This window comes from Cherax quadricarinatus, chromosome 21, assembly GCF_038502225.1.
Source record: "Cherax quadricarinatus isolate ZL_2023a chromosome 21, ASM3850222v1, whole genome shotgun sequence".
Lineage (NCBI taxonomy): Eukaryota > Metazoa > Arthropoda > Malacostraca > Decapoda > Parastacidae > Cherax > Cherax quadricarinatus.
Genome location: NC_091312.1, coordinates 8,510,910 through 8,582,998, shown reverse-complemented (window position 1 = coordinate 8,582,998; position 72,089 = coordinate 8,510,910). Strand labels below are relative to the sequence as shown.

Below are 72,089 nucleotides of genomic sequence, written 5' to 3'. Positions count from 1 at the left end.
GGAGTAATCTTGAGGAATTATTTGTATTTATAAATTTAAAGTTTTTATCGATAATTTCGACACTTCCAGGCCATAAAACCTGGTCACAGACCGGGCCGCGGGGGCGTTAACCCCCAAAACCCTTTCCAGGTACATATATATATACATATATATATATATATATATATATATATATATATATATATATATATATATATATATATATATATATATATATATATATATATATATATATATATATTGTTTAATGTATACAGCGTCAAGAAACCACTGTGATTGAAGAAATGTTTTCTTCCTGCTTTCACATGGGTTTAGAAAGCTGGTGTGCGTTTATTGTGGGACTTAACAGGTATGAGGTATGAGTAGAGGACATGATTTTCCTAGAGAGAGAAACTGGAGGGTCTGGGGAAGGACGGATGACAGGGGTAAAGAGATGGAATGAGGGAGCGAGGTAATGCTAATTCCCTTGGTAGGTCACTACCCTGACATCCTGCCATTCCCCCTACCTCTCTCTCTCTCTCTCTCTCTCTCTCTCTCTCTCTCTCTCTCTCTCTCTCCCTTTTTTTTTTTACACAGGGTTTGACAAGATTAGGTTAAGGATCCCTAACAAGCTAAGAGCTGTTACCTACATCAGCTCATTTGAAAGCATTTTATTGTTATGAAACATATTAGGGGGGATATGATTGAGGTGTATAAATGGAAGACAGGAATAAATAAAGGGGATGTAAATAGTGTGCTGAAAATATCTAGCCTAGATAGGACTCGCAGCAATGGTTTTAAGTTGGAAAAATGCAGATTCAGGAAGGATATAGGAAAGTACTAGTTTGGTAATAGAGTTGTGGATGAGTGGAACAAACTCCCAAGTACAGTTATAGAGGCCAGAACGTTGTGTAGCTTTAAAAATAGGTTGGATAAATACATGAGTGGGTGTGGGTGGGTGTGAGTTGGACCTGATAGCTTGTGCTACCAGGTCGGTTGCCGTGTTCCTTCCTTAAGTCAATGTGACCTGGTAAGACACATATGCAACAGTTAGGTATCTTTATTTCGAAACGTTTCGCCTACACAGTAGGCTTCTTCAGTCGAGTACAGAAAAGTTGATAGAAGCAGAAGATACTTGAAGACGATGTAATCAGTCCATCACCCTTAAGGGTGATGGACTGATTACATCGTCTTCACGTCTCTTCTATCAACTTTTCTGTACTCGACTGAAGAAGCCTACTGTGTAGGTGAAACGTTTCGAAATAAAGATACCTAACTGTTGCATATGTGTCTTACCTAACAACCTGTCGGTATTTTATACCATTTTATTATTCAATGTGACCTGACCTGACTAGGTTGGGTGAATTGGCTTAAGCCGGTAGGAGACTTGGACCTGCCTCGCATGGGCCAGTAGGCCTGCTGCAGTGTTCCTTCGTTCTTATGTTCTTATGTTCTTATATAAGTAGGGAACAGGATGAAGTTGGAGCCATCTCTGGGCCAGCAGTTTCATTTGATCAACTGACTATCACGTTGACATCATAATGCTGTACGAATGTGTTCCATACTCGAGTCATCCTGGGGATAAATGATCTCAGATGAAGTGATTTTCTGGAGATTGTATAGCCAGAGTGAAGTTGCTGCTTTCTGCCCGTCTTGTGATATAGAAGCTTGCTCTTCGCTGTCCTCTCTCTCTCTCTTTCTCTAAGAAACAATTCATGCTCTTCAGTTACTAAAGAATATTTAAAAAACTAATTTGCGTATAAAAACACAAATGGTAAGTAGAACAAGAACGGGGAATCGCTAAACCCGCAGGGGTCGCGTACCGCTTTTGGAACGGGAGGTGATCAGGTACGACTCAAGGAAGGGGCAAGGTAACTCCATCATCTTGCATCAAAGGCCTCTCACCCCTGGACGAGGTTCATGTTCTGCCATGTAGGTCAAATTTTTGTTCAGTAACAGAAGCCACAAATTCGGTAATAAAAGTTGGCACAATAAACAATAAAGGAACAATAAAAGTCACAATACCGTGGCTGTAACAATACCGTGGCTGTAACAATACCGTGGCTGTAACAATACCGTGGCTGTAACAATACCGTGGCTGTAACAATACCGTGGCTGTAACAATACTGTGGCTGTAACAATACCGTGGCTGTAACAATACCGTGGCTGTAACAATACCGTGGCTGTAACAATACCGTGGCTGTAACAATACCGTGACTGTAACAATACCGTGGCTGTAACAATACCGTGGCTGTAACAATACCGTGGCTGTAACAATACCGTGGCTGTAACAATACCGTGGCTGTAACAATACCGTGGCTGTAACAATACCGTGGCTGTAACAATACCGTGGCTGTAACAATACCGTGACTGTAACAATACCGTGGCTGTAACAATACCGTGGCTGTAACAATACCGTGGCTGTAACAATACCGTGGCTGTAACAATACCGTGGCTGTAACAATACCGTGGCTGTAACAATACCGTGGCTGTAACAATACCGTGGCTGTAACAATACCGTGACTGTAACAATACCGTGGCTGTAACAATACCGTGGCTGTAACAATACCGTGGCTGTAACAATACCGTGGCTGTAACAATACCGTGGCTGTAACAATACCGTGACTGTAACAATACCGTGGCTGTAACAATACCGTGACTGTAACAATACCGTGGCTGTAACAATACCGTGGCTGTAACAATACCGTGGCTGTAACAATACCGTGGCTGTAACAATACCGTGACTGTAACAATACCGTGGCTGTAACAATACCGTGGCTGTAACAATACCGTGGCTGTAACAATACCGTGGCTGTAACAATACCGTGGCTGTAACAATACCGTGACTGTAACAATACCGTGGCTGTAACAATACCGTGGCTGTAACAATACCGTGGCTGTAACAATACCGTGGCTGTAACAATACCGTGACTGTAACAATACCGTGGCTGTAACAATACCGTGGCTGTAACAATACCGTGACTGTAACAATACCGTGGCTGTAACAATACCGTGGCTGTAACAATACCGTGGCTGTAACAATACCGTGGCTGTAACAATACCGTGACTGTAACAATACCGTGGCTGTAACAATACCGTGGCTGTAACAATACCGTGGCTGTAACAATACCGTGGCTGTAACAATACCGTGACTGTAACAATACCGTGGCTGTAACAATACCGTGGCTGTAACAATACCGTGACTGTAACAATACCGTGGCTGTAACAATACCGTGGCTGTAACAATACCGTGGCTGTAACAATACCGTGGCTGTAACAATACCGTGGCTGTAACAATACCGTGGCTGTAACAATACCGTGACTGTAACAATACCGTGGCTGTAACAATACCGTGGCTGTAACAATACCGTGGCTGTAACAATACCGTGGCTGTAACAATACCGTGACTGTAACAATACCGTGGCTGTAACAATACCGTGGCTGTAACAATACCGTGACTGTAACAATACCGTGGCTGTAACAATACCGTGGCTGTAACAATACCGTGGCTGTAACAATACCGTGGCTGTAACAATACCGTGACTGTAACAATACCGTGGCTGTAACAATACCGTGGCTGTAACAATACCGTGGCTGTAACAATACCGTGGCTGTAACAATACCGTGACTGTAACAATACCGTGGCTGTAACAATACCGTGGCTGTAACAATACCGTGACTGTAACAATACCGTGGCTGTAACAATACCGTGGCTGTAACAATACCGTGGCTGTAACAATACCGTGGCTGTAACAATACCGTGACTGTAACAATACCGTGGCTGTAACAATACCGTGGCTGTAACAATACCGTGACTGTAACAATACCGTGGCTGTAACAATACCGTGACTGTAACAATACCGTGGCTGTAACAATACCGTGGCTGTAACAATACCGTGACTGTAACAATACCGTGGCTGTAACAATACCGTGGCTGTAACAATACCGTGGCTGTAACAATACCGTGGCTGTAACAATACCGTGACTGTAACAATACCGTGGCTGTAACAATACCGTGGCTGTAACAATACCGTGACTGTAACAATACCGTGGCTGTAACAATACCGTGGCTGTAACAATACCGTGGCTGTAACAATACCGTGACTGTAACAATACCGTGGCTGTAACAATACCGTGGCTGTAACAATACCGTGGCTGTAACAATACCGTGGCTGTAACAATACCGTGGCTGTAACAATACCGTGACTGTAACAATTCACACGACAACCAGTAAAATGACAACGAAAACTCTATATGTGTCCTTCACCGGGACATGAATTATGCACTACTGAACTGATCATGGTTTAGACCGGACCGAAACATCGTCTTATGTGTCAGTTGTGAATAGCAAGAGTCAACACAGGGACAGCCTAGTGTGCAGGGACAGCCTAGTGTGCAGGGACAGCCTAGTGTGCAGGGACAGCCTAGTGTGCAGGGACAGCCTAGTGTGCAGGGACAGCCTAGTGTGAAGGGACAGCCTAGTGTGCAGGGACAGCCTAGTGTGCAGGGACAGCCTAGTGTGAAGGGACAGCCTAGTGTGCAGGGACAGCCTAGTGTGCAGGGACAGCCTAGTGTGCAGGGACAGCCTAGTGTGCAGGGACAGCCTAGTGTGCAGGGACAGCCTAGTGTGCAGGGACAGCCTAGTGTGCAGGGACAGCCTAGTGTGCAGGGACAGCCTAGTGTGCAGGGACAGCCTAGTGTGCAGGGACAGCCTAGTGTGAAGGGACAGCCTAGTGTGCAGGGAAGCCTAGTGTGAAGGGACAGCCTAGTGTGCAGGGACAGCCTAGTGTGCAGGGACAGCCTAGTGTGCAGGGACAGCCTAGTGTGCAGGGACAGACCCTGAGCTGCTTTGGGGATTAGTGTGGACGGCTACAAAGCCATAGCTTGCTTTTGCAGTGTTTTAAAAATTGAGGTTGGAGAGTTGAAGGAGGAAGTCTTGCTTCTCCAGGAGGAAATTAGGAGGCTGGAGGTTCACCTCAATGGCTTTGGGAGTGAGTGTGAGGTAGCTCGAATGGTGGAGGGGAATGAGGCTACCAACAGCGAGGTGCAGTCTGTCACTCGCTGCGAGGAGGCTGTAGGTGGGGAGGTAGTAGCAGCTACCAGCAGTGAGGTGCAGTCCAGCACCCGCTACAAGTGGCAAGTGGTTCCTAGTAATGGGAGGAGCATCAAAATAAGGAAAGTTAAGAGAGAAGGTTTGAAGGTAGGAAATCGCTTCTCTGTTCTTCAGGATGAGTGTACTTCAGTGGCCAGTGAAGGTAGAGGTACTACTTCCCCTGCAAATAGAGGTAAGCGCATCCTTGTGGTTGGTGACTCACAGGTAAGATATATGGACCATGCTTTCTGTAATAGGTATAAGAAGGTAAGAGATAGAGTGTGCTTCCCTGGAGCTGGTGTTAGTGACATAGTCAATAGGTTGGATAATATCATGTCAGATAAAGGGAACAAGCCTATTATCTGTCTCAGTTCTAGTGGAAATGTTATTGGGAAGGGTAGGAGAGAAGAACTGCTAGATAAATGCAGGTCAGCTATAGCTTTAATTAAGTCTAAGGGAGGGGTCCCAGTCATATGTAGCATCTTGCCTAGAAGGGGAGTGAGCAATAAATGGTTGTTTGTGGCAATTGGTGTAAATTGCTGGCTAGACAGATACTGCAAGGAACTTGCAGTCCCATTTATTGACAACTGGGACAACTTTTATGGCAAACATGATATGTATGCAAGGGATAGGGTACATCTCTCTGGGGCTGGGGTGGTAGCACTTGCAAACTCGATCGAGAGGGCCATTGCTGAAATGCCTAGGATTTTAAACTGATAGAAGATAGAGGTATGGGTGTGTGTGGGAAACAGTCAGGTTGCAACACTAGAGTTGAAAACAGTAAATGTATAAAAGACATTCATCATGAAGTTATAAATAAAGACAATAGATCAGGTCAGCAAACAAAGGGAGACAACAGAGGGCAGCAAGGGATTAGCTCCCTTAAGGTTTACTATACTAATAGCAGGAGTGTAAGAAATAAGATAGATGAGCTGAGATTAATTGCAAATGCAGGAAATATAGATATTATTGCTATAACAGAGACCTGGCTCAGTTTGAAAGATAGAGAGACGCCTTCTGAATGTCACATACAAGGCTATAAATTATTCCACACTGACAGGGTCAACAGGAAGGGTGGTGGAGTAGTGATGTACGTCAGAGACAGTTTAAATTGTTGTGTTAGACAAGATATAAAATTAGAAGCGACAGCCACTTAATCTGGTTACAGCTTCTCGAGGGCAGTGAAAAACTAATTTTGGGTGTGATTTACAGCACCCCAAATCTTGATAGGGAGTGCAGTAAACTTCTATGGGACGAAATTCGTAAGGCATCTACATATGAAAATGTTGTGATAATGGGAGATTTCAACTATAGACAGATTGACTGGAGCAGTTCGAAAGGAAATTTAGAGTGAAGTGACTTTCTTGATACGATTCAGGATTGTTTTTTAAAACAGTTTGTGACAGAACCAACTAGAGGAAATAACCTGCTTGACTTGGTTCTTACCAGCCGGGAGACACTAATTAATAATCTTGAGGTTAATGATGAGCTTGGGAAAAGTGATCACAAATCACACAGTTTTAATATATCATGGAATTCCCCTAATAATGGCAATCAAGTCTCTGTCCCTGACTTCTGCTTGGCTGATTTCATCGGACTGAAAAATTACTTGGGTGGGCTGAAATGGAATGACCTGACTATGGGTCAGGTAGGTGGTGATGATTGCCGATATGACGTTTTTCAGGGCATGGTTCTAGCTGCTCAGATAACTTATGTTCCAAATAGGGAAATCAGATCACACAAAAATGATCCTAAATAGATGAACAATAGATTAAAACATCTCATTGGTCAAAAGAGAGGCATATAGAGGCAAATCAAAAGAGGAGAGGGGCAATTAAGAAATCAATATATTCAGTTAAAGAAAGAAATAAAAAAGGGAATAAGAAAAGCAAAAAGAGATTATGAGGTTAAAGTTGCAAGAGAATCGAAGACTAACTCAAAAGGATTCTTTCAGGTATACAGAAGTAAGATCAGGGACAAGATAGGCCCACTCAAAAGTTACTCGGGTCAGCTCACGGACAGTGATAAGGAAATGTGTAGAATTTTTAACACATACTTCCTCTCAGTTTTTACACAGGAAGATACTAGCGATATTCCAGAAATAATAAATTAAGTAGAACAGGACGATAATAAACTATGCACGATTAGGGTCACAAGTGACATGGTCCTTAGGCAGACAGATAAATTTAAACCTAACAAATCCTCAGGCCCTGATGAACTGTATGCAAGGGTTCTAAAGGAATGTAAAGAGGAGCTTAGCAAACCTTTGGCTAATCTTTTCAACATATCACTACAAACTGGCATGGTGCCAGATAAGTGGAAAATGGCAAATGTGATACCTATTTACAGAGCAGGTGACAGGTCCTTAGCTTCGAACTATAGACCAATAAGCCTAACCTCCATAGTGGGAAAATTTATGGAATCAGTAATTGCCGAGGCAGTTCGTAGCCACCTTGAAAAGCATAAATTAATCAATGACTCTCAGCATTGTTTTACAAAGGGGTGTTCCTGCCTTACGAATTTATTAACTTTTTTCACTAAGGTATTTGAGGTGGTAGATCATGGTAATGAGTATGATATTGTGTATATGGACTTCAGTAAGGCTTTTGACAGGGTCCCACATCGTAGACTATTGAGGAAAATTAAGGCACATGGAATAGGAGGAGAAATTTTTTCCTGGATAGAGGCATGGTTGACAAATAGGCAGCAGAGAGTTTGCATAAATGGGGAGAAATCAGAGTGGGGAAGCGTCACGAGCGGTGTTCCACAGGGGTCAGTGTTGGGCCCCCTGTTGTTCACAATCTACATAAACAACATTGATGAGAGCATAAAGAGCGACATAAGCAAGTTTGCCGATGACACCAAAATAGGCCGTTGAATTCATTCTGACGAGGACATTAGAGCACTCCAGGAAGATTTGAATAGTCTATTCAAATCTTCCTGGAGTGTCACTTCTCCGACCACTGCATCAGTCTGATGCAGTGGTCGGAGAAGTGGCAGATGCAGTTTAATATTGACAAATGCAAAGTTCTAAATGTTGGAGAGGAAAATAACCATGCCACATATAAACTAAATAATGTGGATCTTAATATTACTGATTGCCAAAAAAAATTTAGGAGTTCTGGTTAGCGGTAATCTGAAACCAAAGCAGCAGTGCATAAATGTTCACAATAAAGCTAACAGAATCCTTGACTTCATATCAAGAAGCATAAATAATAGGAGTCCTCAGGTTGTTCTTCAACTCTATATATCCTTGGTTAGGCCTCATTTAGATTATGCTGCACAGTTTTGGTCACCGTATTACAGAGTTGATATAAATGCTCTGGAAAACGTACAAAGGAGGATGACAAAGTTGATCTCATGTTTCAGAAATCTTCCCTATGAGGATAGACTGAGGTCCCTGAATCTGCACTCTCTAGAAAGGCGTAGAATTAGGGGGAATATGATTGAGGTGTATAAATGGAAAACAGGAATAAATAAAGGGGATGTAAATAACGTGCTGAAAATAACTAGCCTAGACAGGACTCCCAGCAATGGTTTTAAGTTGGAAAAATTCAGATTCAGGAAGGATATAGGAAAGCACTGGTTTGATAATAGAGTTGTGGATGAGTGGAACAAACTCTCGAGTACAGTTATAGAGGCTAAAACGTTGTGTAGTTTTAAAAGTAGGTTAGATAAATACATGAGTGGGTGTGGGTGGGTGTGAGTTGGACCTGACTAGCTTGTGCTACTAGGTCAGTTGCCGTGTTCCTTCCTTAAGTGAATGTGACCTGACCTGACCTGACTAGGTTGGGGCATTGGCTTAAGCCAGTAGAAGACTTGGACTTGCCTCGCATGGGTCAGTAGGCCTGCTGCAGTGTTTCTTCTTTCATATGTTCTTATGTTCTTATGGCAGCCAAGTGTGCTGGAGGGTGGCCGAGAATACCAATCGTGTTGTCTTAGTTCCCTACCTATTACACCTTCCTTCGAGAATATTAACTAAATAACTGTATAGCTGCCCACCCCAGCACCGTGTGTATCTCCTATACACCGAGAAGTGTGTATGTTTCAATGTTTATACACCGAACGGTGTGTACATCAGTGTGAATCTCTCAATGTCTATACGCCAAGAGGCGCGTATTTCAGTGAATATACATCGAGAGGTACACATTTTAGTGTATGGTATAAACCAACATTTTAGTGTATAAACACCGAGAGGTGCCTATCTCAGTTTTTATACATCGATAAGTGTGTATTTCGACTACAGGAGGATAATTTAATCCTTACAAGAGGGATTAAACAGGATCTCAGAATTTGTACAGTGAGAGACACACACCTATCGGAGTATGTACATGTGTACATACTCCGATAGGTGTGTGTCTCTCACTGTACAAATTCTGAGATCCTGTTTAATCCCTCTTGTAAGGATTAAATTATCCTCCTGTAGTCGATCGGATTTAAACCTAATAAATCAAGTAACCAATTTAGATCTGATAACACTGGTCAATGACCAAAATGCTTCCGAGACCATAGTAGCAATTTACAATTAATTTTAGGTCACTGATAATGAATATCATGGTTAAAATTGTTTGTTAGCTCTACTTTTCAATATACACCTACGTGTCACAACAGGTTCCAACATGCTTGCGGCAGTGTGTGTCTTACCACACTTACAGTCTCACTGACCTTCATTATTGTTCCAGCAGTCATAGAAGGTGGTTGTGATGTGCAAGTTTATATTTTGAGGTGAAAGGTAGGTGATTTTCTTAGCCAAACACTTTTTAAATATATAATTAATATTCACTGAGCAAATATTGCTGCTTTCTATGTGAATGGGACAGCCGTGCAAGAGGTTCCCACTACATCAGGAGAAACTGGCCACCTCGTCAACCATTGGAGTCTGGGATGAAAAATGTTCATCATTCATCTCTCTTTGAAACAAACAAAATTTTGCTACCACCACTACACATAAAACTGGGATTCATGAAAAACTTTGTAAAAGCTATGGATAAATCAGGTCAGGGATTCAAGTATTTAACATTAAAATTTAACATTAAAATTTTTGATAGTCAGACGTTAACTAACTTTTGACCCTCAGAACTAACATCTGACCCTCTGAACTAACGTCTCACTCTCTGAACTAACGTCTGACAATCGAACTAACATATGACCCTCAGAACTAACATCTGACTCTCAGAGCAAACGACTGACCCTCAGAACTAACGCCTGACTCTCAGAACTAACGTCTGACTCTCAGAGCTAACGACTGACTCTCAGAGCAAACGACTGACCCTCAGAACTAACGTCTGACTCTCAGAACTAACGTCTGACTCTCAGAGCTAACGACTGACCCCCAGAACTAACGTCTGACCCTCAGAACTAACGTCTGGCAATCAAAACTATCGTCTGACAATGAGAACTAACGTCTGATCCTCAGAACTAATGACTGAGCCCTCAGAACTAGCGTCTGACCCTCATAACTAACGTCTGACCCTCAGAACTAACGTCTGCCCTTTAGAACTAACGTCTTACCCTCAGAACTAACGTCTAACGCTCAGAACTAACGTCTGACCTTCAGAACTAACAGCTGACCCTCAGAACTAACAACTGACCCTCAGAACTGGCGTCTGACCTTTAGAACTAACGTCTGACCCTCAGAAGCAACGTCTGACCCTCAGAAGCAACGTCTGACCCTCAGAACTAACGACTGACCCTCAGAACTAACGTCTGACCCTCAGAACTAACGTCTGACCCTCAGAAGCAACGTCTGACCCTCAGAACTAACGTCTGGCAATCAAAACTAACGTCTGACCCTCAGAACTAACGTCTGACACTCAGAACTAACGTCTGACCCTCAGAACTAACGTCTGACCCTCAGAAGCAACGTCTGACCCTCAGAACTAACGTCTGACCCTCAGAACTAACGTCTGACCCTCAGAAGCATCGTCTGACCCTCAGAACTAACGTCTGACCCTCAGAACTAACGTCTGACCCTCAGAACTAACGTCTGACCCTCAGAAGCAACGTCTGACCCTCAGAACTAACGTCTGACCCTCAGAACTAACGTCTGACCCTCAGAACTAACGTCTGACCCTCAGAAGCAACGTCTGACCCTCAGAACTAACGTCTGACCCTCAGAACTAACGTCTGACCCTCAGAAGCAACGTCTGACCCTCAGAACTAACGTCTGACCCTCAGAACTAACGTCTGACCCTCAGAACTAACGTCTGACCCTCAGAAGCAACGTCTGACCCTCAGAACTAACGTCTGACCCTCAGAACTAACGTCTGACCCTCAGAACTAACGTCTGACCCTCAGAACTAACGTCTGACCCTCAGAACTAACGTCTGACCCTCAGAACTAACGTCTGACCCTCAGAACTAACGTCTGACCCTCAGAACTAACGTCTGACCCTCAGAACTAACGTCTGACCCTCAGAAGCAACGTCTGACCCTCAGAACTAACGTCTGACCCTCAGAACTAACGTCTGACCCTCAGAAGCAACGTCTGACCCTCAGAACTAACGTCTGACCCTCAGAACTAACGTCTGACCCTCAGAACTAACGTCTGACCCTCAGAAGCAACGTCTGACCCTCAGAACTAACGTCTGACCCTCAGAACTAACGTCTGACCCTCAGAACTAACGTCTGACCCTCAGAACTAACGTCTGACCCTCAGAACTAACGTCTGACCCTCAGAACTAACGTCTGACCCTCAGAAGCAACGTCTGGCCCTCAGAACTAACGTCTGACCCTCAGAACTAACGTCTGACCCTCAGAACAAACGTCTGACCCTCAGAACTAACGTCTGACCCTCAGAACTAACGTCTGACCCTCAGAACTAACGTCTGACCCTCAGACCTAACGTCTGACCCTCATAACTAACGTCTGACCCTCAGAACTAACGTCTGACCCTCAGAAGCAACGTCTGACCCTCAGAACTAACGTCTGACCCTCAAAACTAACGTCTGACCCTCAGAAGCAACGTCTGACCCTCAGAACTAACGTCTGACCCTCAGAACTAACGTCTAACCCTCAGAACTAACGTCTGACCCTCAGAAGCAACGTCTGACCCCTCAGAACTAACGTCTGACCCTCAGAACTAACGTCTGACCCTCAGAACTAACGTCTGACCCTCAGAACTAACGTCTGACCCTCAGAACTAACGTCTGACCCTCAGAACTAACGTCTGACCCTCAGAACTAACGTCTGACCCTCAGAACTAACGTCTGACCCTCAGAACTAACGTCTGACCCTCAGAACTAACGTCTGACCCTCAGAACTAACGTCTGACCCTCAGAACTAACGTCTGACCCTCAGAACTAACGTCTGACCCTCAGAACTAACGTCTGACCCTCAGAACTAACGTCTGACCCTCAGAACTAACGTCTGACCCTCAGAACTAGCCCCACCTGATATAACTACAAGATGCTGTTATCATACATTCAGTTTGTTTCTTTCTGGTCTTGCAAAGATTATGCAAATGTCTTTTTGCTTATATTTAGACACGCACACATCAACTAATACGATTAAAAAAAGGCTTAACTAATATTTTTATTTTCTTACACAACTGCAAATAATTCCTCTGTGATAAAAATAGAGCGTGACAAATTTTCAAAGCTTTTTTGACACCAGTTGTTATTTCTCATGAAGACGATATGCGTAAGTGACCGTAGCCTGGTGGCTAAAGCTCTCGCTTCACACGGCGAGGGTCTGCGTTCGATTCCCAGAGCGGGTAGAAACAGTGGGCGTGTTTCTTTACACCGGTTGTCTATGTTCACCCATCAGTAAAATGGGTACCTGGGAGTTAGTCGACTGGTGTGGATAGCATTCTGAGACAATGACCTAATTTTCCCGAAATGCTTTGCATAACAAAGGGCTGTCTATATAATAGTGTGTCACTGATGTTTTCTAGGCCTGTATACCATATACTTGTAGTAAATAAAGATATTATTATATAAGGGGTAGATCGGCCACATCATATGAGGGAGTACTGTTTAACGCCTATCAAATTGCTAATATTTTATTAACAAATGTAGCCGGGTGTGGCCCAGCTAGCGTCACTGACAACTTGGTGACCCACATAACAGGACCACACTAGCCACCCAAAAATACACAAATAAAAAAAATTCGAGCCTTTTAAGACCATAATGTCAATACTGTCACAATTATCTATAGGCCAAATATTTTAAATGTAACAACCAGTATGACTATGACCCCTTAATATTAGTATTCTTCCACACCTCTCTGTGTGAGGTTTAGTTGCAATCTGAACCTTGCAAAAGTAGGACCTTCGACGTAGCAGATAGAAATGTTGCTACCTGTTAAAGCTACACCCAGAGCACAACGACGTCTCACGGTCCTTCACACTCCGCACTCTACGGCAACAGTAAGGAAGGATGGGATATGATGGAGCAGTGAAAAAATAAACAGGAAGACAGAGGTAAGAAAAGTTAAGCAGCCTGGACACTCTGGATAGTTTTAACAGACTGGATTTTGTTACATAGTGACAAGTTTTTGGTATGAGATTTTGTTCTCGTGCTTTTCCAAATTAATTAATTTATAATTTTGATTGTCATTAATACAGTGAAGACTCTGCATACGTATAAGTGGCTCGAAGGTAAGTAGCGCCTTCGGCTCATAACCGAAAGATCCAGGTTCAGTTCAGGGCATGTCGAGACATATGGGTGTTTCCTGTACCTGTTATCTCTGTTCACATAGATGTAGTTGGCCATTGTTTTTATTTCTTTTATTTAGAAAATTGAACACAACAACAGTGTGCTATCCTATTTTTTTATGACAGTTACTCAGTGGGAACAAAAGCCAGCTGTTTTTCCTGTCATATCCCATCATACAGGACGGGTTACATACATGGTAAAGTTGAAGCTAATCAGATGGGACACTCAGCAATTGTCGTATGAAAAGCAGTAGATCAGTTTTTCCATTTTTTCCAGAAAAAGAGCCAAATTGGAACCTACACATGTAAAAATTAATCATCTTTTAAAAAAGTAAGTTTTATGTAAGTTTAATGTACTCGTACATAACATAACTTGCAAATTTTTAGCAAACAGTTTGATTTATTTCTGGTCAGAAAAGACATTCGCCAATTATTTCACAAAAATCAAAATGATTAATAAACCTGACACATGATAGCTGACACAACCTTACGTAAAGTAAAGTATAATAAGCAATAAAGTAAAGTAACACTATGCATAAGTGGCCTTCTTTCCTGTACAAATTTTATGGACAACACCGTCTCCTCTTCCCCCCCCCCAAAAAAAAAAAAATACTTCTCAGTTGTATAATCACTGTTCTATGCTGATAACTATCAGCTTAGGACAAAACAACAAAAAAATCGTCGTCAAAGATATTTGAAGGTATTCAGGGTATTTTGAATTTGATGAAATTTGAAAATGTCAAGAGGTTTTTCAAACTGACTCTAGTTTGTGAGATATTACATTCCTACCCAGAGTTAACAGGAAACTTAGCCATAACACCTGTATATATATATATATATATATATATATATATATATATATATATATATATATATATATATATATATATATATATATATATATATATATATATATATATATATATATATATATATATATATATATGTATGTCGTGCCGAATATGTAAAACTGGTCAGTTAGCAAGAACTCATTTAAAATTAAGTCCTTTCTAAAATTTTCTATTATACGTTTAAAGATATATTTTTTTCATTAATGTTGATGTAAAAATTTATAATTTTGCACCAAAAGGAACTTGGAAAACTTACCTAACCTTATTATAACAAGAACAATTTATTTTAGCCTAACCCAACTAAATATTTTACATTTGTTTACAATAATTTAATACTAAAAAAACACAGTTAGGTTCAGAAAGGTTTTGGCGAAATTATTGCATACACAAATTTTCACTTGTCCTATATGGCAAGATGAACGTTGCTATTTAAGCCAAGATCGCAAGTTCTGCCTATTCGGCACGACATATATATATATATATATATATATATATATATATATATATATATATATATATATATATATATATATATATATATATATATATATATATATATATATATATATATATATATATATATATATATATATATATATGTGTGTGTGTGTGTGTGTAGTGACAGTTTGTATATACAGATAATTTTAATAAAGATTAGAATTTTATTTCTAAATGATTTAATATTTAACGAACGTAACTGTATCAATAACGACCACGTGACAATATTATAACCTTTATTTCGTTATTTTTTCCAGATAAACATGAGTCCTTCACGAAGAGTCTGCTAAAACAGTCCCAATGCATTTTGCTACTTTTGTGGCGAATACTTTTTAAAAAACAAAGAGAAAACATCACAGATTTTGTAAAACAAGCTCATCTTGCTTATTTTGGAGTGGCACTTGGAAAACAAGACAAGTCTTGGGCTCCCCATATGGTTTGCAAAACCTGTGTAGAATGCTTACCACAGTGGAAAAACAGGCAAAGAAAAAGTTTAAACATCGGTGTCTGTGGAGAGAACCGAAAAAACCACCACGACGATTGTTATTTTTGTATGGTGAATGTGAAATGTTTCAGTCGATACAAGAAAGTCATGTGGGAGTATCCTAGTTTGAAGGAGCAAGGAGATCTGTGCCACACAGTGATGACGTTCCCATACCAATGCTTACAACACTGCCTGACCTTCCATTGTCAGATGTTGAAGAAACTCAGGGTTTAGGATGTAACACAGGTGATAGCAGTGAAAGTGAATATGAAGTAAGCATTTTAACACCCCAACAGCTCTCCCAAGAAGAATTCAGTGATCCGATTCATAGCCTCAGTCTGTCAAAGCAAGCATCTGAACCTTTAGCATCTAGATTAAAAGAAAAGAACTGTCTATAAGAGGAAGTTAAAGTAACAGCTTATCAGACAAGAGAGGTTGACCTCCTTCCTTCAGCTAAGATGAAGAACTTGTATACTGCAATAACGTCCCTGGTCTTCTTCGAATGGAATTTTAATATCGACTAAGAGATTGGTGGCTGTTTATAAACAGCTCCATTAAAAGCTCGAAATATGTCTTATTGCACAATGGTAACCAATATGAATCTTTTCCAACTGTTCACTCAACAAAACTGTGCTGATGACCAGCATAGAAGAAAATAATACAAACGTTTTTATATGCAGTAATTAGTGGTTTCTGAATTATGTTAATCTGTTATTGTATGGAATGAAGTGCTAGTATGTACTACATGATTTGACTTTTGCATGATCTAAAAAAATAATTTCATTGCGATTTTTAAGTTAGCCCCGCCTGATCAATATATTTTTCATATCTTTTAAGTTTTTCAGTGGGATACCAAATTAATAAAAAACTAGAGCCAATCAAGCAAAACAGATGACATATTCAGAATCAGCACCACAAACTTATCCTAAAGTCGGTGTAATATCATTGGCCAGAAAAATGAGTGTTACTAGTGATATATAATCTATTCTACATTTGCATGGATTCAGTTGAAAGATAAAAAGGGAAGCTGAAACAGTGCTACACACAGACTATCTTGACCACTTGCAAGTGCTGACAGTGATCATTGTAGCACTGGTGCCTCAAGTTCACTTTAATGACCAAGTTGCTTCTCGTGACCTGATAGAGACAAATCTCAAAAAATTTCGCGTGTCTCTCGATTAGCGTACAGAAGAGCAAGCCTCGACCACTACTTGCCGTGAATGATCCACACGAGTTCCGCACTTCGCATAAATATAATGACAGAAATCATCTGAGTTTTACACAATGCTGAATCATCTAGCAGTGAGTGATGCCGGCTCCTGCGACCCACCACCTCAGCCAGTGTTCAGTAGTATCTCGTCAGCAGAAGATCCTCCAGGTCCTTCCTCCCTGACACCACCAATCAGCGGCATCACCAACCTCCCGACACTTAGTAAAGACTATGACTGCGACATTTTTCTATGTCGTGTGGGTTGTTGTGACTCTAGGAATTGTTAAGGCAAACTTCGAGGATTCTCAGTCAAATGACCTACGGTCAGCCGTAGCTATGTCTCAGCTTGTCCTCGCCCAGCAAGCTCAGTTCTTCAAGGAACTCATTAACGCAACCAAAAGTAGGAGTAACTGCTGCGACCACCGAGGAAAATCAGGTAGTATTCTCCTGACTTTTGAAACATTATTAACTGTACCAGTAAGCATTATCAATTATTGTGTTTATAAGACATACAAGTTGTTTTCGTTAGTTTGCATTCCCTTAACTGTATTAAACATAATGAGGTCCAACATCGGCCCATGTACAACACAGCTTGTAACTGATTAATTCTCTAATTTCTCCCCATTTATATACACTTGCCTCAGCGCTAAACCCACAGTGCCTCCATCAAACTGAGAATTTCTCCCCCAATATCCTGCCACTTTCTTTATTAATCTTTTGCTTGGAACTCGATCATAAGTTTTACCAAGGTTCAGATAAATTATATTGTGCTCGTTAGTAGGATCCAACTCTTCAAATATAGCGTTGAAGCTCATTGATAACGTGTTATAAAATATGGTTGTAGTTGAAGAGGACGAGAAAGGGAGTGTCACAGGAAATAGTATACTATATCAAAAGTCACAAGTCAACCAAATTCATGGAAAGAAAGCGAGTGGAACAAAGTACACGAGGAACAGTACTGGAGAACAAGAGGAATGGGGTGGGCAAACAGGCTTGATCCGAAAAGGAAGATAACTTAAATTATTTATATTAAGAACCCTTCATCAATAAGGTACTCCCTCCCCTTGTGTCACTGTCAGGCTGGTACTCCGCTGACTCCAAGCTGACGGCCTATATTATTTTTATGCAAATAATTCTCACACGGGCCATCTACGGTACTACGTAAACTTTTAATAATTCACCGAAGAGACTAGCTAATAGTGTATTAAATTCTTTGTATATTTGAATTATTGATATATTCTTGGGAAGAGCAAAATCTTTGTTAGTTATTCAGTGCTACTCTATATACTTTGAAAACCTTCAGAAGCACTTCATCAGGGCGCGAGGATTCATTTGATTTTAATCTGTAAATAAAATGCACTAATTAAGGAAGTAATCAAGTCATTCAACATATTAACATACAACATCTAATGTATATTCTCTTTAGATTTAGAAGTGATGGGGGAGTGTCCGGAGCCTTTCACTGCAGTAGTGGGAGAGTGCTTCTATTTATCCCCGAACACACTCTCGTGGCACAGTGCCCGACACACTTGTCGTGGCATGGGCGGCGACCTGGCTACACCAAAGCACCTTTATGCTCTAAAAGCATTTCTCACTAATGAACGAGGTAAGCTTCTGTTTATTATTATCATTTATTATTATCATATATTAATGGGAAGCATTAAGCCCATAAGGCTGTTAAAAGGTCATTCACACATACACATCCCAAGGTGGTGATTGCGGTGATGTTCAACCCACTACAGAATAACAGGAGGCCAAGACAAGAATATGATGAGAACAACAGAGCTGATGTAGCCAGAAGGGCCCACATGGGCAGGGTAAAATTACGCATTGTGGATGATTTCAGTCATAAGGAGATTAACTGGGAAAACCTGGAGTCACAAGGAGGACCAGAAACGTGGTGGGCCAAGATGATGGAGGTGGTACTGGAAAACCTAATGCACCAACATGTTAGGGACACTACCAGAGAGAGAGAAAAGGATGAACCAGCAGGACTGGACCTCGTATTCACCTTGAGTAGTTCAGACATTGTGTATATATTTGTAGAATTATATATACCCTCTGTATCCATGTATTGTTTGTAACGGCTTGACAAAGCTCCTGGAGAGCGAAACGTTGCCACAATAAAATGCCACATTAGTTGTACTTGTGTCCTTTTACTTTACATAGTTCAGACATTGAGGACATCACATATGAAATGCCCCTCGGAGCTAGTGATCATGTGGCCCTGAGCTTCAAAGACATAGTTGAGTTAAAAGTGAAGAGGGAAGTAGGATGGGAGTATCCGAACTACAAAGGAAGGGACTACACAGGCATGAGAGATTTCCTGCATGAGCTTCAGTGCGAAAGAGAACTGGTGGGAAAATCAGTAAATGGAATTACAGAACATGTGACAACAAAATGCAAAGAGGCGAAGGAGAGGTTCGTACCCAAGGGCAAGAGAAACAATGCAAAGACCAGAATAAGCCTTTGGTTCACTCAAAGGTGTAGAGAGGCCAAAACTAAGTGTGCTAGAGAATGGAAAAAGTACCGAAGACAAAGAACTGAAGAAAATAGGCAGATTAGTCGAAGAGCCAGAAACGAATATGCACAGATAAGGAGGAAGGCCCAGCGGCAATACGAAAATGACATAGCATCGATAGCCAGATCTGACCTGAAGCTGTTGTACAGCCACATCAGCAGGAAAACAACAGTCAAAGACCAGGTAATCAGGATAAGAAAGAAAGGAAGGAGGGGAGATCACAAAGAACGACAGAGGTATGTGAAGAGCTCTACACATGATTTAAGGAAGTATTTTCTGTAGAGCTAGAAAGGACTCCAGAAAGCCGGAATGGTGGGGTACACCAACAGTTGCTAGACATAATACACACAAAAGAGGAGGAAGTGAAGAGGCTGCTAAGTGAACTAGATACCTCAAAGGCGGTGGGACCGGACTTCTCTCCGTCAGTCCTGAGAGAGGTAGCAGATGCACTGTTTTTGCTACTAACGACAATAAACTTCAACACATCGATCGAAACCTGAGGTGTGGAAGACAACAAATGTAGTTCCAATATTTAAGAAAGGAGACAGACAGGCAGCATTAAATTACAGACAGTCACTGACATGTATAGTATGCAAAGTCGTTGAGAAGATTATCAGAAGAGTGGTGGAGCACCTAGAAAGGAATGAGCTTATAAACGATAACCAGCATGGTTTCAGGGAAGGGAAATCCTGTGTCACAAGCCTACTGGAGTTTTACAACAAGGCCACAGAAGTAAGACAAGAGAGAGAAGGGGGAGGGTAGATTGTATTTTCTTGGACTGTACGAAGGCTTTCGACACAGTTCCACACAAGAGATTAGTGCAAAAGCTAGAGGAGCAGGCAAGAATAACAGGAAAGGCACAACAATGGATCAGACAATAACTGACAGGAAGGAAACATCGCGTCATAGTACGTGAAAAGTAAAAGATGTCAGGGTGGGCAACTGCGACAAGCGGGGTTCCATAGGGATCAGTCCTAGAGCCGGTGCTGTTTTTGGTATAAGTGAATGACATGACGGAAGGGACAGAGTCAAAGGTATCCCTGTTTGCAGACGATGTGAAGCTAATGTGAAGAATTAAATCGGATGATGATCAGGTGAGACTACAAAGGGATCAGGACAGGCTGCAAGCCTGGTCCAGCAATTGGCTCCTGGAGTTTAACCCCATCAAGTGCAGAGTCATGAAGATTGGGGAAGGTCAAAGAAGACCGCAGAAAGAGTACAGGCTAGAGGGCCATAGACTGCAAACCTATCTCAAGGAAAAGGATCTTGGGGTGAGTATAATACCGAGCACATTTCCTGAGGTGCACATCAACCAAATAACTGCTGCAGCATATGAGCGTCTGGCTAACCTAAGATTATCGTTTCGATACCTTAGTAAGGAATCGTTTGAGACTCTGTGCACCGTGTACGTCAGGTCCATATTGGAGTATACAGCACTTGTATGGAACCCACACCTGATCAAGCACGTCAAAAAATTAGAGAAAGTGCAAAGGTTTGTAACAAGACTAGTCCCGGAGATGAAGGGTTAGTCCTACAAGGAGGGGTTAAGGGATCTCAATATGATAACACTGGAGGATAGGAGGGATACAGGGGACATGATAACAACATATAAAATGCTGAGAGGAATTAACAAGACAGATAGGGACAAAATGTTTCAGAGATATGACACAGCAACAAGGGGTCACAACTAGAAATTGAAAACTCAGATGAGTCACAGGGATGTTATGAAGTACTTCTTCAGTTATAGAGTTGTCAGGAAGTGAAACAGTCTGGAGAGTGATGTAGTGGAGGCAGGATCCATACACAGGTTTAAGAGGTATGATAAATCTCATGGAGAAGGGAGAGTGGACCTAGTAGCGACCAGTGAAGAGGCAGGGCCAGGAGCCATGAATCGATCCCTGCAACTACAATTAGGTGAGTACACACACATACACGTGTATGGTTGGCAGAGCTTTCGGTTCTCACACCGAGGGGTCCGGTGTGAGAACCGAGGTGTCCTGTTCACGTAGCAGTAAATAGGTACCTGGGTGTTAGCCAACTGTTGTGGGTCGCATCCTGGAGGACATGATTAACCTAAGTTGCTCGAAATGCTCTGCATAACCAGGAGCTTTCTATATAGTACCTTCACGCCACACATAACTGCGAAAAAACACCTCATTTACCGGGAACGCTTGAAGTTCCTCAACCTGTACTCCCTAGAATGCAGGCGGGAGAGATACATGATTATATACACCTGGAAAATCCTAAAGGGATTAGTACCAAACTTGCACACGAAAATCACTCCCTATGAAAGCAAAAGACTCGGCAGACGATGCAACATCCCCCCCCCATCCCCTGACACAGTAAGTGTCAGGGACCCAAGACTGTTCAACTGCCTTCCAGCATTCATACGAGGGATTGCCAATAGACCCCTGGTTGTCTTCAAGAAGGCACTGGACAGACACCTAAAGTCAGTGCTTGACCAGCCCGGCTGTGGTTCGTATGTCGGGTTGCGTGCGGCCAACAGTAACAGCCTGGTTGATCAGGCCCTGATCAACCATGAGGCCTGGTCACAGACCGGGCCGCGGGGGTGTTGACCCCCGAAACCCTCTCCAGGTATGTGTATATGCATATATATGTGTCCATTACCACCACTTATTTCACCACCACAACTACCACCACCACCACCATTACCACCACCACCACCACTACCACCACCACCACCACCACCACCACCACCACCACCACCACCACCACCACCACCACCACCACTACCACCACCACCAGCACCATTACCACCACCACCACCACCACCAGCACCATTACCACCACCACCACCACCACTACCACCACCAAACAACACTACCACCATTGTCACAACCATCATGTACTGTAATGGTTGTATTATGTACTTGTAGAAATAAAGATTATAATTATTATTATTATTATTATTATTATTATTATTATTATTATTATTATTATTATTACTATTATTATTATTATAGGTCCAAAAGCAGCATGGATCGGAGGGATGGACCTAGGTCTGGATGGAGGATGGAAGTGGATCAACGGGGCTGTGATAGACAGTGCGGACTGGGGTCATAATCAGCCCAACAGTGTCAGGCCAACTGAGCAGTGCCTGGCACTGAGGAGAGACTGGCACCCGGTCCTTGACGACCTGCCATGCCACCAATATCAAAGATTTGTATGTCAATACACCGGGTGATCTGACCATCACTTCACGGACAGTCAAAAATTAATCGCCTTCAGTATTTTTGAATGGATAGAATTTTTCCTGTGTAAGTTTTTTTTTTTTTGTAAAATCTGTTATATGAATATGGCTGTTTTCTTAATAAGTAGATCAGTAAATATGAAAAAATACCATATTTTAAAATATTGAAGAGTATTAAAGGCCTAACTGGTGAGCAAGTTTAATAGTTTAATATGTTTATTATGCACCCACATACCCATCGTGTGGGCACTCCATACCCATCGTGTGGGCACCCCATACCTATCCTGTGGGCGCCCCATATCCATCCTGTGGGCACCCAATGCCCATCCTGTGAGCACCCCATACCCATCCTGTGGGCACCCCATATCCATCCTGTGGGCACCCCATACCCATCCTGTGGGCACCCCATACTCATCCTGTGAGCACCCCATACTCATCCTGTGAGCACCCCATATCCATCCTGTGGGCACCCCATACCCATCCTGTGGGCACCCCATACCCATCCTGTGGGCACCCCATACTCATCCTGTGAGCACCCCATACTCATCCTGTGGGCACCCCATACTCATCCTGTGGGCACCCCATACTCATCCTGTGAGCACCCCATACTCATCCTGTGAGCACCCCATACCCATCCTGTGGGCGCCCCATATCCATCCTGTGGGCACCCCATATCCATCCTGTGGGCACCCCATATCCATCCTGTGAGCACCCCATACCCATCCTGTGGGCACCCCATATCCATCCTGTGGGCACCCCATACCCATCCTGTGTGCACCCATACCCATCGTGTGAGCACCCCATACCCATCATGTGGGCACCCCATACCCATCATGTTGGCGGTAGTCAAAAAGATTGCAGAGGTACACAATGGGTCCAGGGACTGGGTCCCAAAGTTTTGACAGCTGAACTAGTTACAAAGGTAATGAACCATTCACACGTCTACACCTGGTCACAGTTGTAACGAGTTATCAACGTAAATATTAACAGAGTCACACACACACATACACACACACAGTTACAATGCTTTATTTACAGTGAGGAAAGTCAGGGTATTTTTCCAGAATGGATTGTAATATACCACTATGGATAAAATATCATGAACATTTCTGAGTGAGTTATCTCTGAATGGTGAACAACAGTAACACTTGTAATTTCCTGGTAGTAAAGCCTCGTACAGAAAATATTTATGTACATAACTTGCATGTTGAACAGCGAGGAAGGTAACGGCAACACCTCCATGTATGGTAATGAGATACCTACGCTCATGCCTATGGGGACTGCACCTGCAACTAATTTAGTCTTTTATTACTGCAATTTAGAGTTTTAACTAAAAACATTAATAATTCAGAAATGTCGTCTTGTAAAGTTGTGTTTAAGCATCTTATTTGTAATCATAAAATGTACTGCATTACTTAGGTACCAAATTTTTGTCATTGTGCGTTGAACGACCTTTAGTATATACGTACCACATTTTATTGTAATAAAGTATTTATGTGGCCTTTTTGTAATGCTGTGTTGTGCTAGATTATGTAAGTTCCTCATGCGGACATCCTGTGTTGTTCTGTAGTATTAAGTAACTTATTTTGGATTTCTGTCTTCATATATTTATAATAATTTACAATAAAAACACTCAGTAAGAGGAATAGGATACCTGGTTTAATTTTTACATCCTTGTGAAGTGTTAATATTTACATCTTTTCATAATATCTTGTTAAAAATACCCAAAGTTCTCACCTCACGACGCTACTTGGGAGTTTGTTCAACTCTACAACTCTATTGCCAAACATGTACTTTCCTATATCTTTCTAAATTTAAATTTGTCCAACTTCTCACGATGATTGCTGCCAGTTTTCCAAAAATACGAAAACAAAATTACATCAGTTGAACAAACTCCCAAGTAGCGTCGTGAGGTGAGAACTTTGGGTATTTTTAACAAGATATTATGAAAAGATGTAAATATTAACACTTCACAAGGATGTAAAAATTAAACCAGGTATCCTAGGGGGCCGCAGGGCAGTTTTCCGCGCGCTCTCAAAAAAAAAAAATCGAAAAATTATGGAAATTGAATTATTTATACCGAAAAATAGCTTAACTCTTTGGCAACACAATGGTACCAGAATCAATGTTCTACGACGTTTCTACAAGAAATTATAGTCATTTATATCAGGTATGATAACGGCGATGTGGGTAGCGAGTCTGCTCACAGCCCATATATATTTTGGATTTTTTTTCCTTGTTTTTTATCACTTTTTCTTGCATTATTCTTTTTAATATAATAACTGACTATTTGGCATCATAAAACAGTAGGCGGAGCTTATCAGGAACCATCTGGGAACACTCGGCAGTATTCCCGCTCCAGAGAGCCAGGAGAAATCACTTTTTCAATTCAATTCAAACTTTATTCTCTATAAGTATTACAATACTGAGTTTACAGAATTTGGTTATTGTGTGGTTTACATGTAGTAAAATAATAATTACAGAGTGTACCACTAGAACGCCTAGCATGGCTAGGCATTTCGGGCAGACTTACTTTAAATCTTAGGTTTAAAATGTTACAAAATTATGAGATAAGTTGGTATTATGGCTAAGTGACTAAATACTAGTTGTGAGTTTAGCAATGTGAATGCTTTTGTTTTGGCACTATACATAGTTTCAGTATTGAAGTATCACAGGCCAACTTATGACTAGTTAAGATTCATTATTTTGAGATTGAGATTGATATTTCTGTTTATGGTCAAATGGGTGAGTGAGTGTAAGTGTGAACCACCAGGTGGTATTCGTATTATTAGTTGACAGGGTGTATCAGGGAGATAAGATGTTTTCTGATGGTAGTTTTGAAGGTGATGAATGTGTCTGCAGTTTTGGAATTTTCAGGTAGGGTGTTCCAGATTTTAGGGCCTTTGACATACATTGAATTTTTGTAAAGGTTTAGTCGGACACGGGGAATGCCATAGAGATGTTTGTGTCTGGTGTTGTGCCTGTGGGTTCTGTCACAACTATCAAGAAAGCGTTTTAGGTCAAGGTTAATATTGGAATTTAAGGTCCTGTAGATGTAGATTGCACAGTAGTAAGTGTGGATGTACTGAACAGGGAGTAAGTTTAGATCTATGAAGAGTGGGGGGGGGGGTGTTGCCAGGGATGGGATTTAGTGATTATTCTTACTGCGGCTTTTTGTTGGGTTATTATTGGCTTTAGGTGTGTTGCTGCAGTTGAACCCCAAGCACAGATAGCATAGGTGAGGTATGGATATATAAGTGAATGGTATAGTGTGAGAAGGGCAGTTTGCGGCACGTAGTAACGTATCTTGGAGAGGATCCCAACCGTTTTGGATACTTTTTTGGTTATGTGTTGGATATGGGTGCTGAAGTTCAGGTTGTTGTCGAGGTATAGGCCTAGGAATTTGCCCTCATTATGCCTGGTAATTAGAGTGTTGTCGATCTTAATGTTAATTTGCGCATCTCCTGCTCTGCTACCAAACATAATGTAGTAGGTTTTGTCAACGTTAAGCGTAAGTTTATTGGCTGTCATCCAAGTCGATATTTCGATCAGCTCCTCATTAACAATGGTGTTGAGGGTTGCAAGATTAGGGTGAGAGATGACATAAGTCGTGTCGTCAGCAAAGAGAATGGGGTTCAGGTGTCGAGATACGTTTGGAAGATCATTGATGTATATGAGGAAGAGCAGGGGACCAAGGACACTTCCCTGCGGAACTCCAGTATCAATTGGCTGTGTTGTTGATGCTGTGTCTTTAATGGTGACATACTGATACCTATTAGTAAGGTAAGATTTGAAATATGCAAGCGCATGGCCTCTTATTACCTGGAGTTTACCTGGAGAGAGTTTCGGGGGTCAACGCCCCCGCGGCCCGGTCTGTGACCAGGCCTCCTGGTGGATCAGCGCCTGATCAACCAGGCTGTTGCTGCTGGCTGCACGCAAACCAACGTACGAGCCACAGCCCGGCTGATCAGGAACTGACTTTAGGTGCTTGTCCAGTGCCAGCTTGAAGACTGCCAGGGGTCTGTTGGTAATCCCCCTTATGTGTGCTGGGAGGCAGTTGAACAGTCTCGGGCCCCTGACACTTATTGTATGGTCTCTTAACGTGCTAGTGACACCCCTGCTTTTCATTGGGGGGATGGTGCATCGTCTGCCAAGTCTTTTGCTTTCGTAGTGAGTGATTTTCGTGTGCAAGTTCGGTACTAGTCCCTCTAGGATTTTCCAGGTGTATATAATCATGTATCTCTCCCTCCTGCGTTCCAGGGAATACAGGTTTAGAAACCTCAAGCGCTCCCAGTAACTGAGGTGTTTTATCTCCGTTATGCGCGCCGTGAAAGTTCTTTGTACATTTTCTAGGTCGGCAATTTCACCTGCCTTGAAAGGTGCTGTTAGAGTGCAGCAATATTCCAGCCTAGATAGAACAAGTGACCTGAAGAGTGTCATCATGGGCTTGGCCTCCCTAGTTTTGAAGGTTCTCATTATCCATCCTGTCATTTTTCTAGCAGATGCGATTGATACAATGTTATGGTCCTTGAAGGTGAGATCCTCCGACATAATCACTCCCAGGTCTTTGACGTTGGTGTTTCGCTCTATTTTGTGGCCAGAATTTGTTTTGTACTCTGATGAAGATTTAATTTCCTCATGTTTACCATATCTGAGTAATTGAAATTTCTCATCGTTGAACTTCATATTGTTTTCTGCAGCCCACTGAAAGATTTGGTTGATGTCCGCCTGGAGCCTTGCAGTGTCTGCAATGGAAGACACTGTCATGCAGATTCGGGTGTCATCTGCAAAGGAAGACACGGTGCTGTGGCTGACATCCTTGTCTATGTCGGATATGAGGATGAGGAACAAGATGGGAGCTAGTACTGTGCCTTGTGGAACAGAGCTTTTCACCGTAGCTGCCTCGGACTTTACTCTGTTGACGACTACTCTCTGTGTTCTGTTAGTGAGGAAATTATAGATCCATCGACCGACTTTTCCTGTTATTCCTTTAGCGCGCATTTTGTGCGCTATTACGCCATGGTCACACTTGTCGAAGGCTTTTGCAAAGTCTGTATATATTACATCTGCATTCTTTTTGTCTTCTAGTGCATTTAGGACCTTGTCGTAGTGATCCAGTAGTTGAGACAGACAGGAGCGACCTGTTCTAAACCCATGTTGCCCTGGGTTGTGTAACTGATGGGTTTCTAGATGGGTGGTGATCTTGCTTCTTAGGATCCTTTCAAAGATTTTTATGATATGGGATGTTAGTGCTATTGGTCTGTAGTTCTTTGCTGTTGCTTTACTGCCCCCTTTGTGGAGTGGGGCTATGTCTGTTGTTTTTAGTAACTGAGGGACGACCCCCGTGTCCATGCTCCCTCTCCATAGGATGGAAAAGGCTCGTGATAGGGGCTTCTTGCAGTTCTTGATGAACACAGAGTTCCATGAGTCTGGCCCTGGGGCAGAGTGCATGGGCATGTCATTTATCGCCTGTTCGAAGTCATTTGGCGTCAGGATAACATCGGATAGGCTTGTGTTAATCAAATTTTGTGGCTCTCTCATAAAAAATTCATTTTGATCTTCGACTCTCAGTCTGGTTAGCGGCTTGCTAAAAACTGAGTCATATTGGGACTTGAGTACCTCACTCATTTCCTTGCTGTCATCTGTGTAGGACCCATCTTGTTTAAGTAGGGGCCCAATACTGGGCGTTGTTCTCGATTTTGATTTGGCATAGGAGAAGAAATACTTTGGGTTTCTTTCGATTTCATTTATAGCTTTTAGTTCTTCCCGCGATTCCTGACTCCTAAAGGATTCTTTTAGCTTAAGTTCGATGCTTGCTATTTCTCTGGCCAGTGTCTCCCTGCGCATTTCAGATATATTGACCTCTTTTAGCCGCTCTGTTATTCTTTTCCGTCGCCTGTAAAGGGAGCGCCTGTCTCTTTCTATTTTACATCTACTCCTCCTTTTTCTTAGAGGAATAAGCCTTGTGCATACATCGAGTGCCACCGAGTTAATCTGTTCTAGGCATAAGTTTGGGTCTGTGTTGCTTAGTATATCTTCCCAGCTTATATCGGTTAGGACTTGGTTTACTTGGTCCCACTTTATGTTTTTGTTATTGAAGTTGAATTTGGTGAATGCTCCCTCGTGACTAGTCTCATTTTGTCGGTCTGGGGCTCCTCGCATACATGTCTGAACCTCAATTATGTTGTGATCTGAGTATATTGTTTTTGATATGGTGACATTTCTTATCAGATCATCATTGTTAGTGAATATGAGGTCTAGTGTATTCTCCAGTCTAGTAGGCTCTATTATTTGCTGGTTTAAATTGAATTTTGTGCAGAGATTTAAAAGCTCGTGTGAGTGTGAGTTTTCATCAGAGCTGCCTCCTGGTGTTATTACTGCAACAATATTATTTGCTATATTCCTCCATTTTAGGTGCCTTAAGTTGAAATCCCCCAGGAGCAAGATGTTGGGTGCAGGAGCTGGAAGATTTTCCAGACAGTGGTCAATTTTTAACAGCTGTTCCTGGAATTGCTGGGATGTTGCATCCGGAGGCTTGTAGACTACCACAATGACTAGGTTTTGGTTCTCGACCTTTACTGCTAAAACTTCCACTTCGTCATTTGAGGCATTAAGCAGTTCTGTGCAAACAAGTGACTCTGCAATGTACAGGCCAACCCCCCCTTTTGCCTGTTCACTCTGTCACATCTGTATAGGTTGTAACCTGGGATCCATATTTCATTGTCCAAGTGATCCTTTATGTGGGTCTCAGTGAAAGCCGCGAACATTGCCTTTGCCTCTGCAAGCAGTCCACGGATGAAAGGTATTTTGTTGTTTGTTGCTGGCTTTAGACCCTGTATATTTGCAAAGAAGAATGTTATCGGACTGGTGGTATTGTTGGTACTGGGGGGGGGATTTTTTTTCCGGCATTAGTATCTGTATCTGTTGGTTTGGAGTGGAGGCCATCGACTGTGGTTCCACTCCAGGAATGACTGGATTTGGTGTACGATTTCTGCCATTTCCTGCCAGTTTTTTTTCCTTCCTGGCACTAAAAAACCTCTCCCTCTTGAGTGGCTGTGGCTACCCAGGTTTTCCCATGGCCTGGATGTTTTGTATCTTTTTGTCCCCTTTAGATGGTATGCCTGGCAATTTAAGTTATAGCACAGTCTTTCCTGTACTGAAGAGGTACACATTTCAGGGTGAAAAAGCTTACAGGAAGGGAGTTTGCATTTTCCTGTTGTCATATGGGCATGGCATTTTCTAGGGTGGTCATAGTTGCACGTCCCATCTGTTTTTCCAGATTTCCCATGCCAGCAGATACCAAGTGCATAGTATGTGTACAGGCTTGGTTTCCGCTTGCCTTGGGTTTCTGTGACTGTATTCCCTGTTGGTGCATGTTTCCCTGTCTTACTTCTATCCTCCCTAGCACCAACAATGGTCAAGTTTGTGGAGTAGGATGCCGTGGTCTACTGTGTCAAAAGCTTTTCTTAGGTCAATAAAAATTCCTAGTGGATATTCCTTATTTTCCAATGCTGTGTAAAGCAGATCTAGCATTTTTATAATTGCATCGTTAGTGCTTTTATTTTTCCTGAATCCAAATTGGCAGGGGTTGAGTATGTTTTGTGACGTTATAAATGAATATAGTCTCCTGTGCACGAGTTTCTCAAAGATTTTGGATAGCAATGGTAAGTTTGATATTGGCCTATAGTTGTTTAAATCTGTAGGGTCACCACCTTTATGTATTGGTGTAACCCTTGCCGTCTTGAGTAGTTTCGGGAAGGTGCTAGCTTCTAGTGACTTGTTAAAAAGCAATGAGATAGTATGCGAGAGGACATGGGCCACTCTCTTGTACAATAATGGTGGGACATGAGACAGATTCGCTGAGTTATTTTTAAGTGACTTTATAATCTCGGTGACTTCCGTGGGCTCAGTTGGAGCAAGATAGAAGGAATTTGGGAAATTCCCATCTAGGTAGTCCCCGGCATGGGCATTGGTACGTGGGATTTTATTGGCGAGATTAGAACCTATGGTTGAGAAGAAGTCGTTTATCTTATTACGCTTATATCAGCTTATATATCAACTCTACGGCTTATTTATCTATCAGAATTGACCTAATATGATATAATAAATACTATAAATAACATACAAACATGTTATATGCACTAGACTGAATAAAATAAGAAATAATATTGCGAGAGACTATCGGGAATATTTCGATATAAATGAGTGAGTCCTCTCATGTCGTCTCCATGTCGTATTCTTTGGTCTCTGAGTAAGAGAAAACGGTGTTTTGAAGAGGATAACTGCACTAGAATATCAGTTTACTAAGAAATACACCCAAACGCGATTTTCGCGAAAAAAAAAAAAAAAAAAAAAATTCGAGACGACGGCGGGCCGGCCGGCGTTCCAGGCCAATATCTCGGAAGTAACTTATTCACCTAATGTAAATGATTCTTCCTTTATTACTTAATTAAATGGAATAATATTCACAGAAATTATAAAATAATGATTTCTCTATTTACTGATGGTATATTTTGGGAAATATTTCAATTATTTTGGGATTTATATGGGAGTAAAGAGAAGACATTTTGCAACATTCCAAGAACTAACAAACTTTATTTTTTGTGAAATGAAGATAAGACATTTAGAGGACATTATACTTTTAGAAAGTCGTATTAACATTGTTCTCTCGGTACCAAGTGTCCAAACAACCTTACGTCGTCCCATATAGGAATAAACTTTTACACAAGGGCATTTTCAGTAAATCAGTCTTTTCTCAGTTGTTGTTTGAGGTATATTTTTGATAAATATTTTCAAGAAAGAATGAAAACACTTTGTCTTGTGCACCAAAACTGGAGGAAATCGGACGGTAAACAAACGAGATAAGATAAGATTTCGTTCGGATTTTTAACCCCGGAGGGTTAGCCACCCAGGATAACCCAAGAAAGTCAGTGCGTCATCGAGGACTGTCTAACTTATTTCCATTGGGGTCCTTAATCTTGTCCCCCAGGATGCGACCCACACCAGTCGACTAACACCCAGGTACCTATTTGCTGCTAGGTGAACAGGACAACAGGTGTAAGGAAACGTGTCGAATGTTTCCACCCGGCGGGAATCGAACCCGGGCCCTCCGTGTGTGAAGCGGGAGCTTTAGCCACCAGGCCACCGGGCCAAACGAGCTACAATTTTTTGACCGACGGCCCCCTTTAGTATATACGTACCACATTTTATTGTAATAAAGTATTTATGTGGCCTTTTTGTAATGCTGTTGTGCTAGATTATGTAAGTTCCTCATGCGGACATCCTGTGTTGTTCTGTAGTATTAAGTAACTTATTTTGGATTTCTGTCTTCATATATTTATAATAATTTACAATAAAAACACTCAGTAAGAGGAATAGGATACCTGCTTTAATTTTTACATCCTTGTGAAGTGTTAATATTTACATCTTTTCATAATATCTTGTTAAAAATACCCAAAGTTCTCACCTCACGACGCTACTTGGGAGTTTGTTCAACTCTACAACTCTATTGCCAAACATGTACTTTCCTATATCTTTCTAAATTTAAATTTGTCCAACTTCTCACGATGATTGCTGCCAGTTTTCCAAAAATACGAAAACAAAATTACATCAGTTTAATGAAAAAAAATGTTCATTCGTACTGAATGTTTTTTCTGGTAACCAGGAAGACCAGCCAATAGTTAAGTAAGTAAGTAAGTAAGTAAGTAAGTAAGTATATTCAAGTATACACAAATACAGTTACATAGAATTATCATACATAGCAGCATATGTGTAGAGAACCTAGGATAACCCAAAAAAGTCAGACAGAGTGACTTATTTCCATTGGGGTCCTTTTACCTTATTATCGACTTGGATGACAGCCAATAAACTTACGCTTAACGTTGACAAAACCTACTACATTATGTTTGGTAGCAGAGCAGGAGATGCGCAAATTAACATTAAGATCGACAACACTCTAATTACCAGGCATAATGAGGGCAAATTCCTAGGCCTATACCTCGACAACAACCTGAACTTCAGCACCCATATCCAAAACATAACCAAAAAAGTATCCAAAACGGTTGGGATCCTCTCCAAGATACGATACCGCAAACTGCCCTTCTCACACTATACCACTCACTTACATATCCATACCTCACCTATGCTATCTGTGCTTGGGGTTCAACTGCAGCAACACACCTAAAGCCAATAATAACCCAACAAAAAGCTGCAGTAAGAATAATCACTAAATCCCATCCCTGGCAACACACCCCCCACTCTTCATAGATCTAAACTTACTCCCTTTTCAGTACATCCACACTTACTACTGTGCAGTCTATATCTACAGGACCTTAAATTCCAATATTAACCTTGACCTAAAATGCTTTCTTGATAGTTGTGACAGAACCCACAGGCACAACACCAGACACAAACATCTCTATGACATTCCCCGTGTCCGACTAAACCTTTACAAAAATTCAATGTATGTCAAAGGCCCTAAAATCTGGAACACCCTACCTGAAAATTCCAAAACTGCAGACACATTCATCACCTTCAAAACTACCATCAGAAAACATCTTATCACCCTGATACACCCTGTCAACTAATAATACGAATACCACCTGGTGGTTCACACTTACACTCACTCACCCATTTGACCATAAACAGAAATATCAATCTCAATCTCAAAATAATGAATCTTAACTAGTCATAAGTTGGCCTGTGATACTTCAATACTGAAACTATGTATAGTGCCAAAACAAAAGCATTCACACTGCTAAACTCACAACTAGTATTTAGTCATTTAGCCATAATACCAACTTACCTCATAATTTTGTAATATTTTAAACTTAAGATTTAATTTAAGTCTGCCCGAAATGCCTAGCCATGCTAGGTGTTCTAGTGGTACACTCTGTAATTATTATTTTACTACATGTAAACCACACAATAACCAAATTCTGTAAACTCAGCATTGTAATCCTTATAGAGAATAAACTTTGAATTGAATTGAATTGAACTGAATTGAATTATAATATAAAGGTTATAATATTTTCTTATTATTCTATAATGTAGATAACATCTTATTATGATACTAAAAAGACTATCTACTACACGAGGGTCATTAAGACTATCTACAAGTCTTTCAAAGCAACTAATCAACTAAGAATGAACCAAAACAACTTCCCACAATTATTACTTGAAGAATGGCACATCAATTAAGGGACAAAGTATAGATATTATTTCCAAGTAGTAATGTGGAAAATTGCATTTATCTGTATGTAACTCATTATGTACACAACAGTAAATAACAAAGATAATTATTATTTATCAATGTTAATAGACAAGTAGGAATTTGGGACACCTAGGTCGCAAAAAATGTCCCCCTTCGATACCTACCACTGTCATATCCACAAGTTGCTCTGGACCTATTAATTAAATGAAATATACATACACCAAGAATGCTGGTAAATATATAAATTTGTGGACTGTATATTAAAAATAATAAATGGTTATATATATACACAATTACATAACAGAAGGAAAATATATCTTAATATCACTCACCAATTTGACTGGAGATTAATGTGTATCATACTCAGAAAACATCACTCTAACTAAATCTATGAAAATAATGCTGGCCAGAATTGCACACAAATCTAGAGAGCTTATCTGAGGTTCCTGGAGCCGTCTTGTCCAGTCGTCTGATATCTCAAGTTATGCAGGAATGCACATCCACCAATTTCGCCTCCTATTTGAGAGATGTCAACACAATTTTAACCTCTAGAGCACGAAAAATTCTTCCCATTACACCAACGTTTGTACAAAATTCAAAACCAAGATGGCGAGTCTCGTCTGCGCCGACGCAGGCTTTCCGTTTTCTAAGACATAAATATTATTAAATACAGTATGGCCATCTATATACATATAAATACTGAATTTCTGGAAAATATATACAGTATTTTCCACAAGTAATGTGTGTAATGTACATAAATGCCAGAGGTTAACTGTGGGTATATACATTATAGATTTACATTGCTTTCATACAATGATATATATTTTTTCAGTATGTTATAATAAAATGTATGCACCATCATAGTGTAGACGTATTAAATATTAATGGTAAGAGGACGGGAGTAAGATAAATAAAAAATTATAATAAAATGTTCAGTCAGTTTTTTGGTTTGACAGCAAAAAAAAAAAAAGAAATGCTGAATTAGTTAATTTAGTAATGAAGATGACGGTAGACGAGGACCCAACCAAACTTTAGTCTCAAATGTAACAAAGGATATTTAACATCGTTGTTAAAACCCTCACAAGTCAATATTGTATTTCTGAACAGGATAACAATTAGGGTTTTATAAAATGAAGCAACACTGAATTCATCTCAAACTATCTTTACAACGGTGAGGTCAGGTGGAAAGCTCCTGGACAAGATGAGCTGGATGAGAATCATTCAGGTAACTGCAAAAGCTCACTACTGTTAGAACACTGGAACCACAAGAATTAGTCAGTGTTGCAGAATCATTCAATCGAATATCTTAATATCTTGAATATCACATTTCTGAGGAAGATATTAAATCTTCTGAGAAGATTGAGTAGGGGATGTTCAGTCATTTACGGTAATGATTACCTATTCCTATAAATGTATTAGGATTTTTCCAAAATTATTATGACTAGCATTACTTGCTGAAAAAATGGAATCAAGTTTCAGTGGTGTTTAACAGAAGAGATGTTGTTTAGAGTATTTAAAGGATGATTTGTCAACCCAGTTGACAAATTTTGCATTACTTTCTATAAAATAGTTTATATATGTCAATTACTTCAATGTCAGTTGTACACTGTACTCCACTTTATAGATATAAAGTTGTTTGTCTGATTGATGTTTTCCTTATAGGTGTAGCAAGGGCCTCAAATTTTTTTTTGCAAACTGAACACGACTGCTTTGGGGCCCCTGGGGGCACACTGCGGGGCCCTTAGTCTAAGTGAATTTTACATTATTATTTTTCTAAATATACTAAAAGTAGTTGAAATTACCAAAAAAAAAAAATCAAATGAAAAAATCAAAATAAAACGTCTACGACTATGGGGCCCCTTCGGAGAATCACAGCCGGGCCCCGGACCAATATACCGGTTGAAACACCGTCCCCTCCCCCTCTCACAGGCCCTGGGAGTTGGGTGTGTACTCCTGCAGGAAGTTAATGGTCAGGAGAAGACCGAGTATTTTGGTTGCAAGAAACTTTCTCCAGCTGAACTGAAATATTCCCAGCTTGACAAACAATGGTTAATGTTAGTATATGCTGTTAAGAAGTACCGATATTTCTTGTTAGGGAGAAAGTTTGTTACTAGAAGACATCATAAGCCTGTGTTAGGTCTGTATGTCAAAGGTAAAAATATTCCACTGCGTGTAAACGCCAGGTTGCAACGTCGGGCTTCCTTATTAACTCAGTTTGATTTTTATTTAACTCATAAATCTGGAAATGAAAATGTCATTGCAGATGTCTTAAGTAGATCACCTATCCATGATCTAGCGTCGAGTGCACCTGTGGAGTACATAAAATGAGTCTTTGGGCTTCATAGATATTTAATTTTAAATCATTAGACAGGTGACCAGTAAGGATTCTATATTTACGCAGTTACTGCATAATCTTAAATATGGATGGTGAGGTAATAATATAGTATTGAGTATGCTTCTGTCAAGTCAGATATAAGTATCCATGATGAGGATGTGATTTTGTATAGAGACAGTTGTAGTTCTTGTGGAATTAAGGTGTAGAATACTGGAGTGTATGCATATAGGCCATAATGGTGTTAATGCTTTGAAAGAGGAGGCACGGAATTGGATTTAATGGCCTGAAATGGACCAAGATATAATTGACATGACGAAGAATTGTCATATATGTTTAAAAAATATATAACCTCACAGTCTTGGCCATGTACTGGGAAATCATAGTCTAGATGACATAGACTATGCTGCTGACAATAAGTATTTTCTTGTCATTGTGGGTTCATAATCTAAATTTGTGGATGTTCTAACTCTGTGACTTCTACTGGTTTGCCAGCCATGATTGTGTCAGATAACGAAGTATATTTTGTGTCACAGGAAAAGGAGTATTTTTTTTTTTTAGCATGAATGGTATTAAACATGTTACGCCAGCCCCTTATCACCCTTTTTCCAATGGTCTGACTAAGAAGGGAGTAAGAACTTTGAAAGAAGGGTTACAAAAGTTTCAAGATGGGTCTTTATATACTAGCTTGTGAAGGTGTTTATATAATCACAGAAAAACTGTTCATTCCTCTACGGGCGAGACTCCGGCTGAATTAATGTTAAATAGGAAGTTTAGTTACCTTGTCATCAGTCAAACTTGAATTTCACAGGGATATTGACTCATGGTCTGCGTAAGGAGAATGTGCAAAAGGTTGAGGTTTGTGATGTTATGCATGCATAATAATTTGGAAGAGGTAAGTCATGGGTAGAAGATAAGGTTCAAGTTTAAGGGTTTGGAAACATGGTGTAGAAAAGACATACAGACCAACTTTTGCAAAGTTATATAGATAATTTTGAACAATTATCTAATCCTCATGTACCATCATCATTTCCAACACTTAAATCTCACCCTCTTCCCTAGATGAGGTGGACCCATTCTGGCTCAGTAGTAGCTACTGAGGTTGAGAAAAATAATGATTCTTTTTCATAATCATTTAGAACAAATACCGGATGTAAGTGTGGATGATAGGAAATTTTTTCCAACAGCCAGCCAGCCAGCAGCAACAGCCTGGTTGATCAGGCGCTGATCCACCAGGAGGCCTGGTCACAGACCGGGCCGCGGGGGCGTTGACCCCCGGAACTCTCTCCAGGTAAACTCCAGTCCAGAATCCCAAACTGCGCCTCTGAGACGTTCATGAAAGATAGTAAAGTTCTTTGCTTTCATTACTATGGTTTAGCTGTTTTAGATGGGTATGTAACCACAGTTTGTAATATAAGGCAATATAAAATGGAAGGAATGTTGGGTATCTAGGAGTGAATGTAATCCAATAGCAAGAGAATGAAGAGCAACCTTAGATAATTTATACTTTAGATAAGGGTTGGTCATCTATTGTTTTGCGGTTGTTATAACGTCTGCTAAATAAACAAGACGTATGTTACCTCGGCCTTCCGAGTCTCCTTCAACAACAACATAGATGGTAGGTGAAGTGACTCGTGCTATCTTGGGCAAAAAGTAAACAAAGAAAACAAGGGTAGAAAAAAATAGACTTCGTAGGCTACCGGGCGAGCCCTTGAGGGTGTAAACACTGGAGCATAGGTAGTGCTAACACATTCACACCGGTTTAACAAAGGAGGAACCAAACAAACGTATCAGCCCTAAAATCAAGCTAAAACTCATACCTAATCTCGTTATATGAAACAAATCATGCATTCCCAGGTCTTGTAGTTAAACCTTAATACACGCTCCTGATTAGGAGATAATCATATCAAATTGAATTCTTCTTTAAATTGGAGATAGTAAAAATTTTCCTAAATGGCTCGATAGAGTGGAGAACCCGACTGAATTCTTTGGAGGGCCGGATATGGCCTGGAGGCCGAATTTTGCCTACCCTTGATTTAAAGTAAACTCTGAGTCATATACGTTTCAGTACATATATTCTGTGAGCTAAGGATTTTGTAATACAGTGTAAAACAGCGCAACAATAAAAATATCCTACTTTTTCACAGTACTATTTGAGTGTCCGTGGTTCGAGCCCCAGTACGGGTGGAAACACTGGGTGTGTTTCCTTACATCTGAAGTCTCTGTTCACCCAGCAGTAAGTAGGTACCTGCATGTTAGTTGACTGGCGTGGGTCGCATCCTGGGGTACAAGATTAACGTAAGTTGCCCGAAATGCTCTGTTTAACGAGGGTCTCTCATTATAGTATGTCACTGATGTCAACTAGGTCTGTATAAGTTGTATAGTGTACTTGTAGAAATAAAGAATATTATTATTATTATTATTATTTTGTATTGATATTTTACCTAAGCTAAACATGATTAACATTTTAGTTGTGTCAGCAAGTTACTGGGTATTTTAATATATGGTTATTTAAGTTCAGGGAGGATTAGATGAAATAACTTTAAAAAAAAGCCTGATGCTCCTGGGTATGGGGAAACATTATCTAATTCCGACTAGGCACCCATACTTATCTGGTGTCTGGCTCCGTGGTAAAGTACTGTGGACTCTGTTAGAGTTTGCGGGTTAGAGTCCTGCTGTGGACGTAGAGACAATGTTTGTAAATAATTTCGACTGTTTGCGCGTGAGAGCCCAGGCATAATGCCGTGACGAAAATCAAAGGCCTACCATACAGGGGGTCTTTTATCGTCAGTGCATTATGCCAGGTAGCAGCTGTTAGCATGATGTCACGGCCTGCCTCCACACTCCACAATGGCTCCTCATTGCTCACGTGGCTGCCGTGTTGCACTTTTGTCTCTCATCCACCCCATCTTTTGTCCAGTGTTCCTTTTGGTTTTGGGGCTATACATGTTTGATTATGGGTAAAAGGAAGTCTTTAACACCTAAAACTATAGCTAAAATCGTAGGGTTTCACAAAGCTGGGCACCAGATGAAAGAAATAGTGGAGAATGTAGGTGTGTGTGAGCGTTCAGTGAGGAACTGGGTGCAGCGTTTCAAGGCTGAGTTATCGTCTGTGTTAAAGTAGTTAGAGAGTACACCTAAGATAACTGCTAAAGAACTGAAAGAAAATAACCCATATATTCTCTCAGAGGTGTGTGTAAGAACTGTTAACAGACGTGTGTCAGAACTGGGCTACAGTAGTCATCACCAGGTTAAGAAACCGATCCTCTCCAAGCCACAGAAAAAATGTAGGCTGGATTATGCAAAGAAATATCTTGAAGAATTGAGACACTTATGCAACTAGGCATGGTTGACAAATAGGCAGCAGAGAGTTTGCATAAATGGGGAGAAATCAGAGTGGGGAAGCGTCACGAGCGGTGTTCCACAGGGGTCAGTGTTGGGCCCCCTGCTGTTCACAATCTACATAAACGACATAGATGAGGGCATAAAGAGCGACATCGGCAAGTTTGTCGATGACACCAAAATAGGCCGTCGAATTCATTCTGACGAGGACATTCGAGCACTCCAGGAAGATTTGAATAGACTGATGCAGTGGTCGGAGAAGTGGCAGATGCAGTTTAACATAGACAAATGCAAAGTTCTAAATGTTGGACAGGACAATAACCATGCCACATATAAACTAAATAATGTAGATCTTAATATTACGGATTGCGAAAAAGATTTAGGAGTTCTGGTTAGCAGTAATCTGAAACCAAGACAACAGTGCATAAGTGTTCGCAATAAAGCTAATAGAATCCTTGGCTTCATATCAAGTAGCATAAATAATAGGAGTCCTCAGGTTGTTCTTCAACTCTATACATCCTTGGTTAGGCCTCATTTAGATTATGCTGCACAGTTTTGGTCACCGTATTACAGAATGGATATAAATTCTCTGGAAAATGTACTAAGGAGGATGACAAAGTTGATCCCATGTATCAGAAACCTTCCCTATGAGGATAGACTAAGGGCCCTGAATCTGCACTCTCTAGAAAGACGTAGAATTAAGGGGGATATGATTGAGGTGTATAAATGGAAGACAGGAATAAATAAAGGGGATGTAAATAGTGTGCTGAAAATATCTAGCCTAGACAGGACTCGCAGCAATGGTTTTAAGTTGGAAAAATTCAGATTCAGGAAGGATAGGAAAGTACTGGTTTGGTAATAGAGTTGTGGATGAGTGGAACAAACTCTCGAGTACAGTTATAGAGGCCAGAACGTTGTGTAGCTTTAAAAATAGGTTGGTGGGTGGATGTGGGTGGGTGTGAGTTGGACCTGATAGCTTGTGCTACGAGGTCGGTTGCCGTGTTCCTCCCTTAAGTCAATGTGACCTGACCTGACTAGGGTGGGTGCATTGGCTTAAGCCGGTAGGAGACTTGGACCTGCCTCGCATGGGCCAGTAGGCCTTCTGCAGTGTTCCTTCGTTCTTATGTTCTTAACACATGGGAATCTTTATTGAAGAAACGTTTCGCCACACAGTGGCTTCATCAGTCCAATACAAAGTAGAAGTGGGATCTTGGTACAAAGACTTCAACGCTTGCCCAACCTTTGGACGACGACCTACTTACACTAGTGGCAGGTCCCACTGTGATCCCGCCTCCTCCTACTTCAACTCATCTCACCACAGTATATAAGCCACCTCTCTGGCCCTATGCTGCACTTCCTACAAGAGTGATGGACTGAACACATCGATTCCAGGTTGAGGGACTGATTACTTCAAACTTCTACTCTCCTTACCCACTTCTACTTTGTATTGGACTGATGAAGCCACTGTGTGGCGAAACGTTTCTTCAATAAAGATTCCCATGTGTTGCGTAAGTGTCTCAATTCTTCAACTTGTCGGTTTTCAAAACCATTCATCACAAGAAATACCTTCACTGGAATCCTCAACAGTGGTCTGAAGTACTTTGGAGTGGTGAAGTAACCTTCACCGTCACCTGTAACCGAGGAGGACATGTGTACCGGCCCAGAGGTAGTGACCTGCTAGACCCACGCTACACCTGCAGGACCACCAAACACCCAGACTCGCTCATGGTTTGGGGGTGTTTCAGTGCTCAGAGTCTTGGTGAACTCATTGTGCTTCCCAGAAACCAGTATATGAACCAGTATAATTACCTGGAGCTATTGTGTGACAATTTACCTGAGGCATTCAACAAGTGTGAGGCTATGGATTTTATGCAGGACAGTGCACCGTGTCATACCGCCAAATCTGTAGTTCAGTGGCTTAATTAAGGACTGTGAAGTGAGGTTCTTTAATGACCGGTCAGGCAATTCCCCAGACCTAAAGCCTATTTAGAACCTCTGGTCAATAGTGAAACGAAGTTTACTGGGCAAGGATATCAGTTCCATCCCATGGCTGGAGGCTGCTCTACATGAGACATGGAATAATATATCTCCCCAAACCCTCGAGAATTTGTGTAAGTCTTCCTACACGGCTGAGGGACGTGATTGAGCGTAAAGGACGCAGCACCAAGTATTAAAACCTCAGAAAGTGTTCATATATATATATATATATATATATATATATATATATATATATATATATATATATATATATATATATATATATATATATATATATATTATAATCTTTCATTGTATGTGTTTGTGTTTTGTTACGTGTGTGGGGGAGGGGCAGCATAATACCATGACTAGCACTGTATATATATATATATATATATATATATATATATATATATATATATATATATATATATATATATATATATATATATATATATATATATATATATACATGTATATATATATATATATATATATATATATATATATATATATATATATATATATATATATATATATATATATATATATATATATATAATATACATATATGGAAGAGGATTAAGGGTAAAGAACTTTAATTTTAGCATGTAGGAAAATCTAACGATTACGTAGTAAATCCATCACCCTTATCATGAGTTATCTTAGGTTAGGTTAGGTTAGGTAAGATTCGTTAGGAAGCAGAACAAGTGTTTCTTGATGGGTTTTAGTCACATGATGATCCATCGCTGGAGCTTTTGGTCATCTGACCGAGACCTTTCCCTGGCTTACCGGTCCACCCCTTTAAAAATAAGAGTTATATCGTTTATTCTGGAACATGACATAATAATGTACTTTTTCTTTAACACGTCGGCCGTTTCCCACCTAAGCAGGGTGACCCAAAAAGAAAGAAAAAACTTTCACCATGATTCAACACTTTCACCATCACTCATACAAAATCAATGTCTTTGCAGAGGTACTCAGGTACAACAGTTTAGATGTCCCTCCAAACTGCCAATGTCCCAAACTCCTCCTTTAAAGTGCAGGCATTGTACTTCCCATTTCCAAGACTCAAGTCCAGCTAACCGGTTTTCCCTGAATCCCTTCACAAAATATTACCATGTTCGCACTCCAACAGCTCTCAGGGGCCAAAAACCATTCATATCCATTCATTCCTATCTAACACGCTCACACACGCTTGCTGGAAGTCCTAGCCCGTGCACACAAAATCTCCTTTACCTCCTCCTTCCAACCTTTTCGAGGACGACCTCTACTCCGCCCTCCTTCCCCTATAGATTTATACGTTCTCCAAGTTATTCTTTGTTCCATTCTCTCTAAATGACCAAAAAACCTCAACCCCTCTTCAACCCTCTGAATAATATTTTTAGTAACTCCACACCTAATTTCCACACTACGAATTCTCTGCATAATATTTGCACCACATATTGCCCTTATACACATCTCCATTGCCTCCAGCCGCCATCTCGCTGCAGCATTTACAACCCAAGCTTCACACCCATATAAGAGTGTTGGTACCACTATACTCTCGTACACTCCCTTCTTTGTCTCCATGGATGACGTTTTTTTGTCTCCACATATATCTCAACACACCATTCGCCTTTTTTGTTCTTCATCAGGTCTGTAGTTAACCTCATCCTTCATGAATCTATCTGTTGACAAGTCAACTCTCAAATATTTGAAAACATTCACTTGGAAAATTTGATTTAATTTTTCCAAATTTACATTGTATAAATTTTATACTTTAAATGTGCATAATTAGTGTATTGCTCTTGGTTTAACATATATTTGAAAGTGAAAAGGGAACCAAGAGAAGGGGTCTTAGTGTATGGCCGAGGGGACGTATAGGTAGAGGGAAACGTGGAAATGTTTTGAAAGGTGATAGACGTTGGTCAAAAATGGGACCAGGAATATGGCGTCTACAGCGTCCTAAAGAACTAATATAGGCCTCACTTCATAATACGGAGTGCGGTAACGATTAGCGAGTGTAATGTGGGACATCGAGTCCAGGAAACCCCTATAATAGGGTAGTGAAGCTGTTAAACAGTGAGGGAAGCCGGGCTGCGACACATCGCCTTGACAAGGGTATGGTGGGGACAATACCCGTCGGTTTAATCACCACTTCTCGGGCTCAGATCTTAATGGATCAACTTCTAACGAGCTAACGAGTGTGAATTAATGGGACGTTAAGTTGCCCTGTGAACTGTGGAAGAGTTGGTGATAATTACTATAATTTAAGGGAATGCGTGAAGAGATAAGAGTCGCCATTCCCCGAGTGACCGCATGTTAGACTTTTGGCCCTGTTCCGAGGACCACGGAGTTTTTACGGAGTCTCGTCTCCTAAATCGGGACAACCTAAGTGACATCATAGTCCTGCTGGAAGAGGAATCACATCGATTTGACAAGACATCGATATCAGAGGAGGAAATAAGAAAGACAAAGAATGCTGCCTCCTCCCACAATTAAGTAACATGTTTTATTATATCAGTCTCATAACTGGCCAGTTAGGTGCTATAATAGGACAGGTACTGTGGGTGCTCCAACGACCTCCAGTGACCACCATTGAAATTGAGTAAGTGGTGGTCTTATTATGTTGACACGTGTAACCCCTTTCCCCCTTTTCTAATCGGTCCAATTTATCTATACAATCCACGATTAATTTATAGCTATGTAACTCTAATTCATAATACTGGTCTAGGATAGATGTGCTTAATGTGTAGATATCAGAGGGAGTCGCTTGGTGCCACCAGCAGTGACTCAAGTTTTCCCACACGCCTCCGCGGGGTAACTACTTATATTCTTATAGTTTATTTGGACATGATACATTGTTGTACAAGGAATTATAGTAGTTGGGTGTACATGCCAAAAGCCCCTTGTATGCAGAGTATTATGGGCAGGCTAAAATTAACTTAAAATTAACAAGCAATGAAAGGTTCAGTAGTAAAAAGTACAGTAAACAATTTACAATATGAAGTACAATTGAATATTGTAAACAATATAGTTGTCACCTTCCAATGAGATTATCTGTATGAATGTGATGATGAGGTTCATACAGGTAACCTTTTAAATTCCCCATACACTTCTTCCATACTCCCTCCCTCCAATATGATACCCATTTTTTTTTTTTTGTATAAATCGTTTGATACCCTCATAACCTTACTCTTATCTATATTAACTTTCAACTATCTACCTTTACACACCCTTTGATATGTTAGTAAAAACTGAGAAAATTAAAAAAAAATTAAAAACAAAACGGTAAGTTGATTTATGATATATGATGTATTGATATATGATTCTTGTAGTTACTCTCCAAGAACAGCAACAACACTGAATGAAAAGAGAAAACTAAACTCATAAAATAAAGGGTAAACTATAATTATCTCAAAGTTAATAAGATAAATGCAAAATCATTATTAATGAGTTTAAGTTATGTGCTTTAGCTATAATTTTAAAGCCATCTGAATTCGATGGCTTGGTAGGAAATGCTGTCGCCTCACGCACAGAATGTCCGTGGTTCACTCTCCGGTACGGGTAGAAATGTTAAGATAAGATAGGATACGATTTGTTTGGATTTTCAACCCAGAGTATTATTATTTTTATTATTATTATTATTATTATTATTATTATTATTATTATTATTATTATTATTATTGCAATCACGGGTAGCGCCTGTGGGGAGATGGAAGGTATTCATCCTTAATTCAGGGAACTGGAGCACAGATCAAGAGCCCCTCACCGACGTCTAGGAACCTCCCTTGAGGGATTACCCCAGAGTAACCGGTTAGTCACCCAGGATACCCAAGAAAGTCAGTGCATCATCGAAGAATGTCTTATTTCCATTGGGGACTTTCAGTCTTGTTCCCCATGAGGCGACCCACACCAGTCGACCAACACCGAGGTACTTAATGCTAGGTGAACAGGGTCAGCAGATGTAAGGAAAGACGCCCAGCATTTCCACCCGTGTCGGAGTTCGAACCACGGACACTCACAGTGTGTGAGGCGAGAGCATTGCCAACCCGGCCACGGGGCGTGAGAATATTTCCTTACACCTGCTGTCTCTGCTCACTTAGCAGTAAGTACGTACGTACTTGGATATTAGTCGACTGGTGTGGGTAGCTTCCTGGGAAACAATATTAAACAATATTATGCCCCGCCCCCTTCCTCATAACACCCATTTAGCTGATATTCAAAATAATTTTGCAACCCATACCTCCACCCTGCCTCTTCCCTTCCCTTCCTTTTATAGAAACCTGCTATACCCGGCTTAGCGTGCCTTTCCCACCATTCTAAGACACATGACTCCACCTCTCTAGAATCCCAAAAAGTTTGCCACCATTCCTCAAAAGCCATACTCACCTCCTCACTCCTCACGAGTCTTGCACTTAATTTCCAAAAACCCGATTGTATTCTAACCATACCCTCCCAATCAAGATCTGCCATAACTGCCCTATGATCAGAAAACCCCACATCAAAAGCCCTGACTCCCAACACACGTACAGCTTCTGTTGCATAGATCCTATCTAATCTTGCAGCATAATCCCGTCTGACAAATGTATGCTCAACCTGCCAACCACCCCTCCCCACAACATCCAAAACCCCCACGTCTCCAAACACATTGCGTAACATGCCCAACATACACCCCGCCCCCCTCGGTTCCACATCCCCACCCCGAATAACACAATTCCAATCTCCCCCTATGACAGTGACTAAAGGTAAACCCCTTAAATAGTACATCAAAAATTCCCTCACAAAGTTCTCCTTGACTCGTGCGTTGCCATCCGCCTGCATATACACTCCTATAAAACAAATCCTCGTTGCACCCCATTCTCCCTCCACCCGCACGACCCTCCCCCCCTCCTCCCACCCCAAAATACGCAATGGACTGGTTTCCTTTACAGCCACAGCAACCCCACCTTTCAACCTCAACGAGCCACTCACATACAACTTATATCCTTTCAAAAACAACTCACAACCAAACTTATAATTATGCTCCTGAATGAAACAAATATCTACATTAAATCTCTTTAAAAACCATTCCACCCATACTCTTTTAACCTCGGCTCTCAGGCCATTAACATTGATCGCTACAACCTTGAATTATGACAGTAAAGGCGGCTTGCCCCGCCGCTTCTGAAGGTTGCTCGAAAGACGTGGCTGTTGACTATAGCCACGTTTGTCACTTAGTCTATCCAGCCCTCCGATCCCCCCCCCCTTTTCCTTTGACCCTTGCAGCACCACAGAACCGGTGCCACCGTTCCCCGGGAGATCTAGCACGGTCTTCCAAGGTTTCTTTCCAGATCTCTGCCCTGGCTTTAAGACATCTTCCATATCAAACGTCCCAGCTGCTCGCTTACGTGTGCCACCTCCACACGTTGACTCAGCATCCATGTCCTCCTGGTGCACCTCAACCACCACCGTGTGCTGCTTACTCTCGTTGCACAAGGCGTTCTCACACTCCTGTGCAACTGCTACCCCCTCCAATACCCTCCCGTCCTTCTCCCCTTCCTGACTGTCTTCCACCTCCCCCAAGAAGTCTTTCAAGACCTCGTCCAACAGACCATCCTGTTGTAAGTCACTTCTGTCAACAGTCGCATCCGTAGATGGTCGCTCAGACACAGTTCCCACAGGTAACGTGGCTCACGCTCCCAACTCCGACTCCGCTCTGTCTACTTCTTCACTCCAACTTCCAGACGCCTGTCTTGCAGCTTCACCTGTCCCAGGCGCCAAGGAACCCAGCTGTCGTTCCACAGTTGTTGGCGCCTGTTCCCTCCGTCCCTGCCTTTTATGACATTGGGCCGCCATATGGCCGTAAGACCAGCACAGCCTACATGTCCGACGCTGTCCTGCATAATATACATAAACCTGTGTTCTGAACTCTTCCATCAGAACGTACGATGGTATAGGTTGTCTCAATGTCATCTTCAATGTGAAAGATCCCTCTGGCAGCCCCATATAAGGCCCATCCTTCCACACTCCCAACTCTGCCGAATGGATCTTGCCATACCTACGGAATACCTCCACAACATCATATTCCAAGGGCTCAAAGGGGACATTTCTCACCTTTACCCACGTTTCATAGCTTGATACGTCATGTAGGCAGACTCCACTGCAGAATTAACGGTCATCCTCTTTTCTTGGAACGCGTCGACTATGCTGGAGTAAAACCCAGCACTCTTGAACTTGACGAAGATCCTGGACACTCCATTCCCTGCTACACCATACAACTCGTCGTTCGGTATGCCGTACACATCGCGGATGATACTTGGCAGAAGCACCTGCATTGTAGAATTACTCTGGGTACCACGTACCAGCTCCACACAGACAGTATTTACCCTGCGTCCATGTCTGTCCGCCATTTTGATTGCTCAAAACAGGAAAACTGCGCAGAAAACCAGATGATTCGGGAGCTACTGCGCAGCCTGTCCACACGGCCCGGGAGCGATGAGGACAAAATAATTGTGTTATGTCTAAATAGATTAAGAATCTTGCTGAAATTTCCAAATGCTTCGATCCACTAAGCTTAGACCCCTTACAATAAGAGGGAAACTGTTAATACATGAAGCATGGAAAATTAAATATGCTTGGGATGAAGCTCTACCTAATGAATTTATTAAAATGTGGGAAGAATTAATAGGTGATTATATATACGTAAATACCAAGGTTGGAATTCCCACGTAATGTAGTAAGTCAAGATGGTGATAATATATTAGACATTTTTTGCGATGCTCCAAAATTGTCTTATGGAGCAGTCGCTTATATTCACTGTAATAATTCTATTTCTCTTGTCATGTCTAAGGCTAAAGTGGCTTCAGTTAAAGCACGTACATTGCCTCAGTTTGAATTAACAGCCATTTACATAGGTATCAAATTAGCTAATTATGTAAGAAATAAATTACAGGAGATAAATATTAAGGACACTGTGATTTGGTCTGGTAATGAGGTGTCCTTACAATGGATTTGTAATGGTAACAGTAAGATTGTGTACGTTCAAAAATAGAGCCACTGAAATTAATCAAATGCAAGAGAAATATAAGAGTTTGGGTTCAGCATTTGTTGACATTTGGTCATATACCTGGTGACGAGACTCCAGCTGTTGTCACGAGGTCATATACCTGGTGACGAGACTCCAGCTGTTGTCACGAGGTCATATACCTGGTGACGAGACTCCAGCTGTTGTCACGAGGTCATATACCTGGTGACGAGACTCCAGCTGTTGTCACGAGGCTGTGATTAAATTGTCGTTAAAAGGAAATTTTGTAAAAGGTTCAATAATAGATGAATTAGGGCTATAGTTAGATGATGATGTAATTAAGTGTGGAAATAGGTTACAAAATGAATTGAGTGAATATGTAATATATCATATCTATATATACCAAAGCCCCCCCTCAAGGGAGGTTCCTTGGCGCTAGTGAAGGGCTCTTGATCTAGGGAATTGGATCTGTGCTTCAGTTCTGTGAATTGACCCTGAATACCTTCCATCATCCCCCCACGTGCGCTGTATAATCCTGAGGGTTTAGCGCTCCCCATGATTATAATAATAATAATACACCAAAGCCCATTCTCTGATAATTTTAATTATAAACGTGTGTAAAATTTGTAAAGCAAGGTGGAATACAAAAACAGTTTCAATTAAGTCGTTTATCAACGACAATCCCCCGGCTGCAGTGTGGAAATTTACAAAATTTCCTAAATGTAGAACATATAAATGAAGAATACAATTACGTATTAAAATGTGATGCTGTTTGGCCCTTCAAGAAATTTCGAGTGAGTGGGAAGGTAGAACAGCTGCTGAGTGACTCCAGTGAAGACGCCATTTGTAATTTGTGGGCACTGGTTGTCATGGAAAATTCAACTAATAATCCGGCGTCTCTGTGGCCAAATTGTTTTTTTTCGGCCTGAATTTGCAATAGGAACCTGTGTTAATGTTCCCTGCTGAAGAATTGGGACAGGAAATTTGCCGGACCTCAAGAAATACGGAAATTGCGCCATCAGTCCTTTTCATTTAGACCTTTAAATGGCCACTGTAGGGTGTTAGGCAGGTGTTGTGGTGTGATCCATCTACAGTAATTAAGTGTTAATACGAATTTCTTTTGTGTACTCAGCAAGCTTAATCATATACAGTCCACAATTTTAATTTACCAGAGTAGCTGGTTTTAATATTAATTATTATTAATTTAATGTCAGGTCTAGCTTATTGTGAGAGTGGTAGGGCAGTGGACTTCGAGGAAGTGACAGTTCGGCGACCTGCTGTGACTAAGTCCCACTTGCCTCACCCAAATTACTTGCAGGTAATAATTCAGGTAATACCCTGTAAACCTCCAGCAGATAATTTGCTCACATAATAATAATTCACATCTTAGTCGAGTTGTGGGGGCCTTAGGCTGTGTTTGCCCATTTGTCTTTGTGGGGGTCGAATCTTGGAAGTAAATCTCACGTTTTGCGCTTTGTCGACCGACATTACTAGTATCTTCTCTAATGAGCCCTATTATACCTCTTAAAATTGTGTATAGAATCTGTCTTCACATATAATTCATTCTAATGCATTAAAATTTAGAATTTTTGAAAGAAATGTTTACTGAAAATACCTTTTCTCCTTGTTCTAATTTATGTATATAATAATGTACAGTTGTAGACAGTTCTACACTTGCATCAGTTGACATGACCAGCCTCACCAGACTAGCGTAGTAACATTACACATATTTCCATTCCTACCCTCTTCTTGCCTTTCTCTTTTTCCTCACCTAATGCTTCCATGAGCCTCACTTTCTTGACTCGTGAAATTTCCATTCTTTGCATTTCATTCTCGTCATGGCCAGCCTACCAATTTCATAAGCTTTGGCAGCTCTCAAGAATCAGTACGTTTTAACTTTTGTCTTTTTTTGTTCTCAGTTTATTTCATTTTCATAATGTTTTGTCATGCTGCAAACTTCTCTTTTCAAAGTCCTGTTGTCATTTAGCTGACATGAATTATGGACCCGACCATCAGACTGAACCATCGTGTCAAGGTATCGCTGCCTAGAAGTCAGCAAGAGACGACTTGTCTCTTAGGAACTGCATAGCCCTTGTGGTTTAGCGCTTCTTTTTTATTATAAAAATAACAATTGTTTCTTAGGAACAATATTTGGGTATACTGTAGCCACGAGAGATTCCTTGCCTATAGTCACTCTTATTACCTTAAATTTTTTTTTTCAGAGATCATAGTGGTTAGGATAATTTTGATTTTCAGAAGCAATATAGTAGATAGTGTGTACTTGGTAAAGCATACAGTCAAGAGCGTTACAGTAACCTTGATAAACTTGTTGATTGCTGAGTGTTCAAGTTAAAATGTAGCTAATTTATTTCAAGAAATTCTAATATTCGTACTATAACACCTCATCTGTATGCTACGGAGCTTGTTGATTCATTTAACAAAGGAGAGAAAATAAGTGTGGAGCCAGCTAGAATTGTTTCAAAATAAAAAACAACATAAACAACACAAGGGTCCTGTACTCATGTAGTCATGTCCCAGAGCAGTTTGCCTATAATACCATGCCATAATTATGCAAATTCTTCGCCTGATACCCTAAAAGATATGCATATTGTATAACTGCGAGTACTGTTAAGAAGAGGACAATGAACTCGTTATTAAAACCATATTTTTTCTTATTTTTCCCTAAAGTTTTTTTTTTATATTTTATTTAAAACCATACACAAACATAAGGCACAAGAAAATTCAAACAAATATATTGCACTGAATGAAAATCCTGACATCGGATATTGAAACAATACCTATTACCATTACATTGTTAACATTATAACAACTATAACCAATACTATATCTGATGCCGAAGCTTAAACTGTCCTAAACTAGATACATGTGTATAAGTTAACAATAGTAAAAATGCAACCTAATTCTTCATCAAATTAAGCATTCTATCTCTTAATTAGCTCGGAATTGATATATGTACAGTACAATTATCCTTCATCATATTTTTTTTTCAAATTCCTTCTGCTCTGAACACAAGAAAGGAATATAGAATAAGAATGGACCTACATAAATTTAGAAACCTCATATGCAAACACTACACTAACCAGCACATGTCTATTGATACATCCCTCTCTTTATGAGAATACGTTCAAATTTTTTCCAATAAATTGCTTGCCATAAAAACATTGAACCACCTTGTTATAATAAATAGTCTTGTAATGTCAAGAAGCATTACACCATTATCATAAGTTATACCATCTACCTAAGCCTAGTATTCCTGCTACAATATGATTATCGTAACAAACCATAAATTTACCAAAAACCCACTAACTATTCTAAATCGTTGATGTACATATTTACAACGAATAAAAAACAATAAAAAGGAAATCCCATTCTTCTCATTCTAAATATTTCTGTCAGTTCTCCTACGTGTGCTAAACAAAGGAATTTTAATATAAAACATACTGACATATTTAACACATTCACATCCACCTTCAATTATAATGATACCTCCATTCAACCAAGAATAATGCATTCACCTGTATTAACTCCAAGAGTACAGAAAATTTTCCGTTAACAAATCTTAGCAATATTCATCATATTGCCTCCATCGATAAATACATTAAAAGGAAAAAACAACCTTAAAATATCAAAACTACCTATTTTCTAATTTACACCATTTAAGTTGTGCTTTACATAAGAAAAAAACTCTATAATTAAACTGAAAATAAAGATCTTTTTACCATTTACAATTGAATCAAAATCGTTAAAGACACCTATAACATATTTGAATCTCATTGAAAAATTTCATCATAAAGTCCTTGAAATGATTTATACAAGAAAAATAATAATATGCAATCGTAGTGCAACACACTTCCAAATGATAACCGTGTAGTACCTGAAACCCTCGGGGCAATAACCCTATTCCCCCTAGATATTAAAACTCAATTATACATCCATAAAAACAACTCTCCATGCTCACTCCCCATTCTAGGAAAATAGCCCGTTGTATCCCCTTACCCACTTTGCAAATCCCATAAATCCCTTAATGTGAAATTTCTATAACCCTCACTAAAATCTCTCTCCCATCTCCCTCCATACACCCCATTATTCCTACACTGTGTCCTATAAAAAGTTGCTGCCAACGCATTAATTCTTGCACGCACGTCCGCCTCCCTCATAGCCCACATCACATATATATAATCCATAATCATATACCCAATCGCATTCTCAACCCTTTTATTCACCCCAGTTATATCTAAACTTAAAACCCTCAAGACCTGCAAACCCCCTCCCCCACTAACCTTAAAACCTTACCCATCCAAACCCTTATGAGTTCAATACAATCGCAAAAATACACCGTATGATAAATAGTCGACAATCCGCCACAATCCTTGCATTCCCCATCCTCTCGTATTCTCTTACAGAATAAAACCATTCCTGACGGCAAGATTCCATGTAAAAATCTATACATAACTTCTCTGACTTTAGGTTTTAAACGCAATTTGTTTAAACGCCCCCAAATATTACGCCAATCATACATCGGATAAACTCCTTCTACCGCCGCTACCACAGCCTTACCATCCACCCTATCAAGATTTCTCAATTTAATATGTGAAGGATCCCTCACGTTTATGAAGACCCACAACATTGCCTCACCTAACATGAACTCCCTACCCCCCCCCCCACCACCGTCGCATATCTGATGTATCCTATGAAGTCCGTCTTCTTTCGCCCCACCCTCTCCCACTTATAACTACGTTTTAAATATATACTTATTATCCTCTTTTCGACATCTATAAGACCCAGCCCTCCACGGCCAACCGGTAGTGTGACAACCGCTCTACTTAACCATTCGTCCCTGTTCCCCAAATGAATCTAAAAACACTTTTTTGTAACCTTTTTAACTCACAACGAAGTATCGGAAATATTACTGTAACATGCCATAGTTTACTATATAATAGCACATTCGTTGTAATCACCCTTTGTTGCAAACTTAAATTAGCAGCTCTTAAACCACTGAGGCGCTTCAGAACACTATCAACGATACGCACGGAATTTATTTGTTGTGCTAACTTGATATCACTACCATAAACGATCCCACATATCTTTATTTGGTCCACCCTTTCCCACCTTTCAGCAATCATTCCTTCCTCACGTGACCCCTTTTCCAAGATCCATATACTTTGTTTTCCCCGTATTAATCGTCATGCCAGAAGCCTTTTCAAAAACTTTCACTAACTTTTCTACCCGAAGCAAATCCATGTTTTCTCTCACCAAAATCGTCGTATCGTCGACATATCTAACAATGCCCGCTCCCCCACCCCTTACATTACTCATCCCATTTGCTTCCAATAAAACCCTTATCCCTCTATAAAAGGGATCTTGAAAACAAGCAAAAAAAAATTGTGAAAGGGGACAACCTTGACGCAAACCCCTTCCCATCTGAATTCGATCTCCCAACCTCCCATTCACCTGCACACGTAAGGTTGCCTCCTGATACATTAATTTGGCCCATGATATAATTTCCGCCCCAAACCCCTGCCATCTCATGATCTTCCATAACGTCTCCCGTTCCACACTATCATATGCTCTTTCTTCAATAAAACTTCTAATTATACCATGACCTTCATACATAGACCTGCCCGGCACCCCATATTGTCCCTTGTCAATCACTTTGCCCAGGACTTTTTTTATTCTGTTAGCCAAGATCCTTCCAAAAATTTTATAGTCACCACATAATAACGAGATTGCACGATAATCTTTAACCGTTAATGGCTCACCTTTAGGAACTAGGACGACCACAGCCAACCTTTGTTGTTCCCCTAATACCCCATCCCGCTTCATTATATTGAACAAACGTACCAAAAACCCCTTTAAAACTTTCCAATTTTGAAGATAAAAGTCGCTGGGCAACCCATCAATTCCTGGCGCCTTACCTAATTGCGCCCCAGATAAAGCCTCCCAAGTCTCACACTCCGTTATCGGCCCTCCCAATATCAAACGATCATGCTCCATCAGCTCACACAGCACAAACCTACCGATTGACTGCAATGTAATTTCACTTATTCCAACACTTTGCGTTTTCAATTTAACCCAAGCATCAATATACCCACTCATACCCTCCGTCGTCGTCAACACCTGATTCACTCTATACCCCTGCATACCTACCTGAACATTCAACCCCATTAACTCCATTGCCTTGCGACGTCTGTGTTGATTCCTCAACACACACGCCGACGGCCGATCTCCCCACAAAACCTCTTCGATTCCACCCTTAAGCCTTTCCCCATCAAACCTTTCGTTTTGTAAATTTCGTAGTTGCTCCTTAATTCTTTCAATTTCTATAACAGGATAATTAGCATTCACTTGTACATAGCAGTCGCGCAACTGCCCCTCTAAATATCGTTGGAAACCATACTGTAACTGATTATATCTCACCCCTTGACTAATATAATATTCCTTAATTCGCTTTTTGGCTATAGTTTCCCACCAATTAACCAAAGCCACATCTCCAGGTGCTTCAACTACTAGGCGTTCCCACATATGCCCAAAAGACAAACGACTTTCCTCTCTCTTCAATAACTTTACATTCAATTTCCAAAATGATGGACCCCTCCTAGGCACACCCTCAGTATCTACATCCATTACAACTCCTCTATGATCCGAAAAAAACACATTTATCACATTCACTCTCCACACTGTAACCACACAAGACACGTACATTCTATCCAATCTCGCCGCATAATCTTGTCTAATGAAGGTATGCTCCACCATGTCATCCCTTCCCCCACACATCCATTAAACCCACACTCGTCAATAAATCTCCCAGGAACCCCAAGCAACAACCCGCTCCTCGAGGCTCCACATCTTTTCGTCGTATTACACAATTCCAGTCGCCCCCTATTATTGCTAGATTTGGTAAACTACGTAGATAATATACTAATACATCTTGTACAAAATGAGTTTTAAGTCGTACATCTCCCTCGGCCGGCCCATATACACATACAAAACTTATGTGTACTCTACCCCATAAACCATCCACCCTAATCACTCTCCCCTCCTCCCTTTCACTATGCCGTACTACAAACGGGCTATTTTCCTTTACCAGAATGGCGACGCCCCCTTTTAACCTCGTCGCATATTCCATATACACATCGTAACCAACCATTTCTAACTCATATCCAATTTTGTAATTGTGTTCTTGGAGAAATACCACATCCACATCTAGACGCACTAAAAATTCATTAAACCACTTTCGCTTCCGCTCAGATCTCAAACCGTTAATATTTATTGTCAAAACCTTAAAGTCAATTAATGGGATTTTCCTTTCGTTCTAGGTATAGACTTTTCACTTATACATTTTACAACACCTCTGTCCCTCCCCCCTTTTTTGGGAACCACCTTGATAAACTCTTGTTTCGTGGATTCACTGTTCCCTTTCCTCTGTACCTCCGCCCAAGACTTTTTCCCTGGCCTTTGGGCAGGAGTAAGTACATCATCTGAGTCCGATGGGGTCGCAGTTCGCTTTCGCGTCCTACCCTCCACCTGCATTGGGATTTCTTTAGTACTATCGTGATGCACCTCCACTTCTGCTACATTCACCATCATACCATGCGACACACTAGACTCAATGCTTCCATCTGTCGCCTCACCATGGTGCTCAACCGATCCCAAAATTGCACCTGGATCCTCCACACGGTTGACGATCGACTCGTCTAACAAAACATCCAGTGCCTTCACTAAAGACGCCGCTACATCCTCTTCCCCCATAGTGGGCAGAGTCTCTTCAAATACTTTATTTATGTCCAATGACGGTGATTCTCTTCGCTGTATTGCATCCTCCAAACCATTCTCCTGTGCTTTTTCTACCTCATCACTCCAAGATGACCGTTGTCGAGACAGGTTAGCATAAGACTGTTCTCGTCCCTCACCTTCCTCGACCTCTTCCGAGTGTTGCTTTTGCGATAGTTGGAGATTCCCACGACGCTTACCACACTGCGCCGCTATGTGGTCATACGACCCACACAGCCGACACGTACGACGTTGCCCTGCATATGTTACATATACTTGAGTTCGAAATGCTTGCAACATAACATAGGATGGTATGGGATGGCGTAAGGTCATTTTGACTGAATATGTTCCTTCCAACATTCCAGCATAAGGTCCAGCGGCCCACCGACCCGCAGAGGCCATATGAACCGTACCATAATTACGTAGTTCATCTTTTATAACAAAATCAGTCGCCTCAAAAGGCACATTCCTGATTTTTACCCATGTGTAATGTCGAGATACATCATGAAGACGTACTGATACAGCTGAATTGACGGCTATAATGGTCTCTTGATACTTATCAACCACCACTTCGTAGACATTTGCTGATGTCAATTTAACGAAGATCCGTGTCGTCCCATTAAGTGCTACACCACATATCTCTTCATTTGCGATACCGTAGGTATCACGGATAATCGCCGGTAGTAACAAATCCATCGTGGCTCCCGTGACAGCCCCACGGGTCAACTCAACGCAGTGTTGATGTGCCTGCTGCTATGCAGCGCCATGTTGGAAAATAAAGTTGTCACCAGCTAACGCCAGGGGTAGCAGCTCAAACAGGTAAACTGCGCACAAGCCAACTCAATCAGGAGCGTCTGTGCAGCCTGTCCGCACGGCCCAATAGCGATGCGAACAATAATGATACCCTAAAAGATGTAGATATTGTATAACTGCGAGTACTGTTAGGAAGAGGACAATGAACTCGTTATTAAAACCATATTTTTTTCTTATTTTTCCCTAAAGTTATTTTGTTTTTCATCTCATGAACATACAGATTGGCAATGTTGCAGTGTAATGGATGAGAGTATGATTTTGAAAATTATGTAATATTCGTGAAAGTTGAACCTATACCAGGGATGGCCAACCTATGGCACATGCGCCAAAAGTGGCGCATTGCATAATTAGAAGTGGCGCATTGCACCAGTGATCATAATACAAAAGCAAGCCAGCTCATACAAAAAGTATTAACGAATAAATGATTTGTAGAAAAAATCAATATGACTAAATGGTGACCATAACTTTTAAAGGGGTGGACCGTTAAGCCAGCGGAAGGCCTCGTCAGATGACCAAAAGCTCCAACGGCGGGTCATCATCTAAGACACACGTCAGGAAACACTTGTCCTGTTTTCTGACAAACCTTATCTAACCTAACCTAGAAAAAAATAACAAATTCAAGTAAGTTATAGCTAGAATAAGTTTTACTGAAAATAAATCTAAAAGTTAGCAACTATTTTTAGTGATTTTTTTTATTCCGTGCACATCTTTTAACAAATATCATCTTCTTTCACACTAATCTATTTTCATTGTCTGCATCGCTCTTGGGCCGTGTAGACCCCCTTGCCTGACGCTCCTCAGTAACCTGACAGCAGTGGTACGAGGAGGTGTTGTGCATTCGCTGCCTGGATGAGGTAGAGTGCGGTCGTGCTTTGCACCCCTCTACTGTTTCCCAGACGAGCTACTCAGTCAATGACATGGCGCCAGGTGTGCGCAGGAGAGTGAATACTGTGGGCATTGAACTTATTAGTGGGGCTTTAACGCCTACGTCAGTCGATGTGTTATTGCACAAAATTATACGAGAGACATATGGCATCAGAGACGAGGATTTATATGGAGTGGCACTGAACGGTGTATATAGAATTTTCGTGAAAGTGCTAACTGCTCAAGTATACGAGGCTTTGGTTGATCGTTACCAAGATGTCAGCATTAACGTAACACCGGCAGTGAGGGTCAAGTTGACTGATGTATCACGACATTATTCGTGGGTTAAGCTCTGCAACGTGCCTTTTGAGGCTGATGAGGTAGATATTCGAAATGTTTTCGAACGTTATGGAACTGTACATCTGGCCCAACCTGGCAAATGGGTAAAAGGCGCTTACACAGGATTTCCTGAGGGTTCTTTTAATCTCAAGATGACGCTTAGGCATCCTATACCCTCGTATGTATATCTCGAAGAGTTTAGAACCCAGGTAATGGTAGCGTATGCGGGGCAGAGACGTACGTGCCGACTGTGTGGCGAATATGACCATATGGCGGCAGACTGTGGCAAGCGGAGTATGGCTCCTGGGCTGGCAAGGGGCGGAGCACCTGCGCATGAGCACCCGATGCCTAAGGAAGAACGGGGGCAAGGAGGAGGGCGTGGTCGCATGTGGAGTGAAGAGGTAGTGGCTCCTCCAGTGGAATCGGAAGAAGTGGTGATCCATGAATCACCTGGCCCATCAACAGTGGCTCCTGGGCCGGCAAGGGGCGGAGCACCTGCGCATGAGCACCCGATGCCTAAAGAAGAACGGGTGCAAGGAGGAGGGCGTGGTCGCATATGGAGTGAAGAGGTGGTGGCTCCTCCTGGGGAATCGGAAGAAGTGGTGATCCATGAATCACCTGGCCCATCAACAGTACAGTTGTCAAGTGAGGAGGTACAGGAGGGCGCAGCAGTGAAGGCTATTGAGGAGGAGTTGGAGACGGTGATACAGGCTATGTTACAGTCTACGGAGGTGGAGAGTTACAGCGAACAAGACCCTGGGATCAGGGCAGAAGGTGTGTGTGGGGAAGGGGAGGATCAGGTGGCACCTGTGGTGGACAGTGCGAGTGCCATGGAAGGGCATGGAGGCGGATTAAGGGTGGTAGAGGTGGAAGTCCATTGTGCTGGCTCCCAGGACTCAGATATGGAAACTGAGGGAGCTACAAGGAAAAGGGCAGCAGCGTCAGATTCGGACGATGTTCTGACGCCGGCGCAAAGGCCGGGGAAAAAGACATGGGGTTATGGTACCCAGAGTGACTCTGCGAGAGGGCCACAACAGAAGGGGGAGGGGATGGTTGGGAAGGAGGGGGGAGTCTGTGGCAAAGGCACAGTCCAGGGGAACGGTCTGAAAGGGAAGAATCTTGACATGAGGCGGGGAAGGAAACCTTAAACTGGCCTCAGGTGTGTAACAATAAATATTAATGGTCTGTGTGATGGGGTTAAACGGGAGTGCTTCAGGATGTTTTTGAATAGGTATAAGGTTGATGTAGCTTTTGTGCAGGAGCACAATTTTAAGCTTGGTCGTGAATTAGTGGTGCCTGGGTATCAGGCTTATGTGTTGCCGTCTGAGCGTTTAAAAGGAGGAGTGGGTGTGTTGATCAGGGAGGCGAGCCCGTTTGTATTGCATAGGAAAGAGGGGGGGAGGGGGGAGAGTATTACGTGTGGAAGGATGGTGGATGGGAGAGAGAGTGGCGTTTGTGTGTGTGTATGCCCCAGCAGAAAGTGACGTGAAAGTGAAGATGGATTTTGTGCGGGAGGAGCTCGTGTATTACCTACGCACGTTACCGTCTGTGGCGATTGTGAGGGGGGATTGGAATTGTGTAATTAAGAGGACAGACGTGGAACCCAGAGGAGCGGGATATCTTTCCTCAGTCTTGGGGGGCCTGCTTAGAGATCTTCAGTTACGTGATGCTTTCGGGGGAGGTCTGTGGGAGGTGGAACATACGTTTATAAGAAGGAGATATGCAGCTCATTTGGACAGGTTATATTTATCTCAGAGGGTTTTGGTAGAGTCTTTTAAAACTATTGAGATGGTGTCTTCCGATCATAGGGCGGTATTAGTGGAGGTGGGATGGGATGCTTTGGCTCGTAGGCAGGGAAGTTATTGGAAACTGAACACGATGGTTTTGGGGGATAGGGAGGGAGTGGAAGCGTTTGCAATATTTTGGGAACAGCTCTGTGCCGACAGAAGGACTGAGGAAGACGTGGTAGGATGGTGGGATAGTGTGGCTAAGTTACGAATACGTCAATTTTATGTGAGGGAGGGCAAACGCATTAATCAATTGCGGTATGGTTTGTCAAATTACTTAGAATCTAGATTATGGAATTGTTACGAGGGGGGGGCGGTGGCCGGGGTGTACCCGGTGGAGGATATACACATGTTGAAGGACAGAATACAGGATTTGCAAGAAGAACGTTTTGCAGCTGTACGGGTACAGGCGGGGTTGGACGAAGTACTCTGGGGCGACAAGCCATCAGCTTGTGTGCTGCGAGGACAGAAGGTACGACAGCGAACGACTACAATACCGGGTTTGCAAGTCATATCTTCTGTGGGGGGTTTTAGAGAGGGTCAGGTATTAAGGGACACCAAGGGGATGAGTGCATATGCAGATAGATGGTTTGAGGAATACGGGAAAAGTAGTGGGGTGGATGGTGAGGTTCTTGGGAAGGTATGTGAGTATGTGCCGTGCAAACTGGGGAGGAGTGATCGGGAGGCACTGGGTGGGGTCATTGAGGAGGGGGAAATATGGAGAGCCCTTATGGGCATGAGGAAGGGTAAGGCACCCGGGATCGATGGTTTACCTAGCGAAGTTTATGTACAGCACTGGGGTCTGCTTTAGGTAGTAGGTTGGTAGACAGCAACCACCCAGGGAAGTACTACCGTCCTGCCAGATGACTGTGAAACAAAAACCTGTAACTGTTTTGCATGATGGTAGGATTGCTGGTTTCTTTTTCTGTCTCATAAACACGCTAAGATAACAGGGATATCTTGCTACTCCTACTTACACTTTGGTCACACTTCACAGACACGCACATGCATATATATATATACATACATCTAGGTTTTTCTCCTTTTTCTAAATAGCTCTTGTTCTTTTTTATTTCTTCTATTGTCCATGGGGAAGTGGAAAAGAATCTTTCCTCCGTAAGCCATGCGTGTCGTATGAGGCGACTAAAATGCCGGGAGCAATGGGCTAGTAACCCCTTCTCCTGTATACAATTACTAAAAAAGAGAAGAAGAAAAACTGCGTATCATGTCGTCTATTTTTGTGAAGGTTTGGAGTGCATCAGGGTATGGATGCGTAAGGTAGTGGTGAGGGTGGGGGGTCAAGGTGTGTCGGTATTGCGAGCGTTGAGTCTTGATATGAGTGGTGTGGAGGAGAGTGTGGTAAGAGGTTTAGCATATGTCATCGTGGACTACATATATGTTTTATGGGGTATGAGGGGGAAGGTGGGTGGGGATGTGCTGAGAAGGACTTTGGCGGCGACGTTTTATCGAACTTTGTGTCGCAATAGAGACATTTTTGGGAAAAGGTGGGAAGAGTATTTTTCTGAGGGTTATAGAGGACTAACAATAGGGAATTTATTGGCGTTATAAGGGGCTTTAACTGCCGGGGTGAGTGGGTTGGTAAAAGGGGGGGGGGGTTCAGGGGATTTCAACGGGCTCACCTCCTTGGGAATGCAGTGATGTGGTTGGGTGTGATTGGAGGTACTAGTGTGTGACCAGATGAGAGGTTGTGCAAGATAAGTTTTGCTTAGTTCCCTTGATGGGGAAGGTGTAAGGAGCAGATTAAATATATAACATGTATTAATGTATAACCTATAAATTATATAACATGTATATTTCTTTGGTAGCGTATTATGTTCCACTTGCACTGGTATTGGAAATTGAATTTGAATTTTCTTGAGAGGGTTTTCCTTTCACTATTTCCTTGAAGCACTGAGTTATTTTTGCCTTTTTTTGTAACGTGGTCCAGCATCAGTTTTGACGTAATTACCTATTATTATTATTCTTATTTAAGGTATTGAAATTTTGGTAGTCCTGTGCCATTCATGGTTGTAAATAATGTTTCCTCAAGTGACATGTGTCATAATAATCCTAAATTGAGGATAATTAATGTCATGATTATTCAGGTTGGTGATAGGGTTAGTTTTCAAGGTGTGTGTGTGAGTGGGGGGGGGAGGGATGATGGGTCACATGTGTTGCAGCACAGGTTGCTTAATAAGGCATATTGTAGGTCTGGTGTATTTGTTGCGAGTGGTATTATGGGTGATTGTCATTAAGCTTGGAGCATTATTGTGTTGAGGTTGTAATTTTAGGAGTTTTATTTATAGCCATTTTGTGGCCTTTGTTATTATAACTTTATTCCTTCTTAAATTGTGATATGTTTTAAAAACTTGTATATAGTAGACTGTCAGATGTTGCCTGGATTGTTTTGTGTTTATATATTGTTTTACTGATGTTGTCCTTGTTCATTTTTTTATATATGTACCTATTAATATTTGTACATGAAGTTTTAAATAAAATATAAAAAAAAAAATCTATTTTCAGTTAAAAAATATTTAGTAAGACTAGGAACAAATTGCAGTTAACACCCGGCACCGCCATCTGTTACCTGTCATCTCAATCATCTAAATTTAAAACTACAGCAAGAACAAATTGTTTCCTAGTTTATTATATGATACCAGTGCATTCAAGTTAAAACTGTTTCCTTCAGTAAGAAAATGAGGATCTGAGTGAGTTTCCATATTTTAAAGAACAGAGTAAATGTGCTGAAGATAATGGTAATTTTACAGAATACATGTACAGTGAAAAAATCTGATTATTGCAAGTCATTTGAAAGTTGTTTTAGTGATTTTGCTAAAGAAGAAGACTGTATACTCGCATTTATAAACCTATTTTCACTTAGTTAACAAAAAGTCCTGAAGTTGCCAAATAACATACAAATGGAACTTATGACTGGAAAACAAATTCGTTATTGTATATAAAATATGATGAGCTTTCCTCAGTCACAAATGCTTCTGATATAATTATTTTTTGGTGATCATTACCCTGTGAACATTTTCGAAAACTAAGGAAATTTGGCCACAGTTATATCTGTCGTTTTAGAAAAATGTACAGATGCGAACAAACATTTTCATCCAGGAAATTTATTAAAAACAAACTGAGGTAGCGACTGATTCAAACCTGAAAAATTATCTACTGCTCTCAGTAACTAATTTAACTCCAAACATTACAAGCTTTGGCTAAATCAAAGTAGACTCAAGTCTCATTAAAGTATGTAATGTTTATCTTGTCTTTATATTAAATCATTTTAAGTAAAAATGCTAAATATGTCAACATTGACATAGTTTTAAGGAACTGAATGAGGGTACAAGTGTCGTATGGCGCATCTCAACTAGAACATGAAAAAATTGGCGCATTAAATGCAAAACGTTGGCCACCCGTGACCTATACGCTCCATGAATAACCCAAACGTCGTCATAAATTTGTCTGGTACACGTAGGCTATTTGTGTACTGTTCCAGTCACGGTTTTGTGCCTTTTTATTCTTTAGCGCCTATAACAATGAGTGATATGTATGTGGACTTGACCTACACTCTCCTCGACCTCCTTCATAAACTACCTTCTACACACTTAGATAAGCCTAAATATTACTCTGATAACATTAAGCTGCCACTGTTGTTTAAAAAATAATATAATATTGTGAATGGGTACTTTGTCTTTTTAGAAGATACGAAAGATTAATAATTTTTAGGAAAGTAATTTATTAGAGACTGATAAACTACCATCATTCTATATTATGTATTCAGAGAAAGACGTGGAGGTTGTAACAAACTATTTCCTTGGATGTATTTGTGCGTGGTTTTTATATTTGTTTCAATACAGTATCTACTATAGACTGTATTTCCTTTTAGGATTTTTTGTTTCTAGATTTAGTTCTTCTAGATCCTCTACATTAATAATTCCAAATGACGTGAAAAAATATAGAAAATCACTATTTAATAAAGATAATGACTCAGTATGATAATGTTATGTTTCCTTCCTTGATGCAAGTGAAAGGATCTTGATCCAGGAAATTACGTCTATCCTTCCCTTCCTTATGAATATTATGATAATAATTATTGTCACAGGACATTTTCAGCTGAAATGAGCCATGTCATTATGATTACTGGTTGTAAATGGTCTGGTGATACCAACAAACTGTGGGAAAGGACATTTGTGTACAGTCTTTTACATGATTGTCCTTTCCACATTATGGTTAATGTTCACGACGTGCTGGGATAAACTGCCGAACTGTCTTGTGCGAGAGCAGCCTGCTCTCGCGAATTCCTTGCATTGTTAAAATCTCTAGTAAGGCTGATGCATGCAGGGGATGAGATGAAAAGCTGTAAGCCTTCTCCCTGAAAGCTGGCTGCCTTGGATCAAACGTGTAGCGCAAGCTACACGCCAAGGTATTGTCCAGTGTGGGTAGATTGGTAAAGAACTGCTTACCTTGTCCTAAGGTTCATAGGTTCGAGTCTCCTTTAGCCAGAGATCAGTGTTTGTGTATATTTCGCCTGCTCTCGCGAATTCCTTGTATATATATGTAAATGTTGCAGTTTAAAAACTGTAGTGTAAAGCACCCTTCTGGCAAGACAGTGATGGAGTGAATGATGGTGAAAGTTTTTCTTTTTCGGGCCACCCTGCCTTGGTGGGAAGCGGCCAGTGTGATAATATATATATATATATATATATATATATATATATATATATATATATATATATATATATATATATATATATATATATATATATATATATATATATATATATATATGCAATAAGATCATAGTAAACAGGTGATTTTAAAATATGCAAAACAACCACTATGAAAGAGTAGTGAAATTCCAAGCGCTTTCGTGACTACTCACATTGAGTAGTCACGAACTACATAGTTCCTTGACAATGTGAGTAGTCACGAAAGCGCTTGGAATTTCACTACTCTTTTATAGTGGTTGTTTTAATAGTAAAACCCATAGTCAGTTATCCTCACCTATTCTACGTGTTTACTCACTAAATAATATCTGTATTATTGTATATTGAGACAGTATATTAGTATGATGTACGGTGCGGCGGCTGTACCAATATTAGTGAGGATGTTGAAGTGATCTAGGTGAGGCGGGAGAAGCCCCTCTTGTGACACCTGGTACTGTCTGGAAGGGCAGGCACACGCAATCCTCCTTCGATACAAAAATTGCACAGCTGAATTATATATACAATCTCGTTTTGATGAAGACCACTGATCCGCTAGAGTGGTCTTGACGACATTAGATTATCGCTGTCCTGTTAATAGGGTTTTGACCATATTGGTCAAAACCACACTGGTTTGCTAGTGTGGTTTTCACATTAATACTGTTTCTTCAGTGTAAATGTGGTCTGTGATGATATTAAGATTTCAGATGGCCACTGTCTTATTGTCTATAGCTGACCAACCTGTATGGTTTTGACAACCTTAATTTAAGTCAACAGCTGGTTCGCTAGTTTGATACATACAACCTTAATGCCGGAAAAAAAATCCCCCCCCCCAGTACCAACAATACCACCAGTCCGATAACATTCTTCTTTGCAAATATACAGGGTCTAAAGCCAGCAACAAACAACAAAATACCTTTCATCAGTGGACTGCTTGCAGAGACAAAGGCAATGTTCGCGGCTTTCACTGAGACCCACATAAAGGATCACTTGGACAACGAAATATGGATCCCAGGTTACAACCTATACAGATGTGACAGAGTGAACAGGCAAAAGGGGGGGGTTGGCCTGTACATTGCAGAGTCACTTGTTTGCACAGAACTGCTAAATGCCTCAAATGATGTAGTGGAAGTTTTAGCAGTAAAGGTCGAGAACCAAAACCTAGTCATTGTGATAGTCTACAAGCCTCCGGATGCAACATCCCAGCAATTCCAGGAACAGCTGTTAAAAATTGACCACTGTCTGGAAAACCTTCCAGCTCCTGCACCCAACATCTTGCTACTGGGGGATTTCAACTTAAGGCACCTAAAATGGGGGAATATAGCAAATAATATTGTTGCAGTAATAACACCAGGAGGCAGCTCTGATGAAAACTCACACTCACGCGAGCTTTTAAATCTCTGCACAAAATTCAATTTAAACCAGCAAATAATAGAGCCTACTAGACTGGAGAATACACTAGACCTCATCTTCACTAACAATGATGATCTGATAAGAAATATCACCATATCAAAAACAATATACTCAGATCACAACATAATTGAGGTTCAGTCATGTATGCGCGGAGCCCCAGACCGACATAATGAGATTAGTCACGAGGGAGCATTCACCAAATTCAACTTCAATAACAAAAACATAAAGTGGGACCAAGTAAACCAAGTCCTAACCGATATAAGCTGGGAAGATATACTAAGCAACACAGACCCCAACTTATGCCTAGAACAGATTAACTCGGTGGGACTCGATGTATGCACAAGGCTTATTCCTCTAAGAAAAAGGAGGAGTAGATGTAAAACAGAAAGAGACAGGCGCTCCCTTTACAGGCGACGGAAAAGAATAACAGAGCGGCTAAAAGAGGTCAATATATCTGAAATGCGTAGGGAGACACTGGTCAGAGAAATAGCAAGCATCGAACTTAAGCTAAAAGAATCCTTTAGGAGTCAGGAATCGCGGGAAGAACTAAAAGCCATAAATGAAATCGAAAGAAACCCAAAGTATTTCTTCTCCTATGCCAAATCAAAATCGAGAACAACGTCCAGTATTGGGCCCCTACTTAAACAAGATGGGTCCTACACAGATGACAGCAAGGAAATGAGTGAGCTACTCAAGTCCCAATATGACTCAGTTTTTAGCAAGCCGCTAACCAGACTGAGAGTCGAAGATCAAAATGAATTTTTTATGAGAGAGCCACAAAATTTGATTAACACAAGCCTATCCGATGTTATCCTGACGCCAAATGACTTCGAACAGGCGATAAATGACATGCCCATGCACTCTGCCCCAGGGCCAGACTCATGGAACTCTGTGTTCATCAAGAACTGCAAGAAGCCCCTATCACGAGCCTTTTCCATCCTATGGAGAGGGAGCATGGACACGGGGGTCGTCCCACAGTTACTAAAAACAACAGACATAGCCCCACTCCACAAAGGGGGCAGTAAAGCAACAGCAAAGAACTACAGACCAATAGCACTAACATCCCATATCATAAAAATCTTTGAAAGGGTCCTAAGAAGCAAGATCACCACCCATCTAGAAACCCATCAGTTACACAACCCAGGGCAACATGGGTTTAGAACAGGTCGCTCCTGTCTGTCTCAACTATTGGACCACTACGACAAGGTCCTAAATGCACTAGAAGACAAAAAGAATGCAGATGTAATATATACAGACTTTGCAAAAGCCTTCGACAAGTGTGACCATGGCGTAATAGCGCACAAAATGCGTGCTAAAGGAATAACAGGAAAAGTCGGTCGATGGATCTATAATTTCCTCACTAACAGAACACAGAGAGTAGTCGTCAACAGAGTAAAGTCCGAGGCAGCTACGGTGAAAAGCTCTGTTCCACAAGGCACAGTACTCGCTCCCATCTTGTTCCTCATCCTTATATCCGACATAGACAAGGATGTCAGCCACAGCACCGTGTCTTCCTTTGCAGATGACACCCGAATCTGCATGACAGTGTCTTCCATTGCAGACACTGCAAAGCTCCAGGCAGACATCAACCAAATCTTTCAGTGGGCTGCAGAAAACAATATGAAGTTCAACGATGAGAAATTTCAATTACTCAGATATGGTAAACATGAGGAAATTAAATCTTCATCAGAGTACAAAACAAATTCTGGCCACAAAATAGAGCGAAACACCAACGTCAAAGACCTGGGAGTGATCATGTCGGAGGATCTCACCTTCAAGGACCATAACATTGTATCAATCGCATCTGCTAGAAAAATGACAGGATGGATAATGAGAACCTTCAAAACTAGGGAGGCCAAGCCCATGATGACACTCTTCAGGTCACTTGTTCTATCTAGGCTGGAATATTGCTGCACACTAACAGCACCTTTCAAGGCAGGTGAAATTGCCGACCTAGAAAATGTACAGAGAACTTTCACGGCGCGCATAACGGAGATAAAACACCTCAATTATTGGGAGCGCTTGAGGTTCCTAAACCTGTATTCCCTGGAACGCAGGAGGGAGAGATACATGATTATATACACCTGGGAAATCCTAGAGGGACTAGTACCGAACTTGCACACGAAAATCACTCACTACGAAAGCAAAAGACTTGGCAGACGATGCACCATCCCCCCAATGAAAAGCAGGGGTGTCACTAGCACGTTAATAGACCATACAATAAGTGTCAGGGGCCCGAGACTGTTCAACTGCCTCCCAGCACACATAAGGGGGATTACCAACAGACCCCTGGCAGTCTTCAAGCTGGCACTGGACAAGCACCTAAAGTCAGTTCCGGATCAGCCGGGCTGTGGCTCGTACGTTGGTTTGCGTGCAGCCAGCAGCAACAGCCTGGTTGATCAGGCGCTGATCCACCAGGAGGCCTGGTCTCAGACCGGGCCGCGGGGGCGTTGACCCCCGGAACTCTCTCCAGGTAAACTCCAGGTTAAGACTAAATCAGGAGAGCTAGTAGGCTCTGAACGACCTTGTGGGAAATTGACTTTCATGGTATTAACTAATGTGACGATTTCTGGAATAAATGTTATACTGTACAGACACCTCACATATTGTTTCATTTTATGAGTGACAACACCGAGTAGAAAAAAAAATTCTAGTGAATATTGTGTGAGCACTGTTTAGAGTATGAATGAACAGCGCGTGAACACTGTGTGAGAGAACGATTTGTGAGTTAAGCTTCAAGGTGATTGCAGCCTACTAAATCAAATTATCAAAGATACAACACACCAGAACTAACATTTCGCTAAAATTGCGTAAAATATATATTAACCTTGAGTTACAGAATTCCAGTAGAAGTGTGGCTGGGACCTGCACTTCCGGAGAACTAAGTCTGTGTACACTAAAACGAACCAGTAAATTGGCACTATTTTGGTACATTATTTAAAGGATAAGTGCACATAAGGTGAGTGGTAGCGTGTGTGTTGTATTTAACAGTAGTCTTTTATTATTCCTGGTGCTGTATAACACGCATACATTTAGTACATTACATAAAGTATATATATAATTGTAGTTACATTATTTAGGATACAGGCAAGGGTTTATGTCTTGGCAGTGTATACACTGTAAAGTAAAAGGACACAAGTGTATACACTATTTGCATTCTGCCCTATTTGTGTGCTGGGGAGGGGGTCGAGTCTCGGCTCCTAGTCCAGCCTCTACTTATATATATATATATATACATACATATATATATATATATATATATATATATATATATATATATATATATATATATATATATATATATATATATATATATATATATATATATATATTTCCTCAAGGGACCACCACACCCTTTTTCCCTTTACGTTGACTAACGCCAAAGGCGCCACCTTTACCTTGCACGTTCTCTGGTATATTACTCGCTGTCCTGGGACCACACGACCCCCAACCCTTGACTTCCGACCATGTCTTTTTCCCAGAACGCTGACCAGCGGTCAAGACATCGTCGGAGTCGGGCGGGTTAGCCGCACGTTTCCTAGAAACAGCATCCGCAGCGTTATCAGGACCTGCATTGTTCTCCGTGTGAACTTCTACCGCAACAGTATGAACTTTCGGACCTTCTACTCCACTTACGTCAATTAACTGATCGACATCCTTTAACTGTGTTCTCTCCTCGTCTGAACACTCCAACGCAGGCACACACGGCACAGAATCGTACTCCTGCGACACTAAATGGTCGCTCAATGTCGATACAATGTTAGCTTCCATTTCAGCATCCTCTCTTGCTTGAGGGCTCTCACGTCCACCATGTTCTACCACATTATGGTTGACCGTTCCAGGTAGAGTCACGCAGGATGACTCCATGAGCATGGCCCGATCCACCTCATCACTCCACGATTTCAGGCGCGGTAAGTCCTTAACTACTTCATCTGCCAGAATCAGACGAGGATCCTCACTATCCGGACGACGACCACGTCCCGTGGGCGGCTGGCGCTTAACGCATTGTGCAGCAATGTGATCCAATGCGCCGCATAGGCGACAAGTTCGTCTCTGTCCAGGATACGTAACATACACCTGGGTACGGAACTCCTCTAGGTTTATGTACGAAGGTATTGGTTGGCGCAGGGACATTTTCAACGAGAAAGACCCTTCCTGCAAACCAGCATAGTGGCCGTCAGACCACCGACCCATAGAAACCTGGTGGATCGTCCCATAGCATTTGAAGGCGTCACGTATGTCAACTTCGTTAGCCGCAAAAGGCACGTTTCGCACACGCACCCACGTATAGTATTGTGAAACGTCGTGTAACTTAACTGTAACTGCTGGGGTGACTTGCCTGCTAACATCCTGATACTGGTTGACAATCTGCTCGTAGGTCTTGGTATCACAAAACTTGACGAAAATCCGGGATAGTCCATTTAAAGCAACGCCACACAAGGATTCACGCTGGATGCCATATATATCGCGGATGATCATCGGCACCAACACATTAATCGATGCGCTGGGGATTGCGCCCTTTATGAGGTCAATACAAACAGTATTAACTCTTCGGCGAAAAACAGTCGCCATTGTTGTTGTCGTCGCAAAGCTCCTCCACCAGGTGTCAGGACAGAGGAAAGACAGCTGACGACCACTCAGCACAGCGTCTGAGCAGGGAATGGAATTATATTATTAATTTGATTTTGTAATGTCAGTTGTGATACAACTAAAGCATGTTACAGCATGTATTTACACATATAAATTTAAAGGAAATATTTACTGGTTAATTGGAGAGATAACGAGATCCAAAGACAAGAAGCAGAGACCAATAGATAATGTTGAAGATTACCACCGCCAGGGGCACCACCACCACCCGGGCGGTCTTCAGGAGGTTTACACTGGATCCTGAGGGAGAGATATTGGCCACTTTGTCTTTTGGTGTCACTCTGATGACTTGGGTGACGTTATCCGGCAGGTGATGTGCCTTCACGTGGAAGAGGATGATGGAGAATAAGAGGAAGATACAGTAGAAGAACCAAACATCTATCATTTTCACGTAGGCAGTCTTGGGAAGGGCATCAGAGGTATTATTGAAGAGTGTGTACAACACCAGCAGCGTCGTCAAGCTTAGTGTAAGGCGATCCTTCATGTAAAACAAGACAGAAGAAATATCAGAATAAACAAACATCTACAATCCAGCAAAGAAGGTAAATTATTTTAAAAATATAGTAACACAGTGAGCACTTGTATCCCAGATATTCCTCTCTCTCTCTCTCTTGATGTCATGAGAATACTTTCGTATTAAGTTGGGACTACTTTTTGAAATTGAGCAAGCATTTATTTACACATGAGTCTCACCCCTTGGTCCTTGGTGTTGAGGAAGAGCGTGGCGTAACCTATAGCGAGAAGCAGAGAAGTGGGAAGGAAAATGCTCACCACAATCATCGTCCATCGTCGCTCCAATCTGTACTCGACCTGCAAGATCAACTTAGCTCAGTAAAGAGTGAGTAGTTTCATATGAAATATTCTCCTACAATGATCATACACTAGTCCCTTTTATGGTGTATATACTAATGGCAATTATCAGATCTCGTCAAAAGAAAATTTGATTGATAGTTGATCTGGCCCCAGAATAGCAAACATCGAACTAAAGCTAGAGGAATCTTACAGGAGTCAAGACATAAATGAAATTGAAAGAAACCCAAAGTATTTTTTCTTATGCCAAATCAAAGTCTAGAACAACATCCAATATCGGGCCCCTACTTAAACGAGACGGGTTCTACACAGATGACAGCAAGGAAATGAGTGAGTTATTCGGGTCCCAATATGATTCGGTTTTTAGCGAGCCGCTAACCAGACTGAGAATCGAAGACCTAAATGAATTTTTTATGAGAGACACAGAATTTGGTAGACACACACCTATCTGATATTATCCTGACGCCAAATGACTTTAAAAAGGCGGTAATTGACATGCCCATGCACTCTGCCCCTGTGTCCCTGCTTCTATGGAGAAGGAGTATGGACACATGGGTCCTCTCACAG

The 72,089-nt window shown here is 41.3% G+C and overlaps 1 pseudogene; it reads left to right on the top strand.

The window, feature by feature from the left end:
* Positions 1-16,793: 16,793 nt before the first annotated feature.
* On the top strand, positions 16,794-22,495 carry LOC128689192 (C-type lectin domain family 4 member G-like; annotated as a pseudogene).
* The last annotated feature ends 49,594 nt before the right edge of the window (positions 22,496-72,089 follow it).